Below are 72,089 nucleotides of genomic sequence, written 5' to 3'. Positions count from 1 at the left end.
CCAAGCAGCAGAACTCCCAAGCTGAGTCTTGAGGAGTACTTGGTCTCAGAGTCAGAAGCAAATAAAATGATATTTTTTCCAGCTTTACTGAGAAGTGATCAATCTACAACATTGCATAGTTTTAAGATGTACATTGTGTTCATGTGATATATATATATTTCAACATGATGACCACTTTTTAAACAGATTTGCGGATAATTTCTTATGAAGCAACAGATAAGTGAAACCTAATTTCTATAGGGCAATTTTTCATGGGAAAAGTCCCTGATGCTGAGAAAGATTGAAGGCAAAAGGAGAAGGGGGCAGCAGAGGATGAGATGATTAGACAACATCACCGACTCAACAGACAAGAATTTGAACAGCTCCAGGAGATGGTGAAGGGCAGAGGAGCCTGGAGTGCAGCAGTGCATGGGGTTGCAAAGAGTCAGACATGACTTAGAGACTGAAAAACAATAATATACCTTACAAATAAGAATTAAAAGATGAAGATTGGATTTTATCACTACAAATTTCTGAAGAAAGAATATTTAAACAATATGGTAAAAATATGAAACTACTAGAGGAAAAAAAATGGTACTTATTTTTAAAAGCTAACCAAGCATTATGGCGTCTAAGACATGTGGACATGTGGGGAAAGAAAATAACTTTTATTTTAATAGTATTTATTTTTATTTAATTTGGCAGCAAGGTAGATTGACAATGGATTAAATTATGAATCTGCTGTTTTGCTTTCTTTTTCACTTAAAGAGTAGGATTTTGACTAAAGAAATAGTTTTAGGATGGCAAACCAGCAAAGAGAAGTGTCCTGTGATTGTCATTGGTGAAATAACAAACATAGAAATATCAGGAGTAATTTGGGGATTGTGTGTGTGTGTGTGTGCGCGTGCGCTGTTATGTTCGACTCTTTGCAACCCCATGTACTCTCACCCGCCAGGCTCTTCTGTCCATGGGATTCTCCAGACAAGAACACTGGAGCAGGGTGCCAGTTCCTCCTCCAGGGGATCTTCCCGACTCAGGCATTGAACCTGTGCCTCCTGCATTGGCAGGCACATTCTTTATGACTAGGATCACCTGGGAAGCCCAATTTGGGGATTAAGAGCTTAAAATGACTTGTGCAGATTCTTCACTTGTATGCTCACAAAGTAACTATAACAATAGTGTGACAGACTTAGACCTCTTAATTGTGTCTCAGTCAATAGATCAGCAAGTTGTTTTTTTTTTTTTAATGTATACACATATTTATGTGGACCTTTTTAAAGTCTTTATTGAATTTCTTACAATATCATTTCTGTTTTATGTTTTGGTTTTTTGGCCACAAGGCATGTGGGATTTTAGCTCCCCGACCAGGGATTGAACCCGTACCCCCTGCATTGGAAAGCAAAGTCTTAACCACTGGACAGCCAAGAAAGTCCCAAGAGTTAAGATAAACCTCTCCCTGTGATGAAGGGGAAAAGAATCAGCTAGTGCCCGGAAGAGTAACAGAGGGTGGGAGACAAAGGTGCACATGTCTCTGCCCCTTTCCAGGTTACCTGCTTGTTATTTCCTCTGTCCACGGAACAGAGAAAATGCTAAGAAAACTAAATATGGTTATTTTTGCAAATTGAGATGCCAAGTTCCCAGGTCCTGGAGATTACAAGATGATTTGAGGAGATTTAAATGACGATTTTCAATTCTAGTAATTTTCACTTAACCTCTGACTTTTGAGCTTAATCTCAACTTAAAACACAACTCAGCTATGAATCAATGGGTGCCTGGTATGAGCAGTGAGAGATTGGAATCAGATAGTCTGGGATTTGATTCAGAGCTCTTCAAATGCCACTCTTGTGCTCGTAATACCCTCCTCATTTCATAAATGCAGGTCAGGCTATTGTAAGGATTAAAGAGAATTTGTGTATATATGTGTGCAACTTCTGGCATGTCATCTGACACTTATAAAGTACAGAAGTGACGAAACCATTGGTACATCAGCTAGATCTGCTGAGAGGACTGGGTTAACGCCTGTCCAGAGCATTGTGAATCTGTCTGTTTGCACTTCTATCTCCTCAGCGTCTCTAATCTCTTTTCTTTTATTGATATGTCCTGCAGTTCTGAGCTCAAAAGCTGTGATTTAGCAAGAATGGAAAACAAAATAATACCATTTCCCTCAAGCAAGCCTCCCTTAGGATTTCTGCTCTAAGAGACTCTGAAGGTCATTATCAAGTACAGAGAGAGAGAGAATATGGGAGAATCAGGCTGAAGAGCTTCTAAATTTGTTGATAAGGAAATTTTATTTTTCAGGAAATATGAAATAAATTATGGAAAGGAAAGACAAACATCAAAATTAATATATGTTTATTTTTAGAAATTGTACTATCAAGTCTTAAACTTTCATTGAAGGAACAAGGTCAACAATGTAATAAAACATTTTTAAAATATTGATGTTCACTAGTATTCTAGGTGCTGCTGGAAATGCATTAAAGATGGAATTACCAATTATATAACACATCAGTGGTCTTGGAAGGTTAGAATGCCCTTGGAACTTGCTGAGATTACTACTGATTGGTAATTGGAGAGAAATTCCATGCAGTCAGATTAATAGTTCACATTACATCTGTCATATGAGTATAACCATAAGTATTATGGTTCAGAAATTCATCTGATGTAACTTTCATACCATTTATCTCAGGAAACCCAAGTTATGGGGAATGATGGTTTTCCTTACCTTAAAACTGTTTAAATTGCTACTGTATTTGTTAATATTTTAGGTGCCTGAAATAATATAAATGGAAATAAATAACAAATGTGTTGAATGAGCAGAATAAAGTGTTATTTAATATATTTAAAATTGTTCAGTTGCTAGCAATGCTTATGAGGAAAAATACCTTAACACAAAGAAACATTGTTAGTGGGATACATTATTTGATACTTTTTGATATTTAAGAAATTGTAGAAATTCTAATACAAGAACATCTAACATATTATATCATATTTGAGACAAAGAAAGATGGATAAAACCTATCAGATAGTTTAGCTTCTGATATTGATGACAAGGCAAAACTTTAGAAAAACCTTGTCATATTCTCATATATTGACTGAATCACAGAAGTTATGTAAATGGCATGAATATTTGCATCATCTTCTAAATGACCGTTTTAGCTGTTACACATCTGTGCATTTATCTTCAGTTACTTTATATCACAGGCCCCATTTATGTGTTGACAACTTTCTTTGTAAAATATCCTTTGCCTTTATCTCTTCCTAAGATAGCATGTATCACATTTTAAAATGAATCCTTTCGCTTTGGGACGTGATTCATTTTTACTTTGTATGTTATATTCACTCATCCAATAAACATTTGCAGTTGTTGATATGCCACAGTTATCATCTACCCAAGGAAGAGGAGCCTGGATTCCTAGAGATAAGGCCCTTATGTTCTTCTCATATGTCAGTAGTAGTTTCCAGGTAGACATGGATTTCATCATGCCAAGCAGAAGGGATGACGTGCCCAAAGATGAGAAACATGAAGCATCATGTTCATAAAATTTAAATATCCAAAACTTGTATCTAGATGGACAAACTTAATTAACCAAGAGTGGTTGGGTTTCTCAGTCTATCTCTTATTAGTTAATTGCTTTGGGTCAACAGAGTACTTAATATTTATTGAGTAGCTAAGATGCTCTGGCTTCCCTGGTGGCTCAGATGGTAAAGAATCTGCCTGCAATGTAGGACACCTGGGTTCGATCCCTGGGGCGGGAAGATCCCCTGGAGGAGGGAATGGCAACCCACTCCAGTATTCTTGCCTGGAGAATTTCATAGACAGAGGTGCCTGGCGGGCTACAGTCCATGGGGTCACAAACAGTCAGACATAACTGAGCAACTAACACTTTTACTTCTAAGATGCTGTAGACTCTGTGTTAATCATATTACATTAACCTGCTGTATAGCACAGGGCGCTCAGCTCAGTTCTCTGTGATGTCCTGGAGGGGTGGGATGGTAGGGGGATGGAGGAAGGTGCGAGAGCAAGGGGATATATGTGTACATATAGCTGATTCACTTCATTGTACATCAGGAATGAACACAACATTGTAAAGCAATTATACTCCAATAAAACATCATTCATTAATGATAAATTAATAGCGATGGCAACCCTTTGTGACAGGTTGTATTATGGTCCCTATTTTAAGCATTGTAGAATTGAGATGCAGAGCTGTGAAGTAACCTGCTAGAGGTCTGATCCCCAGCAAGCCAGAGTTACTTGTTTCAAACCTGAAGCTCTGGTTCTTAACCATTCCTGTGCTGAGTCCTTCGAGCTTCAGTAGTTTCAATTATAAAATAGAGAAAATTCTTTCTCACCGCAGAGCTGTTACAAAGATCAAATCTCCTAATCTCTAAACCCATTTCAAAAGAGGCCATCCTTTTGCCCAAAGATTGCAAAAATGTGTGCCATCCTCCAGGCTGAAGCGCCCCCAGATAGAGGATGCAGATGGCAAGCAGGATGAGGACTGGCTTTCAGTAGCCGCTCATCCGTCACCTGGCAAACTCATCCTCTGTGCCCAGGGAGCGGGGCTCATAGTGGCTGTGGACATGTCATTCGTGTTGTAACTCTTAGGCGCAACTCCTCAGTTCCTCGGAAGCTAGAACAACTTATTTTCATGGTGTAGAATCATTTTCATGGTAGAGCAACTGGTCACTTCTTTCCACAGCCGATTTTGTTACTTGTTCTTCACTCAATTCATACCAGATCACTTGGGATCGTTGGGTTTGCCCTACCTTCATTTCTGTGATGTTTGGGAGGTCTGCCTCTCTTGTCTAGGAAAACCACCCCAACTATTTTGTCTAACCAACTTCAACTGCTCCACCAAATGTCAGATCACCATCTCCAAAACCTTGTTTTACATCCTGCGACCCAAAGTTGTCTTTCACATTTCCCTAGAACCTTAGTCTTGTCTTTGTTAGAACACAGCTCATGCTACTTTGTATATATTTTTTTTTCCTGGTGGCTCAGGCAGTTAAGAATCTCCCTGCAATGCAGGAGACCTGGATTCAATCCCTGGGTCAGGAAGATCCCCTGGGGAAGGAAATGGCAACCCACTCCAATATTGTTGCCTGGGAAATCCATGGTTAGAAGAGCCTGGTGAGCTACAGTCCATGGGATCAAGAAGAGTCATGTATTTTTATATCTGTTTTCCTTTTCAGTCTCTGAAATACTTAGCAGGGGAACTCTCGGTTCATCCCCATAGCCTCATCATAGTTTGTTACACTTACTAAGTGAAAGTGAAAGTGTTAGTCTCAGTCATGTCCGACGCTTTGCGACCCTATGGACTGTAGCCCGCCAGGCTCCTCTGTCCATGGGATTCTCCGGGCAAGAATATTGGAGTGGATTGCCATTCCCATTTCCAGAGGATCTTCCCAACCCAGGGATCGAATCTGCATCTCCTGCATTGGCAGGCAGATTATTTACATTCTGAACCACAAGGAAGTCCACATTTATTAGGTGCTTAGTAAATGCTTTTTTGGTTGAGTTAAACAAAATCGTATAGGTAACTATACAAATTTCATCCTTCCTTCTTAAAAATAATGATGGAAAAAGCAAATGATAAATAAAAGCAAGAAGGTAAGTACTGGTAGGTTTCACAGTCTCTGCCTTATTCAGTATGGTGACTTATACTTAGTTCTATATGTTTTTGATGGGAATATTGCAAGTTTTTTCCAGTTGTCTTACTTCTCTCTACTTATCTGAGGGTTATTTTCTCAGTAATTGGGAGTGTATTCATTTAACCTTCTGTCATTTACAAGATGCTTATAATTTTGATTCACAGTACGAATGGCTCCATACAATGGAACAGACTGACAGAACTGAATTGGAGCTTTCAATTCTGACTTGATTTGATTGCCCAGGGTACAGAAAGAAAGGTAATAGGGGACACAGAGAAGTATATCATGACAATGGCACTTAATAACTTGCCCAAAGACTGAGGGTTCTTTGGACATTATCTACATTTCTTCACAGAGCAGGATGAATAAAAATCCTCCAGAGTAAGATTATCTGAGGCAAACGCAGTATTTCCCCCTTTTGTCCAACACAGAAAGAACATTTGGCACTTATTGTATGCTTCTTTGTAGAGTAGTTATATCCTAGTTTTATTCAGAGATTTTTCTTCTACTATACAGCTCTTGTGTAGGAAAAAAAAGGACCGATATATGGTTCATTTTCATTTATTACTTGTACCTAACATTGTGTTTGCTTCGCAAAGAAATCTACTCAAGAAAATAACAGAAGACCAATGAATTAGTCATTACATGCATTTCGTATATCCATGAAAATACAGTAATCAATTTGCAAAACTTTACAAGGACAATTTGATAATGACCAAATGATGATTTAAACATAGGAGAGTGGTCATCAAAACTATTGAGTTCAACTTTAGTTCTGCACATTTTTGCCTTCAAAGATTGAGGTTTGAAAATTCTGCTTCTCATTGTATCATTCTAATATTAATAGAAGTTCTTCAGTTTGGAAAGTGTGACCAACCTGCTCCGTACTTTGGACAGTGTGTTTGTTGAAGGCAAATTTACCTAATAATGTCAAAGAAAAAGACAGGGAAACCAATTTAAGGAGAATTTTACCAAACACTTGTGTCTCTAAGAAGTTGAATATAAACTTGCTAGCTAACTTATTATAGAAGAATGTGCTTGAATTTGTAGTGTATATTCAACTATTTCATGTAACTTAAACTTTAATTTTTAATGGTTCTATGCTCAACAGAACCATGTCATAATAATTTTAGCTGTGTGTTTAGTCACTTAATCGTGTCCGACTCTTTGTGACCCTATGGATTGTAGCCTGCCAGACTCCTCTGTCCATGGGATTCTCCACGTAAGAAGAGTGGAGTGGGTGGCAATGACCTCCTCCAGGGGATCTTCCCAACCCAGGAATCGAACCCAGGTCTCCCGCATTGCAGGTGGATTCTTTACCATCTGAGCTACCATCCGTTTTTAGCTGTAACTGTCAGTAAAAATCATCAGCATTGAAGAATCAGCATAGTAGGGTACTTGCAAGTGTATTGATACTCTTCCATAAATGTGAGAAAGTAGACACAATGGATATGCTTTTTTTGAAGATTAACTTTAAAAGTTTTTACATATATCATCTTTGTATATATCATATAATAGCAAATATGAAAAAATCAATTAAAAAGAGGAAATATAACTGAAATTTTTGTTTCAGTTAAAATTTTTATAGTTTATCAGTGACAAGATGAACAATGTGATGTGACCAAAACTATGTTTTAAAAGTTCATCCATGCACAGAGTCTAAATCTCACATAAAAATCAAAAACAGCCATTTAACAGTGTCAAATTTTTATCCAATTGCTTGTGAATATTGTGTCAGATTTGATTAATTTGTCTTCTTCTTCTTGTTGTTAATCACTCAGTCCTGTCTGACTCTTTGCAACCCCATGGACTATAGCCTGTCAAGCTCCACTGTCTGTGGGATTATCCAGGCAAGAATACTGGAGTGGGTTACAGCTATTTTAATCTCACCATCTCTGAACTTTAATTAATGTGCTTAGACAAACAATATTTAATGTGATTATCAATATTGTTTGCTGTTGTTGTTCAGTCACTAAGTCATGTCCGACTCTTTGTGACCCCACGGACTGCAGCACTCCAGGCTTCCCTGTCCTTCTCCTGGAGTTTGCTCAGTCTCATGTTCATTGAGTCAGTGATACCATCCAACCACCTCATCCTCTGTCATAAATTATACCTTTTTGATAACTGTTTTCTATTTTTTTTTTTAATTTGTTCTTTATTTTTTTCCTTCTTCATTTTGCCTTCCCTGGTCTTGAGTTTATTTTTTGTTTGTTTGTTTGTTTGTTTTTTAATAATTCTGATTTCATCTTCTCTGTTGACTAATTTTAATACTTATTTTTACAAATCTACTTTAGTGGTTATCCATGCTGTACAATATACATTTTTTAAAAATCTCATTCTAAATTCAAATGATGTTATATACTTTCACATGCAGTATTAAGAGTCTTAAAGTGGTGTATTCCCAATTCCTGTCTCTCACCCCTGTGCCACATCTGTCATTTATTTCAGTTTTACATATACTATGAAAACAATACATTGATGTAAATTTGCCTTGAAGAGAAGTTACTTTTTAGAGCAATAAAAAATAAGAAAATATATTTCACCTTTATTCTCATTTGATGCTCTATTTCTTTGAACAGGTCAAGTTTTCTGATGTCATTTCGGCTGCTTGAAGAATGTCATTTAATAATATTTATTATAGAGTAGATTCTGACAGTGAATCATCTCAGTTTTGTTTGTGACAGTCTGTATTTCTCTTCCACTTATGAAGTATGTCTGTTTCCTATTATGATATATCCATTTGATTCTGTTGTATAATTTCAATTTCTTTACTGAAATTGCCTCACTGACCTTGTGTTTTGTCTACCTTTACAAATTAGAGCTCTTAACCTATTATTATATTTCTTTTTCATTATATGTTCGATAGCTTCAACGTTTGTGTTGTATCTTGAACTTGCATGATTGCTTTGTACCTTCAGACTGTGCTTTTTCACACCTTGTCTATTATGTCCCAAATAATGTTGTTGAAAGCTGGATATGCTTCTTATCAGTTTTTCATCTGCCTTTTGCTTTACGTGCCAGAGAATTTGTCTCTTGCAGCATTCCTAAATCTATTCCAATTTACTTCTCCCCAGTGCTTGTTAGTGTGGTGCTAGAGGGCAAGGCAGGGTATGCATTTTGTAGTGTTCTGATCAAGTGTTGGTCTTAGGTAGGTGTAGCAAATCTGTGTCATGGGGGTATGGCTCTTAGAAGTGTTCCTCCTCCCTTGGGGAAGTAGTTGAACTATGTCTAGGCTCAGCCTTCCACGTGAAACAAGATCAGAAAGGCATTATCTTTCTCAAGGAATGTCCAGCCTAGCAGGCACTTCTGCCCCTCCCTTGGCTCCGAGCTTTCTGTTTGCACCTTTGTTGGCTTCTTCCCATCAGCTCCCGCCCTCAGGCCACAGGGCTCAGCTGCTGTTGCCCTCCTCCTGTGTCCTCCCTCTTCCTTCTCTTCCCTGTCCCTCACCTTCGCCTCCTCTCCCTCCTTCCCCCGGAAGATTAAGGCATTTGTCTCATAGGAAGATAGGAAGGAAGGCTTTGTGTGAATTTTAGCCTTGGCTGAAGCTTTCTCAGGGTTGTCTTCAACTGTGTATACTTGCTGTGGTTTTTGGAAGAAAAACTTGCAGAACGGCATGAAACTTCCATGTTACAGCCCCAGGTGCTTTAATTCTCTTTCTAATCTATACTTCCTTTTAGTTATTTGTCAAAAATGTCTAGCTGAAACTTCTTACCAGCTTATATGACTCTTAAGTGGCTTTTTAAGGGGCGTCCATCCCTCAAACTCTCTGGTCCTCTTTTTTTCCTGCACTGTCCACTCTCTTTTTGGGTACCAAGTTGGATGTTTACTCTGCAACCTCAGTTTTCTGATGGTTTCTAGGGAAGTCTTGAATTGGAGTTTGTCTAGATGTTTTTTCATATTTTAAGTTTGAAAATGAGCTCTCCTCTCCTTATTCAAGCTAGAACCAGAAATCCTTGTTTAATGTCTTTCTTTTTTTTTTTTGCTATGTGTTTATCCATTAAAATCAATGACAATATTTAGTAAGAAGGTACCTGTACGTGTTTGCAAAAATAGAGTTACTGCATGGCATCATGTTTTCTTTAGGAAGAGCTCCCATAATCTTATTAGTCAGAACATATGTAATTTCTCCTAACAATTGCGATATCTCATTAATTTATACACAAATAGTTTTATAAATAAGAAACTGATTCGTTGACATGTCTTCTCTTTTCACATTACTTGAGGCAAATCTAAAAGTCAAATTGGTGTTCCAACTTCTATTCTCATGTAGATCACTACTGTTTGCATCCTTAGTACTATTCCTGGCATTACTTCATCTCCATCTCTATTTTTACTTCTTTTTATGCTGTATTTTTATCTCATTCTCTTTCTTATATTATTTCTCATGAGCCATATGAAATTTTTTTCTAAAGTAGCTTTGGGACTAAATGGGAAAAAAAAAGACATTACAAATAATAATAAAAGGAAGAAGGGGAAGAAGAAAGGGGCAGGCATAAAAAGACAGGGTATAAATATGTTGTGGGAAATATAATGATTGATTTCAATAAAGAATGTCAAAATAAATCGCTCATTTTAGCAAAAACTTGAAAAAGTCTAAAATATTTAGAAAGGGGAAATTGTAAAAATAATAAAAAAAGAATTTGCACTTTTATTGGTAACTTAAATGTAAAAACCATATTGTTTTCTTTAAAAAAAATTAGTGTTAAGTCCCAGTCAACTGTCAATAATGCAATAGCAAAGCATGAAGGTGTCATTTTTTTCTTTTCTTTTTTTTTCATTTATTTTTTTAACTGAAGGATAATTGCTTAACAGAATTCTGTTGGTTTCTGCCAAACAGCAACATGAATCAGCCATAGGCATGCATATGTCATATTTAAAAGCATTTGAGACCAAGGCTAACACAACACTGGGGTTAATAGAAAACACTGTTGGGAATTTGTGGTGGAACAGCCTGGGATTCTGACAATCTTGGTTTCTATTCTTTACCTGTCACTAGTAGCACGACCTTGGTCAAGGTCCTTAATCTTTTTGAGCTTTGTTTTCTTCCTCTATGAAATGAGAGGTTTAGGTCTGATTATCTTGGAGTTTTAAAAGTCTATACCTATAAAGGTAGGTTTGGGCAAGCTATGTTGTGCATTTAATGCCAAAGCCAAGGATTTTGGACTTGATCCTGTAGTAAATGGAAACTCTTTGAAGGTGTCTGAGCAGGAGGTTGGCTGGAGCGTTCAAAGAAGGCGTTACCTTGGAAGGAGAGTGTTGAGCATATGGATGAGATGGGGAGTGATGCTCTGACTAGTGGGTGATACAGAGTATGGTGTTTATGCTGTGCTGACCTAGAGGGTAGCTCGTGGAGTGATAATGCAGGACTCAAGGTTTTGTATTAACTTAGAGCTAACACAGGATGAAATGAGAACAATAATGATTTAGGAGACGGCTTAGGATAGCCAAGTGGCTTCCCTGGTGGCTCAGACAGTAAAGAGTCTGCCTGCAATGCAGGGGACCTGAGTTCAATCCCTGGGTTGGAAAGATCCCTGGAGAAGGGAACGGCAACCCACTCCAGTATTCTTGTCTGGAGAATCCCATGGACAGAGGAGCCTGGCGGGCTACAGTCCATGGGGTCACAAAGAGTCGGACATGACTGAGCGACTTAACACCTTCACACTTAGGATAACCAATACTACATGTGTCCTGTGCATTCAAGAATTTGTCTCAATGCACCCTTTCCCTTTCAATTAGCAAGTTCCCTTTGTTTCTGCTTAGAGCTTTACTGTGTTTATATAATTAGATACCAAAGTGTTCTGTTCAATTAATACACTGAAACATTTAATTTTAGGTTTCTAGGGTGATCTTAGCCCTGAGTTATCTACCTTTCACTGTCACTGAGACATCACAAGGGAATTCCTGTATTTGGGAGAAATACTCAAGACTCTTTTCCAAACTGCGCCCCCACCCACCCCCAAAACTGTGTTGTATCTTCCCCCTAGTAAACTTCACATAGGCCAGATTGCAACATCCATGCCTATTCCTTATCAATGGATGACACAGACTGGGCTTTATGAAGCTTAGAAACATAATCCCTGGTTTACTAAAGACAGAGGAACCTGGCTGATATCTGCTATTCACAGCACTTCACTCACTCACTCACTCACCTTTAACCTTCCTAAGTGTTTATATTTTAATAATACATTTTATGCACACCTGATTTGGAAGCTATTCAGTACTAGCTAGACATAAGCGTACATTTTTCTCTTCTTCAGATTCACTCAGTCCAGACGTTCCATTGTAAGTACTCTGTGATTGAGAACTACTAGTCTAGGGTATGTGCAAACTCTCTTTAGGATACTCTAAGGCATATAAAGAGCTAACACATGTCACACCTCACACCCTCATCTCAATCCTGTCTCCCCAACACACACAAAGATTTAGAATGCTTGCGTTTTCCCAGATGCCTGATACCAGATACAGGGTGTGGTTGTCAGAACAAGGCCCCTCACTCCACAAAGACACCCATGTTTCTCCCCAGAAATTGTGAATACATTGTGTTACATGGAAATTAATGTTGCTAATGGATTGGCCTTGAGATGAGAAGATGATCTTGATATGGGGATGATTCGTGTTGACCCAATATAATCACAAGGGTTCTTATAAAGGAAAAAGGGAGGGGAGACAGGTCAGAGTGATGCAATGTAAGAATTTGATGTGATGTTGACAGCTGTGAAGATGGGAGGACTATGAGCCAAGGAATGTGGTTGGCCCTGGAAACTGGAAAAGTATGAGGCATATGGATTCCTCCCTGCAGCCTCCAGAAAGGAACACAGGCCTGCTGACCCCTTGATTGAATCCTAGTGAACTCATTGCAGACATCTGACCTCTAGAATTATGAAATAATGTATTTCTAATAATATATTTCTAATCGTCACTAAGTTTGTGGCAACTTGTTACAACAGCAATAGGGGTTTGTAAAATTCATGAGAATTTGAAACAGTGCAATGATATTATCACTTACTTGTTCAGTACATTTTATATAAAAAGAGATTCAAAGCCAACTACTCCTTAAGTTCAAGGTCAAGCAGAAGCTTCTTGCTTCTGGGTTAGTTTGCTTTCCATAGAAAGACAATAGACAATAAGAACTATGTGTTTGTTCTTATAGGAGAGTAAGAATTAAGCTTTATGGTTAATTTGTGACTTTCTACAAATTTCTTATTCTGAATTTTCTTTTTTTTTTCTTTTTTTTTAACCTGAATTTTCTTTTCCCAATTTTTACATTAAGGATTAACCTTTTACTTTGAGTAGTAGTTTTGATAATATCATCTTTTAAAACATTAGTAGAGAGAAAGAATTAAAGTACATTAAAAAACTAATAAATAAAACATAGCTTGATTTTAACTGATGAGGTATAAATAATCAATGTCTACATGATGAAGAACCAGAAATATTAGTCTCATCTAATAAACAAATTTAGAATTGTCATATATATACATTAAGATAAAAAATTTGAAGAAAATTTTCAAAATGACTGAAGTAATAAACATTTTCTAATTCTATTATTCTTTGTCTATTCTAGTAGATGGGGCCAATGTGTTAAATCAGGGGTCAGATAGAACCAATTCAACCATAACTTTTGGCCAAATTAATCAGTCATAGTTTATTATTTTACCACTGGAGTTTAATTAGAATTGTACTTAGTAGAAAGAAGGTCTAAACAACTGCTCTGAATCTCTTCTATCTAAGGAATATTACATATCATATGTGGCTGGTCACTAAAGTATATAAATACTTGGAGTTTTTCTTAAGATCTCATGGTATTGCTTTCATTTATTGTGTAATAGCTATATATCATTTTATATTACATGCAATTTACCTCTGAAAGAATTTTGTTTTCTTATAATCACATGAGGGCACTTCATCAAAACACTGTAGTACAGATGGCAAGTGCAATAGATTAGAAAGGGCAGGTTTGCCTGGAGTCTGGGTGAACACTTCCCAGAAGAGTTGATGGCATGAATTAGATTCTTTCTTGGAGAAGTACTGTATCAATAAGTGTGACTTCTCCATGTAAGCAAGTGTGTCATGTGTGGAACCAGACACATATTGGAACCTTGATTTCAGAGTTTTTGCAGTGAAGAATATTAATGGATATGAACAAATAGATAAAGACTCAAAGTTTCCATAAAATTAATCCTCGAAGTGTTCTTACTCTTTGTCAATGGAATTATTTAACTCCTGTCTTCTCAGGCTTTAGTCATTATTTATATTTATTTACTAAAAACTGAAAATAAAGAACTGCTAGGGAAACTTGCTACTACACTGAATATTTCAGGGTAAAACTTATGTGTATGTGTGTGTGTGCATTTAAACTTCTAACTTTTGAGAGAAGAAATAGAGTGTCAGCATTGTGATAACCCCATGGACAAAACTAGCACTGATTCCAGTTTCATCCTATCTTTTAGGTGTGTTGAAATAAATATTGGTAACTAAAATTGAATATAGAGAGTAAGTTACATTAGGCACATTTTTGAAAAAAAATATTGCTGGGAATTCCCTGGCAGTCCAGTGATTCAGTCCAGTCACTCAGCCGTGTCCCACTCTTTGTGACCCCATGGACTGCAGCACGCCAGGATTCCCTGTCCATCACCAACTCCCAGAGCTTACTCAATCTCATGTCTATCGAGTTGGTGATGCCATCCAACCATCTCACCCTCTGTCATCCCCTTCTCCTCCCGCCTTCAATCTTTTCCAGCATCAGGGACTTTTCCAGTGAGTCAGCTCTTCGCATCAGGTGGCCAGAATATTGGAGTCTCAGCTTCAGCATCAGTCCTTCCAATGAACATTCAGGACTGATTTCCTTCAGGATGGACTGGTTGGATCTCTTTGCTGCCCAAGGGGCTCTCAAGAGTCTTCTCCAACACCACAGTTTAAAAGCATCAATTCTTCGGCACTCAGCTTTATTTATAGTCCAACTCTCACATCCATATGTGACTACTGGAAAAACCATAGCTTTGACTAGGTGGACCTTTGTTGCCAAAGTAGTGTCTCTGCTTTTTAATATGCTGTCTAGTTTGGTCATAACTTTTCTTCCAAGGAGTCCAGTGATTAGGCCTCTGCCTTTCCACTACTGGGAGCACAGGTTTGATTCCTGTTCAGGGAACTATGGTCCTACATGTGTGCACCACATCAAATAAATAAATACATTTAAAAATTAAAAAACATACTGTTGAGCACCTATTTTATTAATTAATTGTGTTTGTACCAGAAGAAAAAAATATGCCTATTTTTTGTAAAGAAACATCTTGTATTAGGTATAAATGTTTTCAAATATGGATCTTTGTGGACATTTATTTGTTCATTCTTTATACTTATATGTAATCACCTGTCTCTTAATAAACAGAAAAAAAAATGCTGTTTATATTTGTCTTAATTACGGCCACATCAAATCACAGAGTACATTAGTTATTTAATGAGTTCCAGAACACAACCAAATTACTTGGCACAGCATAGGTGCTTAATAAATATTTTGACCTGGATTACTATAATCCATTTTCTCATAATAGTATTGTTTTAAATATTTATAGCAGCTAATATGTTCAAATGCCACTTAAGGAATAATCATTCCAATTCTTTCAACTTGTCATATGAGAAGGTTTTTTGTCAGTTTCCTGCCTGTTTCATTCTAATCTTCAAATTCTCAAAGACTTTTAAAAATTAAGTTCCTTGCTGTGAGAGGGTACTGAAAAAAATCTTAGAAATCCTCCTAGGATATTTCTACTAGGATGCATGTTAAATGCAATAATAAAGACTTGGGATTTTAGAATGGACCGGAAAATTTTAAGGTCAAATTAAGTAGCATGGCAAATTATCAGGATTTCAAATGTGTTTTAGATCCTCATATCTATTAATAATATATCCTTAGTTCATTGATTAGCCCAATATTTCAACCAGATTCATCCATCTCACTAGTTTTCAACTGGGGGATGCTTTGTACCCCAGGAGCTATTTGGCACGTTTCAGAGACATCTTTGATGGTCCCAAGCGAGGGCAGAGGATGCTACTGTCATTCAGTAGGTAGAAGTCAGGGATGCTGGCCAACATGCTACAAGGGACAGACCAGCCCTCTACATCAAGGACTCATCCTGCCCAAAACGCAGTGGTGCCAAGGCTGACAAACCCTGACATATCTGCATTATGATATGACTTTCAGACTGCATTTTTGTAGGTATGAGATTTAAGCACATTTCTTTGAGTAAACTAAAAACTTATGAGAAACTTTTCAAATAAATTTATTATACCCCTCAATGTCCACAGTCACACCGATGTGAAACTAATTGCTGGGACTCCTTCTCTAATAGAGCTTTCTTAATTTCTGAAGTTCCAGTAATACTTGTGAAAGATTAGACTTAAAAATCAGTGTCACTAGCATATCAGAAGGGCTAGTGTTCTCTATTCCTAAGCAGAAGCTCCTTGAGTATTAACAGGTGTAGGATATGGTCTCAGCTTTCGTGTCATTGTTGTTCAGTCACAACAAGAATTAATGCTAAAGCTGAAACTCCAATACTTTGGCCACCTGATGCAAAGAACTGATTCATTGGAAAAGACCCTGATGCTGGGAAAGATTGAAGGCAGGAGGAGAAGGGGACGACAGAGGATGAAATGGTTGGATGGCATCACCGACTCAATGGACTTGAGTTTGAGTAAACTCTGGGAGTTGGTGATGGACAAGGAAGCCTGGCGTGCTGCAGTCCACGGGGTCGCAAAGAGTCAGACAAAACTGAGCGACTGAACTGAACTGAACTGAACTCTGTGCTGTTCTTGTTCAGTCAGTAAGTTATGTCTGAGTCTTTTTGACCCCATGGACTATAGCACGCCATGTTTCCCTGTCCTATACTCTCTCCCAGAGTTTGTTTCGATTCATATCCATTGAGTCAGTGATGTCATCCAACCACCTCATCCTCTGCTCCCCTCTTCTCCTCCTGCCTTCAATCTTTCCCAGCATCAGGGTCTTTTCCAAATGAGTCAGTTCTTCATATCAGTTGGCCAAAGTATTGGAGCTTCATCTTCAGCATCAGTCCTTCCAATGAATATTCAGGGTTGATATCCTCTAGGATGGACTGGTTGGATCTCCTTGCTGTCTAAGGGACTCTCAAGAGTCTTCTCCAACACCACAGTTCAAAGGCATCAATTCTTTGGTACTCAGCCTTCTTTATGGCCCAACTCTTATGTCCACACAGCTTTTGTGTAAACAGGAGTCATTTGAGATTCACCAAACTAGTACACTGTCTCCCATGGGCCAGCTCATGTATTTCTCAAAGCACTGAAAAAATAATGTTATTTAGGCATCAGTAAAATTGAGTTCATTTCATAGTTTCTGGTTGTATGAACTTTCTTATGTATAGATGAAATTCAGTTGCATAGTAACATAGTGTATTGTTTATATTGTACTCAGTGGTAAAGAATCTACATGCAATGCAGGAGATGCGAGTTCCATCCCTGGGTCTGGAAGATCCCCTTGAGGAGGACATGGCAACTCACTCCAGTATTCTTGCTGGGAAAATGCCACGGACAGAGGAGCCTGGTGGGCTATGGTCCATGGGGTCACAAAGACTCGGACATGACTGAGGTGACTTAGCACAGAGCACAATAATAGTAATGATAGCAATGATAACTCTGTTAACTAAAGCCAGGACATTATTCATTTATCAGTCTTTTCTTTATAGTCATTCATTTATGCGTTTGTAAGGCAGACTGTCATCCATAGGGTCGCGAAAGTGTTGGACATGATTGAGAGACTGAGCATGCATGCATGCAAGGCAATCTTTGGCTTTCTTTTGCTTTTCTCTGCTGTATGTATTTCTTTGTAATATGTCCTTGTTGTTTTCCTGATCACCTCTACCATCTGAAAGCATTTCATGGCATTTTTCATGTATGTAATATAATACAGTCTGAAGGGGACTGAAATACTATATGCTTCTACTCTTAGAAAGATGAGAGGTAGAGTGAAGAGCCCAATTTCTTTGTCTAGATCATTTTGTTGTAGGTGTTAATTTGCCAAGGTATTTCTCAATTGCTGCTCAGACCCCAAGCATGGTACTCTCTAACTGGGTAAGTATTTAGGAAGAGATTTACAGAAAATACATCAGTGGTAAGTGTTTACTCAGTGTTTCACGTTTGATCTTTCTGCTACACTCTTTCTACTAAAGCTGGAATCTATTTTCAGTGACTGCATATGAATGCAGCACACGTTCTGCGGTCTAACATATGCCATCTGTAAAAGCATTTACTTTAAATTAGTGGAATAAGTAATCAAAAGGGCTTTGTACTTAATGCAAAACTTTTGGTGACTATTAAATGCTCATTAGAGGGTGTTTTTGCTGTATGACTGTCAAAATCAGCAGGACGTTTATGTTAGATTTCCTGAGTGGGTCAAGATTGAATATGATTTTACAACCTAAATAACATAAATGAATGCAGGTTATTTCAGCATCTCCAGATGTTTTTTAAACTCTTTGCCCCTAAACCCAAAACTTAGTGCCATTTCAAATTCCACAATGGCATTTTAGTGAAGATTTTAAGAATTAAATATTTGACATCTTCAGAGGAGTGCGCTACTTTTTTTTCATACTTGCACCATTTATAAATGAAAATGATACTATCTCTAATGCTATTATTCCAGTCCATCTTTTATGAAAATATATCCTTAGGGAATCAGATAATATTAAATCAGCTTAACTATGCACTTATTACAATAGCTAATTATTTAAAATTTTTAATTATCTTGTGATGGCTTATTTGGTAGATTGTGTATGTGTCACAACTTGATTGAATCTCCAAAAATATGCCCTTATTATCACTTTGCTTTTAATTAAACATTCAATAACTGTCTTGTTTAATCTAGAGAGATGCATCTATTAATATTATCTTCACTATTATTATTTTTGTGGTGCCACGCACAGGAATGGTACTATAGAACCAGAATAGATGATTAACCCAAATCATGGTCTTCACCCTGAGAAAATTAAATCTCAGATCTATTAACTAAAGTCTCTGGGTGCCCTGATTATAAAAGATGAATTAGAAGACCCCACTTACATCATAGAGATGGAGGGAAGAAACCCAAGAGTTCATGAGGTCCTACCCAGCTTGGTTGCAGGCAGAAATGTCCTTGGAGTAGTTCGATGAACAGCAGTATCAGGTAGAGACAAGCAGAGAAAAGTTAAGCTGGAGAACTAAAAGCCTGCCAATTTGTAAGAATGATACACGATCTCCACCATGTCATTTGCTTTGAGAAATGTAGAAAACTGGCAAATGAATCTGTTTCTCTCCTCTACTTTTGAAAATCTTTACCGTGGGGCTCTCATCATGTTACTCTATGCTGTCCGGAATCAGAGCTATTTTCTGATTCATAAAGCTCCAATTGCCCATCAGTTTCATCTGTGGAGGCTTTATGTACCAGATCGTCTAAGAGAAAGAGGGGGAAATCACCCTGATTGTGTTCCCATTGCAAAAATCTCTTTTCTCTAGCTCAGTCTAAAGTCCCTCTCATTCCAACTGGCCATCTACTTTTCTAATGGAGATTTACAACAGGAAAAAAAAAAAAGTTTCGTCTGAACTGGAGTCATTTATAAACAGCTTATGAAGGACAAAACATTTTGGGGGTGGGGTGGAGCGGCTATAGGAATAGCCGTTGGAAAGCATACTGAAGCTTTTGTGCCTGTACTGGCTGGAGGGGTTGATTCTTTCCATGTAATTAACCTAAAGAATGAGAGAATGGTGCTAAACCTTGTTTACAATGGGATGAAAAGTATCCTGGTCCTGTTAATAACCATCATCTGTTGGAAATGGAAGTAGATTCTTCATCAGTCAATTATGTATTAATTATTGATACTTTTTTTTAAATATCTGTTCACTAGAACCTTCATTGTTCAGATATAAAAGCTCAGAAAAGAGAGAATATTCTTCTTCTCAAGCCCCTCATAGTCTATTGGAAAAGATATTTAAGTATATAAAGTGATAATAAAGTCATAGATGTGATTGAGTGTTCTGATATAGGTGGGAGCAAATTGCTAAAAGGGCTTCCCTGGTGGTGGCTCAGCGGTTAAGAATCGCCTGCAAGTCAGGAGCCACAGGAGAGGTGGGTTCGATCCCTGGGTCAGGAAGATCCCCGGAGAAGGACATGGCCACCCACTCCAGTATCCTTGCCTGGAGAAGCCCATGGACAGAGGAGCCTGGTGGGCTATGGTCCATGGGGTCGCAAAGAGTAGGACACAACTTAAGCAACTTAGCACTTACACACACAAGTGCTAAAAAAGGTGCTTCTAAAACAGAATATAAAAAATACTGCAGGAAAAGGCAACGGGTGACCTGATTCTTACTGTAAGAGAGGAGGAAAGCAAGTCCTAAGTTAGGAGATAGAAAGATGAGGTGCTTTCTTCCTGGCAGGAGAAGTATGCATAAAGTCACGGAGGTGTGATTTTTCTGCTTTTAGTAGGGCCTCTGTATTCAACAGAAATCAATTAATTTCTATGCCTGTTTTTCTGCGTGATAAACAAATTAATCAGAGATCAGCCAATGTGCTGTTTCTGCCGTATTAATCCCTGAGGTGGTGAGTGTGGCAGAACCAAAATCAAATTATCTCAGACTCACTCTGTGCAACTTGTAACATAGCTGAGCAAAACTTTCTCCGTTGACTCATATTTAAGTAAAGAAAATAATTTTATTACAAAGAGAGAGAAAATAAGCTAGTGCGTGCCTTTGTTCCTGACTCTGAAAACAACTTTTATGAAACTGGGAAATAAGCAGAGGGGAGAGGACAAAAATATTTTTAAATTACCAGACGGTTACCAATACTTCCATCAGGATGGAATAGTGTCTCAGGGCTCCTTGATTTTAGGAGATTACTATTACAAAATGGCAATAAAAATGAGGTTTTTGAAACATTTTTAAAACAAAAAAATTAAGAAAGCATCTTCAGTAAGGTGAATTCTTTCAATGGAAAATAACAAGATTTAGGAACCCCCACCTCTGTATTTTTGAGAGCTCATAGACAACTTAGCGTTTTAAGATTCACACTTTCTTAGTTTTTTCCCCCCACAGAGAAAAGGAAATGTTAAAAATTTCAGTCATTATAAATTAAACTCTGGTGGAAACAAAGATTTTTATTTCTTTCTCTGCATAGGTAACTCTGTCATTTGACAAAACTTGGGGTTCAGAGCATTATGATTATGACATCATGTTTATCTCTTTTGAGTTAGAGATCAAGAAGCCATCTCATCTCCAATGAATCATTTATAGAAATTGCAAATATTTTAATGTAGGGAGAGGATGAGTGGGAGTTATGTTAGTAAATATTCCCCTGATTTTTCTCATTGGAAGAAAATAGCCTGAATTGGGTGTTGAGGTGGTGCTATGCAAAAGCGTCCACCTGCCAATGCAGGAGACACAGGAGACAGGAGTTTGATCCTTGGGTAGAAAGATCCCCTGGAGTAGTGATTGGCAATCTGCTCCGGTATTTTTGCATGGGAAATCCCATGGACAGAGGAGCCTGGCGGGCAGCAGTCCATGTGGTCACAAATAGTCAGACACGACTGAGTGACTGAGCACACACACGGCTGCATAGCAAAGAGACTGAGCTGTAGGATCTCACAAAATGGAGTAGTTTTCAAGGTCCTGAGGAGGTGGGGCAGTGTCCTCCAGTGTTTGAGGTGACCCCTCCGTCCTCTGTCAGCTTGACATTTCAATAAACTCTGAAGGCAAGCGTGTGCCCTTTGGCTTCGCGTCCTGAGCTAGTAGTCACGCTTCTGAGCCACTGGCCAGTCTGGTGCCCCCTAATTCAGCCACAGCGTTCTGTGCCATCATATCCACACTATCCTACAGGCAGCTCAGGGCCCACAGTCCCTGCCTGGTAGACAAAAGACAGCATAACAATGTTTCCATCCAACTTCAATCCCAGGAGAATTGGTCTTCATTGTCCTCTTTATTTCCTCTTACCCTGCAGATGTGGTTCTGACATCTTTCATATGATTAGCATCTTACATTTTCCTGAAGACTTGGACTTTTTGCTCCCACATCATGTCACATCTGAGCATTCAAAAATATTTGAATATATTGAATATGTTCGTCATGAAAGAGTCTGCCTGCAATGCAGGAGACCTGGGTTTGACTCCTGGGTCAGGAAAATCCCCTGGAGAAGGAAATGGCAACCGACTCCAGTATTCTTGCCTGGAGAATCCCATGGACAGAGGAGCCTGATAGGTTGCAGTCCATGGGGTTGCAAGAATCGGACACGACTTAGCAACTAAACTACTACCACCATGTATGCACTTGTGCTTACCACATCACTCTGCTTGACCCCTCCAAATTGTATGTAATTATTTTACATTGTTAAGTTAATCATGTTTCCATTATGGCTTGCAATTGTAATTATCTTTTATTTTTTTGTCTGGTTATTGACTGTGAAAACTGATAAACATCTTTTACTATTGTGATTATGTAACTATTACTCACTTAATACCACTGTATCATGATTAGTCAACAGAAAAATAATAGAACTGTGTATCACCAAAGCTAGGATCTAATAGAAACACCTGTAATCACTTTTTAAAATCCAGATGCCAATCAGAATTATTTTGGAATTTTTTGAAAAATACAAATCTCAGGTATTGATTTTTTTCTCCAGAACTCCAGATATGTTTCTAATGAGCAGTCATGTTTAAATAACTGGACTATATGATGATCTTTCCCTTTTATCTAGTTTGTTTCATTTTTTCTATTTCATATTCAGTGCTCCCATTTCATTTAGTTTATGTTCTCCAATTTCTCTATTTCTTCTTTTATTTTAATGTTCTTTTGTAAACCTTTATCAAGTGTAGTAGAAAAGCTTTTTTATACATGCATATAATATATATTTTAGAAAACTTATAAATTTTTGCCTAACTAAAAAAAGCTGTGACATTTTGATTTCACCTGTTTGACTTAGTATGAATAGAATGCTAGGTTTCTAATTTAAAAATAGATGTGCAGCAAGAAACAAAGGTTTACTGTATAGCGCAGGGAATGATAGTCAATATCTTGTAATAACCTATGATGGAAAATAATTTCAAAAATAATATATGTGTATTTGTATAACCGGATCACCTTGCTGTGCACCTAAATCATTGTAAGTCAACTACACTTCAATAAAACATGTATAGTAAAAGATTTTTAAGGGGCTCCCATTTATGTACCGACACCTTCTGTCCAAAAGGGAAACATACAAAGTTGGTCATATCTGGGCAAATGCAGGTACAGGCAGGTGAATCATGGTCTCACGTCAATCACCTACACGTTAGCTTTGACCTAGGCCTCTTGACCTAGGTCTTATGTCAAGTTAGCAGCCCCCAGGAGTGGCGGCAGCAGTTTTATCAAAGGAGGTATGTGATGAAGGACTCAGTTTTTTCATGTCCATGAAGTAGTGGGTCCCATGCTGGTTGCCTTATAGTCAGTTTCAAGACTTTTAACAATGCTACAGGATTTTTTCTTTTTTTTTTAATTAGGAAAATTAGGAAAGAAACTAAAACTTACAGAAGTTTGTTAAAAATCTCAAGTCACACAGCTAGCAAATTGTTGAAAAAGATTTTTTTCCAGTTATAGGGCATCTCCTGAACCAGAAAGTAAAAAGTGAAAGTGAAATGTACTCAGTCGTGTCTGACTTTTTGCAACCCCATGGACTGCAGCCCACAGGCCCCTCTGTCCATGGAATTCTCCAGGCAAGAATGCTGGAGTGGGTAGCTATTCCTTTCTCTAGGGGATCTTCCCAATCCAGGGATTGAACCTGGGTCTCCCACACTGCAGGCAGATTCTTTACTGTCTAAGCCACCAGGGAAGACCAAGAAAATCATAAATCATTTTTGCCTCTTCATAAATGGTTTTCCACATTTTCTTCTTGCTATCTCAGAAGCCACATGAGCTTGACACTTTTTCAATTCTTAAGGATTTTTACTTGAGATTATTGACATCAGTGGGTATAATTTTTTTGTAAAAATTGTTTAACAGAATTTATCAGTGTTCAGAAAATCCCTGTAAGTGACAGGGTCAATATTTTTCAAAGGACTGTGATTGTACAAAGCCATGCACATGGAAAGGATTCATTCAAAGTGAGAGATCCATGGAATTAATAGGCAAAATGCAAAAAAAAAAATTATTGATAAAATTTCATATTTCATTTTGCAACTAAGTTTAAGACACTACTACATAATGAGTTTGAGTGTAGCATCAAAGAAGAATGTCTACAAATACCTGGAACGACTATTATAAAAACATTCCTCTTTTCCAACTTTAGATCTGTATGAGGCCATATTTCCTTAATATAGTTCACCCAGGAAAACATATTGAAGGAGATTGAAAGCAGAAGCTGATATGAGAACTCAACTGTCTTCTATTAAGCCAGAAACTAAAAAGATTTGCAAAAATGCAAAACAATACCACTCTTCTGACTGAATCCTCCGTCTTTTATAAAGTATAGTTGTTCTTAAATATACTATTTATTTATTTATTTATTTTAGTTTCTGAAATTTTATTATTTTTAATACATACATTTCACAAACAGAAACCTTCTAATATTATTTAATATGTGATGAGTATATTGTTACTTTAAATGAATGAGTTACTATTTTTTAAATGTATTGGATTTAATTTCTTAGACAGTACATATTGATGGAGGAAGACCATAAAAACAAAAGTTCTTTGGAGTCTCCAATCATTTTTGAGAATGTAAAGAGTACTGACGTCAAAATACGGAGACCCTCTGTGTATTCCTAGGTTCCTAGAGCTGCCATAGCAAAACACCACAAACGGGGTGGCTTGAACTAAACACATTTATTCTCTCATGGTTCTGGAGGCTACAAGTCCAAACTCCAAGTTGGTAGTGTCCTGTTCTCTGTGAAGGCTCTGGAAGAATCTGTTCCTTGTCATTCTCTTAGCCTTTGGTGTTGCCAACAAACCTTGGCATTCTTTGGCTTTTTATTGTTTAACTTCAAACTCTGCTGTCTTCCTTCTGTGTATCTGTTATCTTCACATGATCTTGTCTGAGTGTGTGTGGTTCTTCTTTTCTTCTTATACGGCCCTTAATCATGTTGAATATTGGCCCACTCTACTCCAGTATAGCTGTATTTTAATTCGCATCTTAATTATACCAGTAAGATCTCATTCACGGATACCAGGAATTAGGTCTTCAGGTATCTTTTGTGTGTGCATCCTGAGTCTCTTCAGTCAAGTCCCACAGTTTGACACTCCACCCCTGGTAGGACTCTAGCCTACCAGGCTCCTCTGTCCATGGGATTCTCCAGGCAAGATTACTGCTGGGCCCTTCTTCAGGGGGTCTTCCCCACCCAGGGATCAAGCCCACGTCTCTTTACATCTACCTGCATTGACAGGCAGGTTCTTTACTACTAGCACTACCTGGGACAGGGGGACACAATTCAATCCACAATAACCTGTTTTATAGAGAACTGATGTAGCAAGAAGATACATTGCACTATAACACTTCTCTTTTTGTTGGTGTTTGGCTGTATACACCCTGAGCTTACTTTGATTGGCATCTTCCACTCTGCGCTGTGCTTGGCACCCAGTTGGTACTCAATAAACTATGATTGTTGATTGATTGAATTGATGCATATTACCTTGCAAAGGATCCTGGAGATTATTGCTTCTCTGGGTCACCTAAGACTTCACTTAAGGATGCTTTATTTTAGTTCATCATCTGACATAGCTCCTTACTCTCTTTCCTCCTGGAGACATAGAGTAATATCTCCAGTGAATGTGGGGTCAACCTGGCTTAACATATGAAGCCTATGATCTCGTTGTGTGCGTGCTAAGACGATTCAGTTGTGTCTGACTCTTTGCGACACCATGGACTGTAGCCTGCCTGACTCCTCTGTCCATGGGATTTCCCAGGCAAGAATGCTGGAGTGGGTTGCCATTTCCTTCTCCGGGGGGTCTTCCTGACCCAGAGATAGAACCCGGGTCTCCTCCTGCTTGGCAGGCAGATTCTTTACCACCGAGCCACGTGGGAAGTACTGACACTATATATTTAAAGCAAATTATTAGTAACTGAAACGGCCTCCTAAGACAATAGAGAAGCTGAGTTCTGTGCTTATGTTTTAGGAATAATAAAGCAAAACTAACGTTGGCAACTTCTTCAGTGCTTCTTGTCTGTCTACACATTTCAGGAAGATGTTTTTGACTTCGCCATTCAAAATAAGGTTTCAAAGGGCAGCACCCAGGTTCTTCAGACTTTTGTTTTAACCCTAGTGTCACAACACAGAACATCTGAGCTCCTGTTGTCTAATGATATCCTCTGGCTGTTTCTAACAGACATTTTTCTCTGGTGTTCTTAAATCAGATAAAAATCATTGTATGTTTTTCCTCTCTGACAGGACAATTTCAGGATCTTTCTGTAAAATGTAATCAATTTTTAAAGGAGATAGCAGCCGGAAAGGAAGAAGAAGCCCTCACATTTTCCCATCACAACTACTTGAACCATGGCAGTTTGATTACATGGAAATGCCTGCTTAGTTTTACTGCTTTAAAACTGGTCTGGAACTAGCTGTCATGTGATGGTTCAGTTGCCTGGTCTTTTTAAGGCTGCCTGAAAAGAGCTCTGCTATAAACTTTCTTATTTATTCTATTTATTGGATGCACCCATCATATCATACATAGTCTCCAGCTACATTTACAAGGGTAATAAAAAAAGGATACACAGTGCTTTCTTGGCAATTTGATAAACTACCTAGAGTTCAAAGGAAATGCAAGTGTGTGTAGTACAGTTATTGTAGTTTTCTTTTAAAAAAAATCTGAATATTTTTATTTAGTGTTTTAAGGATTATTAGAAAATAAAATCAGAAAGGAAGTGTATATAATTTTGGCTGACACATTAAAGAAAATAAAACTATGGAAAGCCATTCACATTCTTCTCCAAGGCATGATGTAATAAGGGGAAATTTCTTCAGAATCAATACTGTGTTGGAAGCCCTGTTCTTACAGGTAAAGCAGTAAAACCCACGTGAAGAAGAGTTTCCGATTATACACCCTTCTTGGATTTCCCATCAGGTTAGAGCCCATGTCACAGTGCTGAGCAGGTCTGCAGTTGCTGAAATGTGAGGCTTATGAGACTTCGGCTTAGAATGCTAAGCAGGGTATGAGTTGGGTGCCTACTTTAAGCCACAAACACATGGAATGTTAAATAAATGTATGTGCGTATGTGCAAGTGTGGATAGGCTCGCAGTCATGTTCATCAGTGTTTGATGTGCATCTGAAGAGCTAGACAGCTGAAGGATACAATATCCAAGTTAAAGACCTTAGATTGTGTTCAGTGCACAATTATTATTTCCTACATAGATACATGATGCTAACACATAGCATCAAGCATATGACATGATAATTCACTCAGTGCAGCTCAGAATTTCTAATTCTTTGTTATTTTCATTTAATTGCACTAGAGACTCACAGCATATACCAGACATGTCAAGTGAGGATGAGAAAAACCAACAATAATCGATCAAGGATCGATCAAGGCAAATGAAAGATACATACTTTAAAATAATTTCCAACATAAGAAAGCACCCATGCTTTAAATATGCCAGAAACATAAATGCACAGAAGTTCATACATGGATTTATATAATGAATCGTTTTTATACACTTATTGATTCCACTGTTCCTATTGCCAATAAGTATTAAAAAAAAATATGTAACTTTGTGTACACCTTGCTTACATGTTAGTGATGCTACATTAGTATCAGCCCGCATGCACGTGTGCTCAGTTGCTTCAGTCATGACTGACTCTTTGCGACAATATGGACTGTAGCCCACCAGGCTCCTCAGTCCATGGGATTCTCCATGCAAAAATACTGGAGTGGGTAGCCATTCTCTTCTCCAGGGGCTCTTCCTAACCCAGAGATAGAACCCAAGTCTCCTGCATTACAGTAAAATTCTTTACTGAATGAGCCACCAGGGACACCTTACATTACGATATACTGCATTTAAAAAAGTACATAACGAACACGTCAGCAACAATGATGAAATAGATTTTGTGCCTAACTGCATAAACCAATAACTATTTAAATACACTTTCCTTGGAAAAATTCCAAAGATATTTCCTTTAAAATTTTGTTTGAGTTTATTGCTGTATGAAATGATTTATTCTGGGTCTTTGAGGATAAAAAAAATTAAACCTTGCCAACTAAGACTTTATATTCTAGTTGGAGAGATAAGACCAGTGCATAAATAAATATAATATAAGAAAAATATTAAATATAGCAATAAACATAGGATTATATTTTACAGGAATTTCAGAAGAAGAAATTATTTCTGAGGATTTAATTCTTTTCAGTGAATCATTCTTGACTGGTTAGGATGCATGTGAAATTTTGCTAGGAACTATAACTTCAAAGATGAATTTGAAACAGTCTTGGCCTCAAGGTGGAGAAGATCTTGTTCTAGCTATAATCTGTGTTTAATCACTCAGCTGTGTCTGACTCTTTGCAGCCCTATAGATTGTAGCCCACCAGGCTCCTCTGTCCATGGGATTCTCCAGGCAAGAATGCTGGAGCAGGTTTCCCTTTCCTTCTCCAGGGGATCTTCCCTACCCAGGGATCAAATTCACATCTCCTGCATTGGTAGGCAGGTACATTACCATCTGAGCCAACTAAACTGAGATTGTGGAAAAGGCAACTGTTAAATAGAATTGAAGAGAGAGAGGGGAATGCAGAAATGTGTTGAAGGAGAAAAACATGTCCTCCTGTTCTTTAGTAAGTCATTGTTTTAACTTTTAATTATTTTGGCTGCACCCAGTGGCTTGTAGAGCTTCTTGTTCCCGGGGACCAGGAATGGAACCAGTGTCCGCTGCAGTGGAAGTGCCGTCTTAACCACTGGGACACCAGGAAAGTCCTAGATCCTCCTGTTCTTGCTTGAGAATATTATGAAGATAATCACCCATAGCACCCATGGTCCTGTAAGGAGTACATAAAATTGGAGTGTTTGATTGTGCAAAGAGTGCTGAAAAGGGAGAGGTAAGAAATAAGTTTGAAAAGACCCTGAGACAGACCTCAGTATACCTGTCTAATGCCTAAGGGTTTGAATGTGAGTTTGAGTAAGGGAACAGTGTGATCAGAGAGCTATAACTAAACTGACATGTAGCTCAAAGATGTTTGCACAACAAAGAAACTAGAGGTAGGTGATTACTTATAAGCACCTGGACTTGAGGTACACATCACTGGTCTTGAGAAAGGGATTCTAAGGACAGTTAGAAGAGGCTGATATGTGGCATTGTCAATGGAATTCAAAAAATGGATGCAGAAGATGCTATCAATGCAAGATTAATGATTGTATAATAAATGGATGTGGGAACAAGGAAGCAGATATGGTCAAGTTTAATGCCGAGGATTTGAACATGGTTGACATAAAGTTGGTGCAATTCATGCATAAATAAAACAACTGGAAGAAATAATTTAGAAGGGTTGGCAATGAGTTCAGCATTGATCAAAGTTTGAAGGGCTGATGAGGACAATGGTATAAGTCTAAGTGACAGTTAGAAATCTGAGGCTGGATCTAAAGACATGGTCAAGGGAGGAATAAAGCTTTGCAAATCATCTGAAGAGAACTGTGATCTGAATCTGCAAGGTTTATTTAGTAAGACTGTCACAAGATAGACAAGAAAAATGGGAAAACCAAGGGGAGACCTCAGAACAGCCACGTGGGATCAGGGAGGTGGCAAGCCAAAAAAAAAAAAAAAAGAGCAAGCAAAGGAGGAAACAGAGAGTCAAGGTTATAAATGGAATTTACACAAAGCAGCATGGGGTTAGCTGACAGTGCATAAAATAATCTCTCTTTTGGAACACAACTCATGTTTTATTTGGAAATAGCCAACATCTATACTTTTCCCTTGTCTTTAACAGGTGTACAACTGACGTTGCATTATTCTCAGAGATTCCTATTTTGAAAATACACTTTGTTTCCTTTGAGCTAAAAAGTTGGTGCCAAAAACCATGTTTGCAGAGAGTATGTACTTAACCGTTTCATGTTACTATTTGGATAGTGATACTAATTCCAGAAAATTGCTGTCATAAGTATGCATTTTAGGAAGTTGATCTTAGATAATGGTAATTAAGTTTGACAGCAGTTGTGCATTCAAGGAGCTTCAACAACCATAGTGCCGTATATTTAACAACACAAGATATTCAACAACACAAGATACCTGGACACCACATGCTGCAGCAGTATGAAGAAGGAGACTTTGTTTTGGGCTCAGAGAGTCATTGGAGCCTCAATAAAGAAAGGCAAGATCTGAGGTGATAACTAAACAGTGTAGACTAGTCTCCCTCGGTCTCTCTCTCTCCCGTTTGCCCCTCTAACTCCAGTCTCAGTAAAGGAAACTCACGCGTGTGTGTGTGCTCAGTCTCACACATAATAAACAAAACTGACTGACTTTGAAGTCAAGATACTTATCATGTATCATTTTATATTGAAATGTATCATTTTATACTGAAATGTATCATTTTATATTGAACATGTTATTTTTTTTCACCACAGCACCTATGAACACACACACACACACACACACACGCACACACACACACACAGATAGAGAAATATACTCAGGATAGGATTTTTGTAGATCACTGCTTCTATTTCCATCTCAAATATCCTCCATTCCCGCCCTTCCCTCCTTTTTTTTTGCAGATTTAGATTTTGGAAAATGATAAAATTTTAGTGTCATGACTTAAACATCTAAATACATTTGTAAACTGCATGCATGCTTGTCCAAATTCCATTTTGTATGTATCTATATACTTACTCATTGGTTTTATATAACAAGGACTCATTTACTTTATATAACACACAATTATGTTCTGAACTATTGCAAATGGAAATATTATTTCACATTTAGAAAAAAATGCAAAGGTGTATCTTCTTAGCCTTTACTTGTGTTCTTATAATTTGAACTGTGATATAGCTGAGCTTCTTAGAAACACTACCTGTTTTTGAAAAAATAAAGCAGCAAAATACTAGCTAACATCTCATTGTGTGGCCACTGTTTTCAGGATCTCAGGTTATTTTTCAAGTCCTTTTTTTTTGTCTTTCTCAAGACCTTTCCTGTGAAAATAGGTTACCGTGTTATTCTGAGTATCAATTACAACATCCTTGATTCTCTCCTGATAGCATGGAATTCCTCCTCCATTGAGTGTCAACAATAAGGATTTATTTCAGCAGCCTGAAGATGGTGTCATTTGAAATGGAAAAAGGAAGCCTCCTTTTTTATTCTAATTTAGAAAGCTGCTCTCGTTTCCCCCACTTCTCACAGTCTTATAAACAACAGCACCGAAACTGGACTCCATCTCCTGCCTGGACCAGTGGACCCAACCATGGCTAGCAGCCAAGATGCAGTTTGTAAATATGGAAGCCTAAATTTCAAAATGTCTTTGGTTAGTTGTAAACTTATTTGCTGGAAAGAAAGACAGGGAAAATCTCTCTCACATAATAGCAAGATTATTCTATGAAGGAAAGTTAAAAGTGCAAAACCAGAAAAGAGAGGATGTACTGTGTAAACAAAAGGCTCACGGTGCGTGAGAACCGCTCTTTACCTTTCAGGACAAACAGACACCAAGGCGACACTGATATTCAGAAATAAAGTCATTTCTCACTTTCCCTAATATGTGAATGTGATTTTCTTGTAATCATATGACATTACTTTAATCTACTCTTATCCTTGCCAACAATGCCTAGACATGTTGTGAAATTTTATATTTTGTTCAGTTGCAAAGGATTAATTAAAAATTAAGTTTTATATTTTAAATACTTTAAGAAATATTGTTAATTTTATTCATTTAGAACGTATCATATGCTCCAAAAATATTTTTTTGAGTTTCAGGTTATCTGAATTACACAAGGACAGAGTTTTAAGGAAGCAATTTGATAACTCTCAGAATTGAGAAGTGGATATTGGAGAACAATCTCCCCAAAACCACGCTTGTAGCCATAGTGGCCCAAACTGTTCTTAAGAACTGCCCTGAAAAGAAAATCAGCACAAATGCCAGTGCCTCACAGAGCAGCTTCCCCGGTGGCTCAGATGGTAAACCATCTGCCTACAATGCAAGAGACTGGGGTTTGATCCCTGTGTTGAGAATATTCCCTCAAGAAAGGAATGGCAACCCACTCCAGTATTCTTGTCTGGGGAATCCCATAGACAGAGGAGCCTGGCGGGTTCCGTGGGGTTGCAAAGAGTTGGACACGACTGAGCAAATGACATTTTCACTTTCATGGAGCAAAACAGAAAACCACTGTCCCTTCCTTTGCACTCCAGCCACTCTGAATCAGGAAACTAACAAGCACTTCTGCTGGCATCCAGCACTTATTTCATTACCACTTACAGTACAATGGATATTGTAAAGGGGTTTCTTCCTCAAGTCACCTTTCATACACACAGAATTAACCACTAAGAAAAAAAGAAAAATTGAGCTTGTTTCAAACTCAAAATTTTTAATTGTCCAACGATAGAGTTAAGCCTCAGACACGAAAACATACTTGCAGCTTATTTAACAAGACTTGTTCCACATATAAAAAAGCTCCTGTGAATCAACAACTAAAAGGAAAACAACACAGTTTTCAAAAAGGTAAATATAAAATTGCATTGTAACCCAGTAGTTCCTCCTGGCTTCCCTGCTGACTTAGTGGGTAAAACAATCCACCTGCAATGCAGGGGACCCACGTTTAATCCCTGCTGAAGGAAATGGCAACCCACTCCATTATTCTCGCCTGGGAAATAAGAGCCTGGTGGGCTAGTCTATGGGATCACAAGAATCAAACATGAATTCGGGACTAAACCACCACCAGTGCCTCTCAGATATATACCCCAAAGAGTTGAAAATGTGTACACAGAAGTACATGTACACAAACAAGCACTTGTGCACACAGGTTCATAACAACATTTTCACAATAGCCCAAAGGCAAGAACAGCCCAAATATCTAAGAACATAAGAATAGATACACTGTTGTATCTATACACAATGGGATATTACTGAGCCATAAAAATAAGTGAAATAGTGACACATGCTACTATATGTAACAACATTATATTAAATGAAAAAGACACAAGAGATCATGGAGTATATTATTTTATTTCTATAAAATATCTGGAATAGATAAACCCGTAGAAACAAAATACAGATTGGTGAAAATTAGAAATTTTTAGAGAGATGTGAAATTAGAGAGATGTGGTGATGTTATATTGTAAATGTACTACATACCATTGAATTATTCACTTTAAGATGGTCAGTTTTATGTTATAGAAAGTCTACCTCAAAAATTATTTTAACAATATTTGGTCAAAAGACATATATGTTACCAAAAATATACACTATGTGGTAGTCAGTGAAAGTGATAGTCACTCATTTATGTCTGACTCTTTGTGACATCATGGGCTGTAGCCTGCCAGGCTCCTCTGTCCATGGGATTCTCCAGGCAAGAATACTGGGGTGGGTAGCCATTCCCTCCTCCAGGGGATCTTCCTTACCCAGGGATAGAACCCAGGTCTCTTGCACTGCAGGCACATTCTTTACTGTCTGAGCCATGGCACACATAAAAAGATCAACAGTACTAGTTATCAAGGAAATATAATTTAAAATTTCAGTGAGGTACCATTTTACACCTAATGCAATGTCTGATATTGAAAAAAAAAAAAAAAAAGACTGTAGGAACTTCCCTGGAGGTCCAGTGGTTAAGACTTCACCTTTGTGGGTTTGATCCCTGGTCTGGATACTAAGATCCCACATGCCTGGCAGCTGAAAAACTAAAAAACATAAAACAGAAGCAATATTGTAACTAATTTGATGAAGACTTTAAAAATAGTCCACATCAAAAATAAGTCTAAAAAAAAAAGCTGTAGACATTAACTATTAGATAAATGTGAAATAAATGACACTTTCATATTTTACTTGGGAGAGTGTCAGATGGTTTGAAGAACTGGTTGGCACTTTCTTAACAAGTTTAGTACATGGCCAATGTATGACATTTAAATTTCAGTTCTAACCAGCTATCCAAAATAAATGCAAACATCAGTCCATAAAGATGACTTGTTTAGAAAACTTCATGGCAGACTAATTTATAAGAGCCCCAAGCCAGAAATAATCCAAGCACACATCAATACAAGAGTGAATTAAAAATACCACCCCTGAGGTAGACCCATACAGTAAACTGCTAGTCAGCAATTAAAGGAAAAAGCAGAGACATCATTTTGCTGACAAAGATCCATATATAGTCAAAGCTATTCCAGTAGTCATGTATGGATGTGAACGTTGATTCATAAAGAAGGCTGAGCACTGAAGAATTGATGCTTTCAAACTGTAATGCTGGAGAAGACTCTTGAGAGTCTTTTGGACTTCAAGGAGATCAAATCAATAAATCCTAAAGGAAATCAACCCTGAATTTTCATTGGAAGGGCTAATGCTGAAGCTGAAGCTCCAGTACTTTGGCCACCTGATGCTAAGAGCTGACTCAGTGGAAAAGACACTGATGCTGGGAAAGATTGAAGGCAAAAGGAGAAGGAGGCAGCAGAGGATGAGATGGTCGGATAGCATCACTGACTCAGTGGACATGAATCTGAGCAAATTCCAAGGGATAGTGAAGGACAGAGGAGCCCTGAGTGCTGCAGTCCAGGTGGTCACAAAGAGTCAGGCATGGCTTGGTGACTGAACACAGATCACGGTTAAAGAAAACAGACCACTGATCCATGCAACATCACAGATGAATCTCCAAAAGGATATTTTAATCAAGAGAAACTGAGTACAAAGAGGATTTGTGCACTGAGGAAGAGTACTTATGTTTTCTGTTTATATTATGTCCACAAACTTGCACAACTATAGCGGCAGAAATCAAAGCGTTTCCCTGTGGTGGGTTGGAGAGGGCAGGAGAGAATGATCTGATAGACTGTTCAACATCTTCCTTTGAGTTTAGTTGCATAAATATAAATAATCTACAAAATTCATAGGACTGAGCTCTTAGGATTTGTACATTTCAGTTACTTTAATGGATGTTGATATTCCCCCTTTGTTAATCAGTATGACTTTTTCCGGGCTTCCCTGGTGGCTCAGACAGTAAAGAACCTGCCTGCAATGCAGGAGACCTAGGTTTGATCCCTGGAAGATCCCATGGAGAAGGGAATGGCAATCCACTCCAGTATTCTTGCTTGGAGAATTCCACGGACAGAGGAGCTTGGAGGGCTACAATCCATGGGGTCACAAAGAGTTGGACACGACTGAACAATTACCACATACACACACACACACGTGACTTTGTCTACACATTTCAACATTGCTTACTTCACGATATTAAATTGCTATAGACAATAAAGTCCTGGCTATTTCTCATTTTGTAACTCAATTCTGTATATCCAGTTTGAATATACATTTTGCAGTCCTTCTTTTAGAAATTAATGACATACCTACGTCCCACCTCCTTTGGCACACTGATAGTCATGCACCTGCTGATTTTCCATCATCTGACATAATTTCCCAAAGTGCCACCTGCGATAGAACATATTGTACAGCTTCAATTGAAAAACTTTATGAATTTTAAAAGCCAACACTACTGTTTCCTGGAATGTGCTTGGCTTCATATTCTACTTGCCATGCCTAACCCAGGTGTTGATTTAAAATTCAGTGGCACAAAACGATTATCTATCATTCTAAATCATCTCATATTCTTTTAATTCTTGATGTATCTAAGACAGACGCCTGAGAAGCGCTTCCTTCCCCATTGACCATATAGTACATTTTGTCATTAAGTCTCATGCTTCATCATTTGGAATTTCATTCTAAACAAAGCCTCATAAGTGAGCCTTCCAGCAGCTGCCTTGTCAGGTTGGTGAAAAGGAAAAAAATAAACCTACTATATTTATTCCAAGCTTTCTCTGTAATGGATCTCATGTGAGAGCTTAATTTTATTTTCTGTTTATCAGAAATAAGGCCTATCAGATTCAGAGTAGGCCAGTAATTAGGTACAGCCATTGCACAGATGGTAGGTAATAATAAGAAATTGTTGATCAAAATCTGTCCCTTTAACGAGCAAAGAGAAATGGCCTTTGACTCTTTCTTAGAAATGATAATACCTAGTGCTTGTGAAATGGGTTGACACCTCCACTTTACCAGAAGGAGATGTGGTATTGATGAGAAACGGTTGTGAATGGGGTGAAGCATCTCATTTTATTTATATTTATTTATTTATTTATTTATTTATATCAGTGCAGGTGGGCAGAGATGTTAGAGAGAATGATAGATGACTCATAGATAGAGCAATAGCTAGATGATAGGTAGATAAATAGATAGATAGATGATAGATACTTTGTTATTGTTGCTGTTCAGTCGCTATGTTCTGTCTGACCCTTTGCGACCCCGTGGACTAAAGCACACCAGGCCCCTCTGTCCTCCACTATCTGCCAGAGTTTGCTCAAATTCATGTCCATTGATTTGATGATACTTAAAACTATCAAGAAACTGAAGGTACATAGTTGGGATGAGTCTTTCATGAATGACAGTCATCTTTTTTTTCAAACAGATAACACACCCTTCCTGTTTTGTTTTTTTTTAATTTGCAATTTTTACAAAGATGAAATAAAACCAGGCTCAGTTTAATAGTCTTCTGCAGAATCATTTTACCTATTTTTTTTTTTTTTTTGGCCACACAACATGCAGGATATTAGTTCCCAGACCAGGGATAGAACTGGTCACCTGCAGTGGAAGCATAGAGTCTTAACCACTGGACCACCAGGGAAGTCCTTGACACACATCTTTAATCAGTTTTTTAAAGTAAACTTCATGGAAGCAGATATGTAGCATTGTATAATGCTTTAATTTTCAGTCTTATTTATGTCATTACTGTTAAAATAGTAAGGCATAAAAACATTGGTTTGAATATTCATTAATTTGTTCATTTAAAAATATCTTATTAAGAAATTGGCATGTTCCTGACACTGTTTAGGAGAATAAGTTTTGAATGAGGCTTCCTGGACTTTACATTCTGCCTAGTGAGTGGCACATTCACAAATGGTTATTAGGTGTATTTTAAGTCTCTGTATGTGCATGCTAAGTCACTTCAGTCGTGTCTGACTTCTTGTGACCCTATAGACTATAGCCCGCCAGGCTCCTCTGTCCATGATATTCTCCAGACAACAAAACTGGAGTGAGTTGACATATCTCTTTCCAGGGGATCTTCCCAGCCCAGGGATTGAACTCAGGTCTCTTATGTCTCCTGCATTGGCAGTTGAGTTCTTTGCCACTAGTGCCACCTGGGAAGTCTCTGAAATGAGATTATGTTCATCAAGCATGTATTTACTCAACCAGAACTTAGTGAATATTTACTATTTTCCAGTCTAGTGGGGAAGTGAGACTAAAATAAAAAAGGCCATGAGAAGCTTCATTCAGGAAGACTCATACTGACATTTTCAACCTCCCCAAATGTAAATGTGTTACTGCAAGTATGTTAATCATCAATATGCTGGATGTGTGTAAGGTATAAAGTTGAGGTTAGTTGTAGTGGTAGTGGTGGAAGGTCAGCAGTGGACTGCCACAGGGGCAGGGACTCTGGGTGCAGCAGACCTGGGTATGGCATAAGCCCTCTTGGAGGATGCCGCCATTAACCCCACCACAGAGCCACCAGGACTTACCCAGGACTGGGAAAAAGACTCTTGGAGGGCACACACGGAAGCTTGTGCACACCAGGACCCAAGAGAAAGGAGCACTGACCCCACAAGAGACTGACCCAGACTTGCCCGTGAGTGTCCTGGAGTCTCCCGTGGAGGCGAGGGTCAGCGGTGGTTTGCTGCAGGGTTGGGGGCACTGAGTGTAGCAGTGCCTGCAAGGGATTTTTTGAAAGACGTTGCCATTATCTTTATTACCTCCACCATAGTTTGGCCCCAGGTAAACAAAAGGGAGGGAACACAGCCCCACTCATTAACAGAAAATTGGATTAGAGATTTACTGAGCATGGCCCTGCCCATCAGAACAAGACCCAGATTCCCTCTCAGTCAGTCTCTCCCATCAGGAAGCTTCCATTAGCCTCTTATCCTTCTTCATCAGAGGACAGACAGACTGAAAACCACAATCACAGAAAACTAACCAATCTGATCACATGTACCACAGCCTTGTCTAAATCAATGAAACTAGGAGCCATACCGTGTAGCGCCACCCAAAATGGAAGGGTCACGTTGGAGAGTTCTGACAAACTGTGGTCTACTGGAGAAGGGAATGGTAAACCACTTCAGTATTCTTGCCTTGAGAATCCCATGAACAGTATGAAAAGGCAAAAAGATAGGACACTGAAAGATGAACTCCCCAGGTTGGTAGGTGCCCAATATGCTATTGGAGATCAGTGGAAAAATAACTCTAGAAAGAATGAAGAGATGGAGCCAAAGCAAAAACAACACCCAGTTGTGGATGTGACAGGTGACAGAAGCAAAGTCCGATGCTGTAAAGAGGAATATTGCAAAGAAACCTGGGATGTTAGATCGAGGCAAATTGGAAGTAGTCGAAGGAGATGGCAAAAGTGAACACTGACAGTTTAGGAATCAGCAACTTAAATGGACTTGAATGGGTGAATTTAACACAGATGACCATTATATCTACTACTATGGGGAAGAATCCCTTAGAAGAAATGGAGTAGCCATCATAGTCAACAAAAGAGTCTGAAATGCAGTACTTGGATGCAACCTCAAAAATGGCAGAACGATCTCTGTTTATTTACAAGGTAAACAATTCAATATCATGGTAATCCAAGACTATGCCCCTGACCAGTAACGCTGAAGAAGCTGAAGTTGAACTGTTCTATGAAGACCTATAAAACATTCTAAAACTAACACCCAAAAAACATGTCCTTTTCATTACAGGGGACAGGAATGCAAAAGTACAAAGTCAAGAAATACCTGGAATAACAGGCAAATTTGGCCTTGGAGTACAAAATGAAGCAGGGCAAAGGCTAATAGAGATTTGCCAAGAGAGTGCACTGGTCATAGCAAACACCCTCTTCCAACAACACACGAGAAGACTCTACACATGGACATCACCAGATAGCCAACACTGAAATAAGATTGATTATATTATTTGCAGCCAAAAATGGAGAAGCACTATACATCAGCAAAAACAAGACCAGGAGCTGACTGTGGCTCAGATCATGAACCCCTTATTGCCAAATGCAGACTTAAATTGAAGAAAGTAGGGAATACCACTAGATCATTCAGGTATGACCTAAATCAAATCCGTTATGATTATACAGTGGAAGTGACAAATAGATTCAAGGAATTAGATCTGATAGACAGAGTGCTTGAAGAACTATGGGTGGAGGTTCATGACACTGTACAGGTGAGAGTGATCAAGACCATCCCCAAGAAAAATAAATGCAAAATGGCAAAATGTTTGTCTGAGGAGCCCTTACAAATAGCTGTGAAAAGAAGAGAAGCAAAAGGCAAAGGAGACAAGGAAAGATATTCCCATTTGAATGCAGAGTTCCAAAGAATAGCGAGGAGAGATAGGAAAGCCTTCCTCAGTGATCAGTGCAAAGAAATAGAGGAAAATAATGGAATGGGAAAGACTAGAGATATCTTCAGGGAAATTAGAGATACCAAGGGAATATTCCATGCAAAGATGGGCACAATAAAGTACATAAATGGTATGGACCCAACAGAAGAAGGAGATATTAAGAAGAGGTGGCAAGAATACACAGAAGAACTCCAAAAAAAAGATCTTCATGACCCAGATAATCACAATGGTGTGATCACTCACCTAGAGCCAGATATCCTGGAATGTGAAATCAAGTGGGCCTTAGGAAACATCACTACGAACAAAGCTAGTGGAGGTGATGGAAATCCAGTTGAGCTATTTCAAATCCTAAAAGATGATGGTCTGAAAGTGCAGCACTCCAGTTCAGTTCAGTCACTCCGTCGTGTCCGACTCTTTGCGACCCCATGAACCACAGCACACCAGGCCTCTCTGTCCATCACCAACTCCCGGAGTCCACTCAAACCCATGTCCATTGAGTCGGTGATGCCATCCAACCATCTCATCCTCTGTCTCAACTGAACTGAAGTATAATTTTTCTTCATCATCATCATGATTGCTAGTTTTAAGACATTTCTCTCCAAACTTTTACATCTATACGTTCATCGTTCTGCAATAAAACCAAATGCTTGAAACAATCATGAAATGGATAAGAATTTCCACTACATTTCTTGTGAAATATTTTGGGATAATGTCATTAATAATCAATCCAGTGGGGAAAAAGAAAAAGAGAGTTGAATATCATGATCAGAAAAGCAGATGGCCTCAACACAGTGCAACTTGAAGTTGAAAATTATTAAAGATATGTCTTAAATGTTATCTTTCAAATAGCAAACAAATGTGTGCAGAAAATATTTACATTTTTGCTTGTTTATCTTTAAAATTTTTATTTTATATTGGACTAGATCTGTTTAACAATGCTGTACTAGTTTCAGGTATACACCAAAGTGATTCAGTGATACATATACATCTGTGTGTGCATGCATGCTAAGTCACTTCAATCATGTCCAACTCTTTGTGACCATAGGCACTGTGGCCTACAAGGATCCTCTGTGCATGGAATTCTCTAGGCAAGACTACTGGACTGTGTTGCCATGCCCTCCTCCAGGTAATCTTCCAGACCCAGGGATCAAACCTGTGTCTCTATGTCTCCTGCGTCAGCAGGTGGGTTATTTACCACCAGTGCCACCTGGGAAGCCCACATATACATTTACATGTATCTATTCTTTTACAAATTCATGTACACACTGCTATATTCAAAAAAGATAACCAGCAGTGACCTACTGTATAGCACAGAGAACTCTGCTCTATATTCTGCAAAAACCTAAACAGGGAAATGGGTTTGAAATAGCCTTTCTGGAGCATTCTTTTTGTGGATTTTTAAAAGACTCACTCTCTAGAAAATATCAATTTGAATCAATCACTCTAGGAAGATACAGACATCAAGGTGGGAACCACTCAATCAACGCAATATTATTATAATCATTTATCATTTCATTTTAGAATGACTCAGAATAGATTTTTGTAATCTTGACACTGTTGGCATTTGGGGTGATAGAACTTTATGTTGGGGTGACTGTCCTGTGCATCGCAGGATGCTCAGCAGCAGCCCCGACCTGGACTCACGAGTCACCAGGAGCAACCCCTTCCAGTCCTAGTCGTGACAACCCAAACCTTTCCACACATCACAGAACGTCCCTGAAAGCATCTTACCATCACCTGTGGAGAGCCACCGACTAGGAAGAAGTGACTGAGAAGAAGAAAAGTAGAGGCTTCTATAAAGTAGAGAAACAAACATCTCTGAACAATGGGTTATACTTAAGAAACTCACCTGACAGAAGCTATGGCTGAATATGACTTGGGAAAAAAGAAATGTGCTAATTATGTACAGTCAGTATTCTGAAGCCATTTTTGAGTACCACCTGAAATACATGCAAAGGCTAAAATAAGAGCAGGCAGACAAGTTTCCAGAAAAAGTAAAATGGTGAATGTATTTTTAAAAGATGAAAGTGAAAGCTGTAGTCTCTCCTGTCTGACTCTTTGCGATCCCATGGACCATAGCCCACCAGGCTCCTCTGTCCATGGAATTCTCCAGGCCAGGATACTGGAGTGGGTGGCCATTCCCTTCTCCAGGGGATCTTCCCAACCCAGGGATCGCACCAGGGTCTCCTGCATTACAGGCAGATTCTGTACCGCCTGAGCCACCAGGGAAGCCTAAAAAAGATGAGTGATTCTATATTTTAGTGAAAATAGTCTTAATCAGACACTTTATTTCAACACGTGTTTAAATATTGTCCTTCTTAGATTACCAATATAAAGTTTTCACATACAGATTTTGCCTATCTCCGTAATCATATTTTGACTTTCTTTTAAAAGATCAAATCCATATGTATACTAAATAGGTTATCATCACTTTTCTCAATGATCCAAACAGTAATTATGTCTAAAAACTAACCTTAATGAAACACCAGGTGTCTTTAAGAGACTGAAACAATTTACATAGGATTTTTAAGCAATTTCAACTCACTTCAAGTACGTAAATTTCCCAGTTGGTGAGATTTATTTATGCTAAACATGGCATTCACTTAAAATGTTGTGAAGGCGGGCAGTGGGGCAGTATGAACTTCCTATTTAATCTTTCTCTTTTTATTTTCCTGTACTTTGTCTTCATTGCTGCACTCAGTTCTTTTCTAGTTGCCGCGAGTGGGAGCTCCTCTCTAGTTGCAGTGAGAGGGCTTCTCATTGCATTGGCTTCTTTTGCTGTGGAGCTCAGCGTCTAGGGTGAGTGGACTTGGGTGGTTGTGGCTCCCAAGCTCCAGAGCACAGGCTCAGTAGTTGTGGCGCATGGGCTTAGTTGCTCCATGGTATATGGAATTTTCCCAGACCAGGGATTGAACCCGTGTCCCCTGTATCGTCAGGCACCACTGGACCACCAGGGAAGTTCACTACTTAGTCTTTAGTCTGGAAAAATAAGTTAAAATGACAGCCACATCTGTACTATCAATATGAAAATGTTGAAACAAATTCCAAGAATCCAAATTATTTTCTTTGGCTACATATATATATTTTAGCTTTCCTTTTTTTGTAAAATGGGAAAATCCATTCTAAAAACTCACTCCCATTTGAGTTATTGGTAGAGCAGTAGCCAGCACCAACCCATTTTGAGATTACGTTCACGTGCACAGCCTAGAATTTAGTGTAGAATTGAGACTTCTTCCTGGCTTCCCTGATGGCTCAATGGGTAAAGAATCCTCCGGCAAAGGCAGAAGACACAGGAGAGCTGGTTCAACCCCTGAGTCGGGAAGATTCCCCTGGAGGAGGAAATGGCAACCCACTCCAGTGTTCTTGTCTGGGCAATGCCAAGGACAGAAGAGCCTGGTGGGCTCCAGTCCATGGGGTCCCAAAGAGTCAGACATGACTGGGCAACTAAGCACAGCACCTGTGTGTCACAGCCAGGCCTTTCCCCACACTGCCCTGTCCTCTTTGCGTAGACTTCAATTCACTCTTCTCTATCTCCCTACACCTGTCTCAATCCACTTTGAATGTTGACCATGGACCACCTCGCCACAATTTCAACCAAATTATCCCCAAGTGCGCTCTTAGGAATCTTAGTAACAAAAGATTCTTACAGGCTTTAAAGGAGGCAAGGAATTTTTCCTTGATTGCATTACTTTGGGAAATACCAGATGATATTAAGAAAAAGAAATTTCTTTCCAGGAAATAGAAAGTGACCTCTGTTTCAATGAGTGTAAAACTGACAATTCACGGTACAAAAACATTGATGACTCAAAATATGTAAAAAAAATTTAGACATAACATTTTCCAACATTGTGTAATAAGCATATGGAATGCATTGACCAAAATCACCATCAAAGAAAACACACAAATGAGCTTAAGAAGCAGACGTTTTTACATCAGGAAAAGGATTACGGCATACAACCGGCAATCTAGTGAACAGAACTCTGATAAAAGTGGACAGACTCTTTGAGACACATGGTACTTTCAGTCCATCCATCTAAAGTATAAATCTGTACTTTTAATTAAAATATGCCTCCAAAAGCCAGCACACATGGCTTAGCATGCTTAGTATTAAGCTGGCCTTGGCCGGGTCATAATTTACATAGGTGGTTGCCTCATTAATGAAAAACATACTCAGGACACTGGAAGGAAAATTGAGAACAATTTCTATCATGCCAGTTAAGACCAGGATTAATTTTACTGTAGAACTTAGTGTTGTGTTAGCCAAAAGAAGTTTGTAGGTGAATAGATTAGAGTTAACACTTGCATGCCTCTAATAATAGTACATGTATTAAGTATTTTAGCAATCCCATTTTATAGATTTTATCTGATTTTTGCTTAGACCTGGGGACAAAGATTTTCTTTCTCTGCCTGAGGAAGGCTAGGAAGTAGTGAATACCAGAATAGATAGAATCATACAAAGTGAAAGTGAAGTCCTCAGTCGGGTCCGATTCTTTGTGACCCCATGGGCTGTACCTGCCAGGCTCCTTCATCCATGGGATTTTCCAGGCAAGATTACTGGAGTGGGTTGCCATTTACCACTATACGTTAAATCTTAATGAAAGCACTAAGGAGTCTGTCTCCTTGAGTCCAGTTTACAGATAAATGCTCACACAGTAAAGCCACACTGAGTGACCTTTATTTATTTTTATTTTGGCTGCATTGGGTCTTCTTTGCTGTTTCTCGGGCTTCCGCTAGTGGTAGGGAGAGGGGGCCACTTTCCAGCTGCAGTGCACAGGCTTCTCACTGCTGTGACGCCTCTTGTTGTGGAGCACAGGCTCTAGGTGCACGAGCTTAGTAGTTGTGGCACGTGGGCTCTGTTGCTCTGCAGCATGTTGGATCTTCCTAGATCAAAGCTCAAACTCCTGTCCTCCTTGCATTAGCAGGCAGATTCTTATCCACTGCACCACCAGGGAAGTCCCTGTGTGTGAGTGCTAAGTTGCTTAAGTCATGTCCGACTCCGTGAGACACCATGGACTGTAGCTTACGAGGCTTCTCTGTCCATGGGATTCTCCAGACAAGAATATTGCAGTGGGTTCCCATGCCCTCCTCCAGGCGATCTTCCAGACCCAGGCATCAAACCTGCGTATCTTACATCTCCTGCTTTGGCAGGCAAGTTCTTTACCACTAGCGCCACCTGGGAAGCCCTGGGAAGTCCCTGAATGACCTTTGACTGTGTTGCTGAGGTCATGCCAAGTACCTTGTATGTGTGGCACTTGATTTCATCTTTACGTAATTCTGAGACATCATCTTTAATATGACAGCTGTGGGTTGGATTGTACCCCACCAAATTCACATGTTAAAGTCCTGACCAATGCCCTTCAAAACATGACATTGTTTGGAAATAGGGTCAATGCAGATGTAACTAGCTATCATGAAGTCACACTGCAGGAGGGTGTGCCCCTCATCCCATAGAATTGCTGTCCTTATCAGAAGGTGGAGGAACTTCCCAAGTGGTGCAGTGGCAAAGAACCTGCTTGTCAATGCAGAAGACCCAAGAGACGCAGGTTCAATCCCTGGGTTGAGAAGATCCCCTGGAGGTAAAAATGGCAACCGTTCCAGTATTCTTGCCTGGAAAGTTCCATGGACAGAGGAGCCTGGCAGGCTACAGTCCATGGGGTCACAAAGGATCGGCCGAGCCTGAGCAGGTACACACATCATTAAGAGACAACTGGACACAGAAGCACACACACAGGGAGAGCACCACATCAAAAAGGCCGAGATCCGGGTGATGGGTTTGTAAGCCCAGGGACACACCGATTGCCAGAAAATCACCAGAAATATGGGACCACAAGGGAGAGGCATGGAACAGATCTGAACTCAGAAGGAAGTAACTTTTCTGACACCCTAATCTCAGACTTGTAGCATCTGGAACTGGGAGACAAGAAACATTTGTTCCTGTCGCTGCTTTAAATTTTTTATTGGAATATAGTTGATTTACAATGTTTGTTAATGTCTGCTCTACAGCAAAATGAATCAGTTATACATATACACATATCCACTCTTTTTCAAATGTTTTTCCCATACAGGTCATTATAGAGTATTGAATAGAACTCCCTATGCTATACAGTGGGTCCTTATTAGTTATCTATTATGTATATAATATATTATATATTATCATATATATATAATATATATGATAATATATATTATCATGATAATATTATTAAATGATATATTATTTATATCATGATATATAATTAAATAATATATATTATGTATAAACATAATAAAACATAAAACAAATCATTTAATAAATTTTATATATATATAATTTATATAATACTTTGACCACCTGATGCGAAGAGCTGACTCATTGGAAAACACCTTGATGCTGGGAAGATTGAGGGCAAGAGAAGAAGTGAGCTACAGAGGATGAGATAGTTGGATGGCATCACCGACTCAATGGGCATCAGTCTGAGCAAACTCCGGGAGATGGTGACGGACAGGAAGCCTGGTGTGCTGCAGTCCATGAAGTCGCAAACAGTCAGACACAACTTAGAAACTGAACAACCACAACAAAGTGCAAAGGCCAGTCATTTTAGCAGGAGTTCATCATTCTTTTCCTCACTCTCTCAATAGGTTTCTTTCTGCCTGACTCTCTCCACTCTCCTCGTCCTAGGAATCAGGGATTCAGAGTCATGAGTCTTTCCTCCCAGGCCTGGAAGCTGGCAGAAGCTGGAGAGGGAACACTGGGGTCAGAGGTGTTTTGGTCAGGAAAGTCTGCTACGTGTCACATGGAAGCTCGCTCTGAGAAAAATATCTCTTAGTCCATAGGAACTAAGAGCAGGGATTCCCCCTCCCATGGCCTTGCACCCACCTCCACCCCTACTCATCCCTCCGGGCTAGTACTGACCCATCTTTCACCAAGTCATGCTCCTTTGTCTACTCTGAACTGATTGGGGAGTTGTGCCCTGCAAAGCTTCTACTTCACAAGGAACTCTGGGAGGGGCAGTGGATAGGTTATGAGCAATATTATGCTTTCTCCATTTGGTATACACATAAGAGTGACTGATGCATAAGATTGTTGTTGTTTAGTTGCTAAGTCGTGCCAGACTCTGCAACCTCACGGACAGTAGCCCACCAGGCTCTTCTGTCCCTGGGATTTCCCAGGAAGAATACTGGAGTGGGTTGATATTTCCCTTTCCAGGGGATCTTCCCAACCCAGGGATCGAATCTGCTTCTCATGCATTGGCAGGAGGATTCTTTATTGCTGAGCCACCAGGGAAGCCTGATGAATAAGGTTAACCCAAGTCTTTTTGATGTCCTTTATCAAAACTGCTCTACAAACACCAGTAAACAGCTCATCAGTGGTAACCAGTCTGAATGATCACCAGTTTTTGCTAACTCTGCCTGTCGAGCTTAAGTAACTTTTTCTATCCAGCTATTCCTAAAGACCTGTAAAATCCAGCGGTCAGTCCTATCCTCTGCATTTATTTCTGCTTTCCTTGTGGTGACCTTTGCCCTTCCCTTCATTCTCCTTCTCACTGTACTCCTGTTACTGAAAGTGGGTTCTGGCTGCTTCCTGCTCTAAAACCAATACTGAAGAGACAAGGTTGGTGGAAAGGAAAGTCTGCTTTATTTCTGAGGCTGGCAACCATGGAGTGGGAGGGGATGGGGAAAGACTACAGGCCCAGAGGGAGTGAGCAGGGGTGAAGACGGGTGCCAGGCCGTGGGAGGACCAGCTCCCACTGCCAGGGATCCGTGGGCAATAGCTTTTCAAGGGGCGTTTCAGGGGTGTAGGGAGGGGCTATATGATGAAACAGCATAGTCAGCTCTGACAGTCTTGAATCTGGTCATCAGTGGTCTGATCAGTGTCATCTTCATTGTTTTCAAGATTTTCATTTCCTTGAGGCCATTTCTCAGAGTTGAGGCAGCTTATGTCATGACCATAGTCAGGTCATCATGTAGTTAGCTTCCTCTTCCCTGATGGGGGTTTTCAGTATCTGTAAGACAGTCATAGGATATGGCTCAGAAGATTATCTACAGATCTTGAGGAGGAAATGAAGCTTCTTGATTTGGCTTAATAACTTTTGTTGTTCAGCGTCTCAGTTGTGTCCAACTCTTCGCAGCCCCATGGACTGCAGCACGCAAGGCTTCCATGTCCTTCACCAACTCCCGGAGCGTGCTCAAACTCATGTCTGTTGAGTCAGTGGTGCCATCCAACCATCTCATCCTCTGTCACTCCCTTCTCCTCTTATTATTTTGTCTTGTTTGCTTTCTTTTGCTTCTGCATTTTCTCACTTCTCTGATTAAACTTACTCTTCATCTCAAGTTTTTCTACAGACAAAAGGCAGGTGAAAGGCATGGCGGTGGTTGTGGGCACTGGGGGTGGCATAGGTCCCTGATCCTTTTTACTCCTATTACCTGTCTATGGCCTCTTCCTCTGCTGTCCATCCAATTCCTACTTAGATGAGGTGTTGCTGGGATGCTTTTCCCAATACCAGCAACCCTCATTTTGTCACTATTTTTGTTGTTGTTTGATGTGATATTTTTTTTTCTTAGCGCTAACCTTTTAATCAATCATCTGTGGCCAAGTATTTTTTTCTGTTTGAGTAGAGGGGTGCCATTCTTGAATCCCCAGTCTTTCTGATAACAACTTCTCTGCAGTGCTCCCCTTTACCTTTATTTACTGCTAAGACTAGTTCATGAGATGCTAAAAATAAATATACTGACATCCTGAATGTGTCTTCAGTGGCAAACAGATCTTTGGAGAAAAAAGAATATTTTCACAGACATCTGATTGAATGGCCTCATCCACTTGATGTTATGGGGCAAATTGTGAATGAATTAACTATAGCATATTGCAGTGCTATTGTGCCTATATCATAATGCTGCACTGTTTCCCTGGCAGGTCATGCTGTAACCATCAAGTCATTCCACGGTTTCTGGAAAGACATGGCCTTGAGCCAGAGCATCACTGACACAGGAGAGTCCTCAGAGAAGGGGAGAGGGCCCATGATGAAAACTGCTCTGCGGGAGGAGGCGGGGTCGCGCAGAACCGCTGGGCGGGAGCACAGCTCTGCCTCTGATTGGTCATGCGATCTCTGCGCTCTAGTCTTCTTCACATCTGGAAAATAAAAGAGCTTGGACGAGACAGTTTCTAAAGTCCCTCAACATGGCTGGAAAAAATCAATTTCAAATTGTCAAAACCTGTTTTTCACGTGGTTTTTAAAACCCTGCCAAGATATAATAGAATAAACATGATAAAGAAGAAAAGCCCCCAACAGATGACAGATAGTACAGAGTCACTTGGACGTGTTAGGTATTTCCATTTAGCAAAAGTAGGTAAAAAGTCTTATACCAGGAGAAGAAAGGAACTACAGGGACCTCTCAGCTCTGCTTTCACTGATGAGGAGAAAAGCATCCAGAAAGTTTGGGGGATAATGGGACTGTGCTGTATGAAGAGGAAAAATTATTTCATAAATTGTGAAATGAAAAACTATAGGAAAGTTACCACATAGATGGATTTTGAATGTGTCAGTTATCTGATGTCAAGACATCGGTCTGCAGGATGAATTTGATCAGTGCTGTGTGTACTAAGTCACTTCAGTCATGTCCAACTCCTTGTGACCCCATGGACCATACCCCACCAGACTCCTCTGCCCATGGGATTCTCCAGGTAAGAATACTGGAGTTGCCGTGCCCTCTTCCAGAGAATCTTCCTGACCCAGGGATTGATCCTTACATCTCCTACATCTCTTACATCTCCTGAATTGGCAGGCAGGTTCTTTATCACTAGTGCCAACTGGGAAGCCCAATATGATAAGTATAGGATGCTAAGAGAATATTTCATCTCTCTTAGAAATCACATTCAACAGTCTCAAGGCTATTTTCACAGGTTACAAAGTCATCATTAGTGTTTAGAAAAGGACCTACTCAGATGAAAATAAAGACAACTAAATTCCTTCCATTAGGACCTTCAGAAGAGTTGTTCCCTCACTTTTGGGTCTCAGAACTCTCTGATACCATTACCATCATTGAGAACTGACTTCACAGACATTTACCTTATTAGAAATTAAGCTGAGAAAATTGAAATATTTGTATACATTAATTAACATAAAATAAAAATAAACCTATATGATATTATCAAAAAATATTTTCAGGAAAAAGAACTAAAAAATAATGAAAATGATGGAATTCTATTCCATATTTGAAAACCTCTTTAATGGCAGGCTTAATTAAAAGTGAGCTGAATTCTCACATTTGTTTGCATTCTATCTGCAGCAGTACATGTTTTGGTTGAATTATGTAATGAAACTTCAGCTTCAAGCAGATTTGTAGTGTTTTAGTGGTCATTTCAAATAGTTGGGGAAATTTTTCTTTGATTCTACATCAATGTGCAATGAGTGGTGGCTTTTTAAAGGTTAGTTGCAACTGAAACCATGTTAATAGACACTTCATACAACAATGCGTTAAAATCCATTGATTTATCTGGCATTTTGGATGAATCTTGTAACCATGCACGTTTTTGTAATTATACAGTGGCCATTCATGGCAAATAGATGGGGAAACAGTGGAAACAGTGACTGACTTAATTTTTCTGGGCTCCAGAATCACTGGATATGGTGATTGCAGCCATGAAATTAAAAGACACTTATTCCTCAGAAGGAAAGTTATGACCAACCTAGACAGCATATTAAAAAGCAGAGACATTACTTTGTCAACAAAGGTCCCTCTAGTCAAGGCTATGGTTTTTCCAGTGGTCATGTATGGATGTGAGAGTTGGACGATGAAGAAAGCTGATCGCCGAAGAATTGATGCTTTTGAACTGTGGTGTTGGAGAAGACTCTTGAGAGTCCCTTGGACTGCAAGGAGATCCAACCAGTCCATCCTAAAGGAGATCAGTCCTGAATATTCGTTGGAAGGACTGATGTTGAAGCTGAAACTCCAATACTTTGGCCACCTGCTGTGAAGAGCTGACTCATTTGAAAAGACCCTGATGCTGGGAAAGATTGAGGGCAGGAGGAGAAGGGGACGACAGAGGATGAGATGGTTGGATGGCATCACCGACTCAATGGACTTGAGTTTGGGTAAACTCCGGGAGTTAGTGATGGGCAGGGAGGCCTGGTGTTCTTCAGTTAATGGGGTCGCAAAAAGTCGGACATGACTGAGCGACTGAACTGAACTGAACTGAGTTCACTCAATTATTTACAATTTTCAAATGTTGACACATTTCATTGTACAATTTAAAATATTCACATTTGTTAATATCACCATGAAGCAGAAGAGTTTTCAAGTAGAAAGTTCTTACCAAGTTCATGATAGCGAGGACAAATGTTCAAGATTCAGATTTTTCCTTCTAAGTTCAAATTTTCTCATGGGTCAACCAGGCTGTAAGCTAATTTTATGGACATAAAATATGCTCATTTTGTTCAAGCTTAAGAAAAAGTTTGCAAAACTACCCAAATATAAATAAGCATCGTCTGTCTACAATAGGCTGGGGCATGGAATCATTGGTTTAATATTTGCTTATCAGTGGGTTTAATAAGCTGGCACGTGAAAGATTCATGGGTGGGTTGATGGCCTCAAAGTTCCAAGAGTGGCTTTTTTCTTTCCTTCCAGGGTGCTTTTCTATAATTCATCAGGGTGAAAATTTCCTCTTTTTAATGCTAGACATGCTAAGGTGTTGATTTAACTTTGATCCAGAGCCTACTGTGTCACCTATTGGAGCCAGCTGGAGCTCAGAGAGTCAAGCACCTTCTAACATGGTTGACTGTGGATGATGGGAAGAAAAATGGGAAGGAAGAAAGGTAGGTGGGAAAGAAGGACTATAAACTAGGTTGCATCTCTGTGTACAGATGGGTGGGGAGGTGATGGTTGAGATTCTGGTGCCAGATGTTTTTACTTTACATCCTACTTTACATCCAACTTTTGCTTGATTGCCCAAGAGGAAAAGCTCTTAGGAGTCTGTGTCTCAGTGTCTTGATGTTAAATGGGGTGCATACTGGCACCTACCCCTGAGATTGTGTGTTAGTTCTCAGTCGTGTCCAACTCTTCGAGACCCCATGGACTATAACCCTCCAGGCTCCTCTGTCCATGGAATTTCCCAGGTAAGAATAATGGAGTGGGTTGACATTTCTACCTCCAGGCAATCTACACGACCCAGGGATCAAACCCATCTCTTGTGTCTCTTGCATTGACAGGCAGGTTCTTTACCACTAGCACCACTTGGGAAACCCCATATTTGACCACAGTATCTTCTAATTCTTGAATCAATGATTAAACATCATGTGTCAAAAGGTTCTGAGCATGAAAAGCACTGGTTAAACTTTTTAATACCAGTTAATATAGTGTCACTTCTCATATGGAGAAGGCAATGGCACCCCACTCCAGTACTCTTGCCTGGAGAATCCCATAGACGGAGGAGCCTGGTAGTCTGCAGTCCATGGGGTCGCTAAGAGTCGGACACGACTGAACAACTTTACTTTCACCATTCATTTCATGCATTGGAGAAGGAAATGGCAACCCCCTCCAGTGTTCTTGCCTGGAGAATCCCAGGGACGGCGGAGCCTGGTGGGCTGCCGTCTATGGGGTCACGCAGAGTCAGACACAACTGAAGTGACTTAGCAGCAGCAGCAGCACTTCTCATATTCTTGTACATCCTACTCGAGCCCTTTTAACTGTTCATTTCATTGTCAATGTTCTGTTGATTCAAAGGCCAGAAAGCCTCCCAGCATTTCTCACACATGGTGTATTTATTCACTCTGCTACAAATCACCCTCAAGCTCTTGTATCTTCTCATAAGCTCCTGATTCAATTGCTCGAAACTCACTGATTTTAATTAGCCCAGTTGATATCATTGGTATTTTCTCATTTCATTTCATTTTTCCTAAGACAATTTTTGGAAGCACTGATCTTTCATATTTTCAACATTCAAACATCTATTTGAAAGTCGCTTTACTCCCAGAAACATTTCTGTGTCTAGAAAAGAAGATTCTACCCAACCTAGAACCCAACCTAAATCAAGATACTCCTTGAAGTTATGAATAAATATGCATGACATTTAGATGGTCGTATTCATACAATATATAACATAAAACAAACCTCTACTTTTGAATTCTTGGAGAAAACTTGTCAACTTTTCAAAATGAGTCTGTGTCCTGAATGTGCATTTCTGGGCCCTCAATATGAGATGTGTAATTCCTGTAGACCAGTGATGAATACAAGATATATGACCTTGAAGAAAATAAATTGCAAAGACTTCTTCTTTCTATTGCAAGATTAATATTTCAAAATGCTTGAATTTTTTTTTACTAGGAATATTGGCTCATGAAAGGTTGATATTTATTAAATGTTTTCATTTTCAGAAAGTTTATTAAATATGGTTTTTATCATCATGATGTAGAAACCACTAAATTTCTTTTTCAGCAAAGTCTACAAATGGAAATGAATAATTGTAATAAAATCCATACACTCAAGTTCTGAATTTGTCTCCTAAAAATAGTTTTGGATAAAATCTTTATATTTTATTTGTTATAAGTAAATATAATTATTGTCATTTCCCCACTAATGTAGTAGATATTATATCAATATAAGGAAACAATTATCTATCCCTCTGCGAGCAATAAGTTGATCTTATTCAGAAAATTGAGTGATTGTAACTCTCTCTTTTCCATCTGCTGCATCTGGTTTCTTATATATATATATTTCACATTTTCTCTGGCTTAAACCACATAATTTAAAGAATGGATTTCATTTATAGACATACTTAAGGCTATTCATAAACCTTGTCAAAATACTTTCTAAAAAAGTAGTTGAACTTATTGTTAGTCAAGTTATGTACAAGAAAACCCAACTCCAGGTAGACTTTTCAGCATTTGTGCATGGTTTATTTAGGTTGTAATTGACAACTTTGATTTTTGTTAAGTTATCAAAAGTAAATGAAAATGACAGGCTTGTTCATTTTGTTCTTTCCTAGGACTGACCATCCTTTTGGAAGCCAAAGACTGTAGTTTAGGTAACTAACATAAATGACAAAGTTTACAGGTCATTTCAAAATTTGAAGAAATCAACATCAAAAGCAGAGAATTCATAAGATTTTTTTTTTTTTAATCACTGTATCCTAAGGCTGTTTGGTGGATTTGCTTAATGGTTTTAATGGAGGTAGTATTTTTTTAATCCACTTTCATCCTAATTAACAGTTGTTCTGATTCTCTAAGTAATCTTTCTAATCCTAGTCAGTAGCAAGCTAGCTTCAGGCTGGAGCAAACTCACTGTACAATACTACAAAAATTTAATACAATTCAAGACACTATTCTATGGCTTCCTTCATGGCTTAACAGTTAAAGAATGTGCCTGCCAAGACAGGAGGCACAGGAGATGCAAGTTCGACCCCTGGATGGGGAAGATCCCCTGGAGAAGGAAATGGCAACCCACTGAAGTATCCTTGCCTGGGAAATCCCATGGAAGGGAAGAGCCTGGTGGGCTACAGTCCATTGGATCGCAAAAGAGTTGCACACGACTTAGCAACTAAACAACAACAATAACAACTCATTATGATGAATGTACTTTAGTAGTAAAGTATACTCCTAAATGAAGAATCAGTATTGTCCACCTAGTTACCCAAAATGAGTGAAATAAAAATATATTCCATGTTTATTCCATGTATACTCTATCGCCAATCTTTCTCAATTCTCTCTCTGTGAGCAGTTTTTCTTTTCCTGTACACTCTGATGGAATCTACGTTTACTCTTGGGGCTAAAATTGGAAACAATCATTCACTGACTTTCAGAAGAAAATATCAACATGATTTGACCTGTCTGCAACCTATTTCCAGAGAACTCCTGAACTCTTCACTGATGTAAAACAATCTAAATTGATGGCACACTGTTAGGAAAACATTACAACATGAAATCAAAGTGAATTAAGGCAGCACAAAGGCTGCAACCACACCTCACTGCTGGGGAATGCCCAAGCTGATGACTATGGCATATCAATCGTCTTTGTGTTCCATCCAGGGCAGGCAAGCCCTGGCACCAGCAACTGTTGTGAAGGAGCCCCAGGCTCAGTGCTTGCCCCAAAAAAACAGTTAGGTCATGGACCTCTGGAAGCAGATTTGTGGGTTTCCATCTGCTGGCTTGGGTTTCTTTCAAAACAGTGCAATGCTTTTGGGGCTTCCCTGGTAGCTCAGACTGTAAAGAATCTGCCTGCAATGCAGGAGCCCCGGGTTTGATCCCTGGGTTGGGAGGATCCCCTGGAGAAGGAAATTATACCACATCCCAGTATCTCATCTGGAAAAATTCCATGGACAGAGTACCCTGTTGGGCTGCAGTCCATGGGGTTGCAAAGAGTTGGACAAGATTGAGCAACTAACACACACACACGCAATGCTTTTGGTCATGTATCATCATAGAGAACTTATCTTCCAGTGTGTTAGCAAAACATTTAGTGAGAATTAAATATATGTTACTAAACGGGAAAAGATGTGGGGAGATAAATTTGTAATTTGTAATTAACATACAGAAAATAAAAACAAAGACCTACTGTATAGCATAGGGAGACATATTCAATATCTTGTAATAATCTATAATGGAAAAAATATTGAAAAGAATGCATATATGTACATGTATAATGTTGTTGTAAACCAATGGCACCCCACTCCAGTACTCTTGCCTGGAAAATCCCATGGACGGAGGAGTCTGGTAGGCTACAGTCCATGGGGTTGCTAAGAGTTGGACACGACTGAGTGACTTCACTTTCACTTTTCCCATTCATGCAGTGGAGAAGGAAATGGCAACCCACTCCAGTATTCTTGCCTGGAGAATCCCAGGAATGGCGGAGCCTGGTGGGCTGCCGTCTATGGGGTCGCACAGAGCCGGACACGACTGAAGCGACTTAGCAGCAGCAGCAGCAAACCTGAAACAGTGTAAATCAACTATACTCAAATAAAAATTTTAAAACTATATTAAAACTTTAAACATTTATTCAGTTCCATTAAGCACTAAATAAATGAATCCATGCATACACACGTACATCCATACAAACACACATACATACATGAAAGTAAAGTTGGGCTACAAATTATGGTAAGAATATACAGTGAGCATGAATTTGATCTGTGCAATGATATACTCATTGAGAATAGAGTTGATGTGTTTTAGTCAATCTGTTGTGTCATCAGAGGAGGAACGACAGCAAGCATCACTTTGGGCAGGAACTCAGGGGTGGCATGTTGATGATGCAGGGAAGCTGGGTTTTCTCTCTCTCAGCCTCTCATGGAAAGTCAGACTCTGGCACACTGCACGTCTGGTCAGTGGGCATGACTGCTCCTGTCTCTTGTATTCCTGGTGGCAGGAAACCAGAGCCCTGGGGAAAGAGAGCCCCATTCCTGACACCGTTCACATCACTTGCAGTTTACATCCAACCATGACTCTGAGACATGTTTCTGAGTAGCTTCAGTAAAGAGGTTCTCTGTGGCATTTAGTGTCTCATCCAGGTGGTCAGCAAGCTTCTCAGAAGGCCGGAATGATTCTGAAGTCACCGGCAACTGATTCAGGAATAAAAGGAGTTATGGCCATTTGCTTCCAATTATTGAATTCAAATCATTACATCAGCAATGGGAGTTTTAGATAAACTCCTGTCTCCCACTCAGATTTTACTCACCTGCAAGACTGTGTTCACTTGATCCAGAGTTCCTCCAACTCAAGTTCTCCCATGGGAGGCAGCCCACAGTTCTTCCCAAAGGTTCCAAGTGGACCATTTTTACCTCTCTATCTTCCTTCTTGAGGAGGCCATGGCAACCCACTCCAGTATTCTTGCCTGGAGAATCCCCATGTACATAGGAGCCTGGTAGGATACTGTCCATGGGGTCACAAAGAGTCGGACACCACTGAGTGACTAACATATACACACACACACACACACACACACACCCTCCTTCTTGGGGCTCAGAAAGGTTTCTACATTTGTGCTGAGTCGCCAAATGACAGAATTGCTGGCAGCCTTCTCTCTCCAGGTGTCCCTTGAACTCTGGGATTTCTGAGCCATCCGCCCACTCTGGAATGTCATGGCCTGTGGCGAATAAGGCAAGCACCCCACGCTTCCTTTCGTGGGACCTGCTTTATCACTGGCTTTCCTGACTTATGGATCCTGTGAACACCTTGAAATAGGTGACTCACTCTCTGAGCCATTTGGAACTCACAGTGACTCAGCAACACCTCCAGGGGAAGTTTGTTCCCAGTAACTCAAGGGCAGTGTGGCCCATCGACCACATGTGGCCCTGTGGATATTGGTCATTCTGATAACTAACTTATCCTCACCCCTTGGGGATGTCTCTAGTCTTTGGGATGACTCAGCCCATGGACCCTAGTCACTGACCAAGCACGTGGCTGAGGAACCCATGGGCAAGGTTTAACCAGGTGTCAGGTTCCCATTTGCTTCAAACTGTGGCTCTGGAGAACTCTTGAGAGTCCCTTGGACTGCAAGGAGATCCAACCAGTAGATCCTAAAGGAAATCAACCCTGAGTATTCAAGGACTGATGCTGAAGCTGAAGCTCCAATACTCTGGGCACCTGATGTGAAGAGCCAACTAAACATTGGTAAAGACCCTGATGCTGGGTAAGACTGGGGGCGGGAGGAGAAGGGGACGACAGAGGGATAATATGGTTGGATGGCATCACCGACTCAATGGACATGAATCTGAGCAAACTCTGGGCAACAGTGAAAGACAGGGAAGCCTGGTGTGCTGCAGTCCATGGGGTCACATGACTTAGAGTCTGACATGACTTAGTGACCAAACAACAAAAAGGATTCTCGCGTCCTGGCATCTTGTAGTGAGCCCTAAAGGCACTGGGGCTAGAGGCTCCTGGAGGGGAGATGCCTCACCCTGCCACTGTCTGAGAACAATTATAACTAGGCAGCAAACATACTGATCTCAGGTTCTCTGATCAGGAGACTGCTAGCAATACCAGCTGCCCTGAATCTGATGGTCCCTTGCAGGGGAATGGAACTTGGACAGGACGCCAAGCCTGCTGGAAGGGAGCCCAGAACTCAGATTTGTAGGGACACCTAGACGTGCCTCGTGGGGCCGTGCACAGGAAAATTCGACTTTTCTCTACTTAGTCCCTTATGCAGGAAAGACAGTTTAAATCACCCTTAGAAATATCCTCATCACCAGATCACCAAAACTAGCAGCCTATGTGCTTCCGAAATTATTTTCTTACCCTCAGTTCTATTGTAATTGTAATTGTAGCAGAGGCCCATGACTCCTCTTATCCTAGAGTTCTTATCCCATGTTGCCTTCTCATAGCATTTTCTTCGCACTGAGGAATTTCCTCTTCTGCTGTATCTCTCACTTCTTCCTCTCCAGCAGATTATCCTCATCATTCCAGAAACAAGATACAGCATCTCCAGTCTTTAAAAAGTGAAATAAAATGAAGGACACCTCTTGTTCTTTTGAAATCCCGATCCAATCCTGTATACGTTTCCTCAACAAAGCATCCTGAAATCACTGCCTATAGTCATTCCTCTGGTTCTCTACCACTGAGCACAAACTGGGTCCATCACTTCACTGCCACTGGTCTTACTGAGGTGTCCAGATGTGTCCATGTTCATTGGCCTCTGAGTTTTTCTTCAGTATTCTCTCAGCAACATACTCAAAAAGTGATTGCCCCTCCTTTCCTACTCTGATCCTCCACAGCATTGCATCCTCTTGTATTTCATTCTGCCTCTGATACATTTTTCTTTCATTCTTCTCTGCTGTTGCCTCTTACACCTTTTTAGGTGGCACAGTGGTAAGGAATCTGCCTGCCAGTGCAAGAGATTCAAGAGATATGGGTTCAATCCTTGGGTCAGGAAGGATCCTCTGGATGAGAAAATGGCAACCCGCTCTAGTATTCTTACCTAGGAAATCCCAGGGACTGGAGAGCCAGGCAGGCTGCCGTCCATGGCATCACCAAAGAGCCGGACACAACTTAGGGGACTAAACAACAACATCATCATGCCAGGCATTTCTGTATCTTGCCTGGACTGTTCACACAGCCTGTGGTCTGGCTTCCACTCAGCTCTTACTCCTCCCTTGTGCTCAATGTAGCAGCCGAACAAAATTTGAAAACCACACGGAATATACCACGACTCTCTCATGCTTAAAACTTTTAGCTGGCTTGTCATCAGTCTTAGAAGACTAAAGAAAATTCCCTTCTCTTGCTTCCTGAGTGCTACAAATTCTGACCCTGTTTCATGCCGTCCTTTGATTTGTCTTCTGAACATGACAGTGACATGAATTTTTTTTAAGCAAAATTAGTATAGAACCGTGTTTCCTAATGCTAGCTAAGTACCAAGGAAGATGGGTTAGACACAGCCTGACTTGCTAATCCTCTGGGGTTAGACCATCACTGGATAGAGACCATTGTGGGCTCATTTGTCTCTTGGCTGAGGAGACAAAGTGGGCTGTGAAGAGTGGTGTTATCCACCCTTCAACCTGCTAGGCGTTCAGATTACTTTACATGCTTTTGAAGTTCCCTACGCCCTTTCAGAATTAAGGATTCAGCCCCATTCTTCAAAGCACCCGTCACTCCCCACATAATGGAAACCTCCCCAGACAAAACACGTCTTCCTCTGTCTCATCTTGATCTGCTAATAGACTCAGCCCGGGTCTGTAGGAAATGAGATGGGAAGCTCAAGTCTACCGTGAACAAGTCACCACTGGAAAATGATTGTCCCTCAGGCTCAGATTCAGATTTAAAGGCAATAAAGCAAAGGCTAATGGCTGTTTTTGGACATTTCCTAATATATCAGGTATTATCCTCAGTATTCCAGGTACAGTTCTTGGTACCTGCCTTAGGCCATCAGCACCATGCCTCACTCATAATGTTCTATCAGGATGAGCTATTATCGTGACGAATAATATGGCCATGTTAGCGCTGTGAAGTCAGCGCTTTATCTCCCACAGTTTGGAGAGAGGAAGTAGAAACTTTAAGGGTAAGGGGATTTGTTTTTGCTCCTAAGCTTTGCAATTAGTTGATCTGGCACTTAAACTAAGGTGCCCTGATTCTAGAGATGGCAACCCACTCCAGCATTCTTGCCTGGAAAATCCCATGAACAGAGGAACCTGGTGGGCTACAGTCCATGGGGTCACAAAGAGTCAGACACAGCTGAGCGACGGAGCACACACTGATTCTAGAGTTCTATCTGTGATCTCACCAGGATGATCTTAATTGGGACTCTCCACATCTTTTCACCTTGCCAAGATGATTACCTAATGCACTGTATCACCATTTATCTCCCTGGGTATGTGAGCTTCCCCCTCATCCCCAGGACGTTCCAACCAGCTCTGGAAGCTTAGAGATGCTGGTTGACTCCACCTTGGTCCTTGTCACTAGCACAGAGCCAGATGCTTGGTGTGTTCAATAGCCTTTGATCAAGAAAGGAGTGGAAATGCTGGCACGCGGCCTGCAGCTCACTCAAGACCAGAACTGTGCTAGCTTCTCACGGCACCTTCCTGGAAAACAGAGGCAACCGCTTGTCTTTCACTTCCAATAATTCCTCTAATAATTGTTATGCTAAGTCACAGTGCACTCACTATGTGTCAGAAATCGTTCTAAGCAGTTATGTATTAACTCATCTTCTATATAATCCTTTAGGGGTAGCAACTATTATCATCCTCATTTTATATCTGCAGAAGCTGAGACAGAGACCCATGAAATGACAGTCCTAGGTGAGAATGAAAAATAGGAGAGATCAGACTGAAACCCAGGTAACCAGGTTCAGACTGAGTCTTGCCCAGTTAGGTGGGCTGCCTGTGAAGGTGGAAGAGTCTTGTAAATGAAAGGAAACTTTATTCCCGGAAATGAGGCCAAAACTGGAGTCCTGTTGGATAGAAATGATGACAGCTAATACCACAAGAATTTTCAATAGTTATTAAAGCTGAGAAAGGGGTGTGTATCTCCCTCAGGGGTACCTGAGCACGTGGATTTCCCCCCTGGAAGAAATGCAGGCTCTGTGAACTCAGATGCCATTAGTCTCCTTGCCTTGATGCTCATCATTTCCGAGGATCACACTAAGACTGATGCGGAAATCTAGAACATGCAGCCATGTACTCCATGTTGCTTTCTCACATAGCTATCGAGAAAGACAGACTCAAGTTAAAACATACTGAAGGAGGACATTTTTGCTGGGGATGCATTTTACATGGTGCCTGGTAGAGAAGGAACACACAGCACGTGGGCATTTCTTACCCGTTCTTCTCCCAGATGACCTTGGATTTAGAAAACAGCTATCCAGAACTAAAAATAGATACTCTACAGATATCCCTCCATCAGTGTGAATGTTTACCATATAGTGTGTGTGTGTGTTAGTCGCTTAGTCGTGTCTGACTCTTTGCTACCCCATGGACTGTAGCCCACCAGTCTCCTCTGTCCATGAAATTTCCCAGGCAAGAATACTGGAGTGGGTTGCCACTCCCTTCCCCAGGGGATCTTCCTGACCCAGGGATTGAACCTGGGTCTCTTTTATTGCAGACAGATTCTTTACCATCTGAGCCACCAGGGAAACCCTTACCATATTATACATTACTAAAAATAATATATTAGCAATAAGAACTCTTAAATTGTGTTTTTATCCATAGTAAAATATACATGAATTCAATAAGCACTGCTAACCATCTTTTTTTTTTCCCCAAAGCTATGCCTAAAGATTAAAAAGAAAGGAAGAAAATGTTCTACATAAAGAAATCCTCTGTGAATGTGATGTATTCATAGTTTTGGCAATTATAGATAGAACCTCTGGAATACACCTACACAACAGATGTTGTACAATGTTTTGTTTTTTGCAAGCATAACTGAGGCTACCAAGAGAAGTACATCATTAGATAGAACATGGAAAAAAATGATAGCATCCTCCTTAACTTAAATAACAGTATGTTTACAATTTTTTATATATTCACTTTTATAGAGCTAAATTTTTGTGACTGTTGGAGGTTCTGTTCTCATTTCTGCTTTAGACTTTTTTGTTTCCTTCCATTTAAGAGTCTGTCATCCTGGGGCCTGAATCACTAAAATAATGGAAGGTACATGGAGAGATCTTAGTGATAAAATTCAATAAAGCATATGACAAAGTTAGTCTGACACTAATGTTATTTTTGCAAAGCTGTTGCTGTTTGTAAAAGGATTCTTGTTCAGGTAGACATAAATAAATGTGATGAATATAATCAGCGATAGTTTTATAGCTGGAGTTCGGTATTTCCAGGTTGAGAATGGAGTGAAGAGAAGGAGAGAAGTAGAAAGAGCACATTCATCTTTTGTTCCTTACAAACAAGTGTCTCAGGCTCCTTTCCTTCTCACCTCTTACCTCTGTCTCCATACCCAGGAGCACCATCCTGGGATCCGATGCAGACTTCATTCCAGTCAGGGTACCATCTTCCCCCGTGATTAAGATCTGTCTGCTTAACTCTGCTGAGGGTGGGAGGGGCAGCAGAGGGTAGGGGAGGAAGAAGAAGAAATTGCATATTTTGGCAAATGTCAGGTGAATACAAATATAAAAATACGCAACGATCTTGCCCCCCAAGTCACAAAAGATCCAAAAACTGATTAGGTCAAGAGGAATGCATGAGCATTATATAAATTAAATTTTACTCTCACATATGCAACAAATATATAAATAAAACATGGCATTTGTGCATAAAATTTCTATATTGATCATTATATTATGTATATTATATATAATTATATGAAGTCATCTTTAATAAATTGTATTATGATTATATATGATGAATTATAAACCATTATATTGATGTATTTGTATGATTAATTATCTACTTAATCATTTATCATGAGTCATCAATGTAGAGTCATGTATCACAATTTATCCACGTAGCTGTCAACTGACTTTTCATATCATCATTTACAGTAAAGAATTTAATGCAAACGCTGTACTCACATCCTAGGTACCAGTGAGTTTGTTATCCATGCATTCTTTCTCTGAGTCAACTGTCCTCTACCCTCTATAGCACATCTTTTTAACTTTCACTGAAGTTATATGAGCAACAGTCCCTTTGGGGATCCAGATATGAGGCTCCTGTGGGCTTCCCTGGTGGCTCAGTGATAAAGAATCCGCCTGCCAATGCAAGAGACTAGAGTTCGATCATTGGGTCGGGAAGATCCCCTGGAGAAGGAAATGTCAACCCATTCCAGTGTTCTTGCCTGGGGAATCCCATGGACAGAGGAGCCCGGTGGGTTACAGTTCATGGGATTGCTAAGAGTGGGACATGACTTAGAGACTAAGCAACAACAACAATATGACACTATTACTGAAGATTTTATATCAAGCCACAAATGAAGATTTATATAGTATTAAGACTGTTGTCATTTTATTTTCTTCTATAAGTGTAAATTCAAATGCTCCACAATGTGAGTATAATTGTTTACTGTCTTACTTTTCAACATACATTAAAGTTCTTATTTATAATGATACTTGAAACTATGAGCGAATCCCCAAAGGGGGAAAATTCATGAATGTGTATCTGATTTCATCGTCCCTTTTTTCCCCTGGAACTTTGGGTGACCTCTATAAGCATTCTGAGCCAGCGTTGATTGAGGTTCTTTTAGGCCATATGTCTTCCCGCAAACAGTATTTTGTGGTTAAAAATAAAATGATTGAAAAAGTAACATGAGACACTTGGCTAGGGCCATACACTAGGCGACTTTCTTTACTGAGGGATGATTTAGAGAAACGTCCCTTTGGGTTTATTCACACATGAAGAGGTTTTCCACACCGTCCCACCTATAATTCAACCAACAGAGGATCATCTGCAGTTCTGTACTTTGTGCTGGGTTGTCTTGTGCTCAGCTGTGTCTGCCTCTGTGCCACCCCATGAACTGTAGCCCGCCAGGCTCCTTTGTCTATGGGATTCTCTAGGCAAGAATACTGGAGTGGGTTGCCATTTCCTCCTCCAGGGCATCTTCCCAACCCAAGGATCAAACCCACATCTCCTATATTTCCTACATTAACAGGCTAATTCTTTACCTTTGAGCTATCTCAGGAGCACTCTTGGCATTGATTGATTGGCATTCTTCCTGCTGTGAATTAATTTAGCTAGCTTTCCTCCCAATAGTCTGTCCATGAGCACTGAGGGGCACCGCTTCTTGCCAGGGCTGTGCCAACACGTGGGATTCAGGGGAAACCAAGCAGATGCCTTCTTTGCACCGATGAACCCTAGAGCCCAGCAGGAAGAACAGGCACTGAATACATCACCATTATTTGAATCAACACCCATGGAAGGAAAAGTGGAGAGGAAATGTAGAGGGTGGTGTGGGGTCATTGATCAGAGAGAGCTAATCTGGCCTAAGGGACACAGGACAGCCATCTGCATCCTGACTCAGACCTGGCCTCGCTTCAAAACCCTAAAGCCTCCTCCACATGTGGCCAGGAGCAAGCTAGTAGACGCTTCAGCTCCTCAACACCCTCTTCTGTAAAACAATGATTATAAAAATGACCATGTACGTTTGGAGTGAAGTTTATAAATAAACATATAGCTATTTAAATGTATATCCATTTAATTTTAAATGCTCATTTAATGTTAAATGTATGTATTGGGTTGGCCAAAACATTCATTCGGTTTTTCTGTAAGATGTTACTGAAAAACCCAAACAAACATTTTGGCCAGCTGAATATATGCATAAGTATGTACACACGTCTTCCCTGGTGGCTCAGATGGTAAAGAATCTACTTGCCATGCAGGAGACCTGAGTTTGATCCCTAGGTTGGGAAGAGCCACTGGAGAAGGGAATGGCAACCTGCTCCAGTAATCTTGCCTGGAGAATCCCATGGACAGAGGAGCCTGGTGGGCTACAGTCCATGGGGTTGCAAAGAGTTGGATATGATTGAGCAACTAACAGTCACTGGCTCATGTACACATAAAACATATGTATATATGACTTTATTTAACATCTATTTTATAGAACAGACCCTGATATGTTGTAAGTTCCCTTGGTGTAACATCTCATTATTTAGCCCCAAAGAAGACACATTCAAGTTAAAATAAAAATCATGAGTAAAATTTACTCTTGTAGGTTGGGAGAGCAAAGAGAATTGCATTGGATTCACCAAAAGTAGAGATGGAAGCTCACATCCAGGCTCTGAGTTAGGCAATAATCAGATTGGAAGACAGCAGAGAAGTCCAGAGAATCCAAGGCAAGGGACCATGGCAGAGGGTAGTTTGATGAGTCTTCTGGAGGTAGATAGATTATTATTATTATTTTTGGCAGAAATAGGAGCACCTAGTTGACAAATAGAAGGAGATAAAGGTGAGACTTTAAGAAAGGCAGGAGGAAAATGAGGCAGGACCAGGTTAGTGGAAGAGAAAGGGCTTTCAAGGCTGCTAACTTTCTCCGAAAGAAGGAAGGCATGAATGTGCTTTGCACTGTTGCTCAGGAGGTGAACATACGTGATCACTCATTCTGTGTTGGTCATGCTGTGAACATCCCCTTCAGTTCTTAGTTCTCTGCTTTCACTGAATAAAGCAAGAGTGCTGGTCCTTCAGGAAGCCACTAAGGGGGATTCCTTTCCCTGACAGCCTTACTGCCCCCAGGGAGTGAGCATAAACTTGAGTGAGGTCGCGCCCTTTCCGAGGAAGACCTGAGCTGCCTGCTGACCTCAAGCCCCGTCTCTGGGGCTGAGGGATTGTGTGTGTGGGTCCCAAAGGAGAACCTGGGTGGCTCAACACCATGTCCACCGCAGTGTGCACAACCGCCTTCCTGAGATGATGTGTGAGTAGAACTCTGAATAAAGGAAGAAAACAAAAGTCTAGGAAAAGAAGTTTCCAAGCAGAGAACTGAACAACTGTGAAAGGCCTGAGGAAGGAAGAAAGCTGTCTACATGGAGGTCTTCACGGGAGAGCTTATGAGTGAAGGACTGTGAGCAACTGAGGGGTGGGTAGGACTTGTCTAAGGGGGAGGGAGGCCTGAGATCGTTAAGAAACTATAGAAAAGTAGATAAAATGCCTTGTATAGGTCCTTATTTCACCCGGTGTTATACTGTTTTGTTGGATGTGTTGTTATTGTGATGTTTGTCTATTATTTCTTACCTCAACCAACTCAAATTGGCTGTAAGAAAGTGAAGGCTGAGGAAACTTCTTATGTGCAACGTAGGGGCTAACTGAAACACAGATGTGAGCTAGTATCGTATAAGTTGGCTCTTAAAACGCCTAAGGTTACACTTTTAAGTTAGGCCCTTCAAAATCAATATTTATAATAAAAAATATTGTTGTTGTTCAGTTGCAAAGTCATGTCCAACTCTGCAACCCCATGGACTGTAGCACGCCAGGTTGCCCTGTCCTTCACTATCTCATGGAGTTTGCGCAAATTCATGTCTACTGAGTCCATGATGCTATCTAACCATGTTATCCTCTGCCACCCCTCCTCCTTTTGCAGTCAAAAATATGTCTGATGGCTTAAAAAAAAAAAAATAAAAGGCTATTCTTTTTTACAATCTAAAGATTTTCTTAAAATTTGTTAGTAAAATATCATGAGAGTATTTAAGCAAGGAGAATTGGCTAAAGCTCCAACAAGAGCTACATAGAATTAGTGAGATGGCTAAAAATCAGTGAATTTTGTTCATTAGAAGTCAATTTCAGATTTAATTTTTTGCTAATTTCTTGATAATTTCCTATCTAACATTTTTGCTAAAGTTTATTTCATATCTATGCTGTGATTACCAAATTAAAGCAAAAATGATTTTCATGTAGCTGAAAGACAGTAAATGCTAGATGAAAAGTTAGTGAAACTCTTAAAATAAATTATTTAGTTAATCTGTAGGCCAGCAGCGCCACTGCGCAATACTACAAAACAACAAAATGTATATCACTTCAATTACATTCTACAAACATTACTGATAGAGAATGAGACAGAGCAGAGGTTTATGACCCGGTTCTCTGTGTTCAGGGGTTTGGATATGATGAGGGATCAACATATGTGTAAATATTGATACAAATTACTGGATAGTAAGTGTTACATTAGATGTGTGACAGCGGGTGTATATATTCATCTGAGAAAACTGGAATAAACTTGTAACATAGATGGCATTGACTGCATTAAAACTCGAGGTTGATTAGATAAATCTGACCTAGGAGAGCTAGAATTTTATATTCAAAAAATAGAGAATTTAAAAGACTTGATCTCCACCATTTGTAGACAACAGGAAAAGATAATTAAATAAAATTAGCAGCTACACCAGTCATGAGGTTGTGGGTAAGTTGTTCGGTAAGACAAATGATTCAGCATCAACGCAGTCTAAGACTAAATGATTTTTAAAAAGCAGCGGAAATAAAATAACTCAGGTTGTCATAAGTTTTTTTTTCCTATGATGAAAAGAGATAACCACCACATAAAGCCGTCTGGCAAAGTATGAAAACAGAAGCTCCCTTGAAATGGATTTTATTCAGAGCTTCATTTCTTAAAAATGTTGCTGTAATTCAGGCTATCTTGATGCAAGAGACAGCTGGAATTGATAATCGCATTTCTCAAGGCTGTCATTAGTTCTGCAATATTAGCTGGAAATTAGTATGGAGGAGAATGTAAAGTTCATACAGATTTTTGGTTCAGTTCCTTCAGCACATAAAAGATGAAATAACATATTTTAATAAGTTATTGGAGCTTGTTTTCTTCAGAGTAGTCTTGATTTTCAAAAATATGTTATTTGAAATTCGTCTTTACTAAGTGTATAGGAATTAATTTGTTATAGTCATGTTGCAATCTAATTACAAAAAAATTACTTCCAAAAATATAAAATGCTATTACTTAAAAAAAATATATCTCCATTCAATTGTTTATGTCAAAATATTTAAAGGGAGATTTAAATATGTTGGTAAAACATATTAGTACAATGCATATTATATGCAGTAAATAAGATAAATTTTGTTGATCAAGATAAAAATAGCAGTCTTGGTCTCAACACAGTCAATTCTATGTCCTCCATCGGATCCAATATGGTTACTATTTGCTGTTGCTGTTGTTAGTTACAAAATTTTGTCTGATTTTTTGTGACCCCATGTTCTACAGCCAGCCAGGTTCCTCTGTCCATGTGATTTCCCAAGCAAGAATGCAGAAGTGGGTTGCCATTTCTTTCTCCAGGAAATCTTCTTGTCTCAAGGATCAAATCCGCCTCTCCTGCATTGACAGACAGATTCTTTACCACTAGCACCACCAGGGAAGCCCACGGTTACTCTTTGTGCTGTTCTCAGTCATTCAGTTGTGGCTGACTCTGTGATCTCATGGACTGCAGTGCACCAGGCTCCTCTGTCCATGGGATTCTCCAGGCAAGAATACTGGAGTGGGTTGCCATGCCCTCCTCCAGAGGATCTTCCCAACCCAGGGATCGAACCCAGGTCTCCCGCATTGTGGAAAGATTCTTTACCATCTGAACCACCAGGGTAGCCCACTATTAACTGTATATCAAGTCTTTATTAGGAGGTAAACACATTACTTCAAGGCCAACTGTGCAGAGTCAACATACTAAAGGCATATAATCAGGCCAAATTATCTACGGATACAAAAGAATCTAAAGAAAGAGTATTTGCTTCAATGATGTAATTACATCTATCTTTTGGTGGACAGAAGCATTCCATTGATAACAAAAGTGAGAACTATATACAAATATTTTTTTATATTCATGTTCTGTTGATGTAGACAGCAAATTATGAAAGATAAGATCTTATGTGAACTTTACTGAAAATGCAAAAATGACATTTAATTAACCATGTATACAAAATAACACTAATAATGTAGCTTTGATATTTTCAATTTATGTAATCATTAATGTGACTTCCCTGGTGACTCAGGGGTAAAGATTCCACCTGCTAATGCAGGAAATGTGGGTTCAGTTCCTGGGTCAGGAAGCTCCCGTGGAAAAGGAACCTACTCCAGTATTCTTGCCTGGGAAATCCCATGAACAGAGAAGCATGGCAAGTTACAGTCCATGGGGTCGTAAAAAAGTCAGGCATGACTTAGCAATTAAACAAGAGCAACATAATCATTAATCATAAACTATATTTAATTATATTTAATTGTATTTTAGTAAACAAGACAATATCTTTCTGACTTCAGGGGGAAATTTCCTTAATAGACACAAAATGTGCCAATCAAAAGAATGAGTTGATATTCTAGACCACCTTTGAATCAGAACTTCTTTCAATAAAGTACATTTTAAAAACTGAAAAGATGAATCAAAATCCGGAAGAAGGTATTTGCAATATATACAACTGACAAGCATTAGAATCCTAAATATATTCTTTATTAAGACAGATATAGTTATTCAGTACATATCTTGTCAAAAACAATGAGCAGATACTTCATCAAAGAGAAAGCATATATGTTCAACTTCATTACTAATTACTGAAATGCACATTACAACCCAAATATGGTACAATTTTATATTTTAAAGTATGAAAAGAACAAGGATCTAACACCATGAAGTGTTGGATAGCATGTGGATAACGGGAATTTTTATGCATTATCTTAGGATGATCAATTGTTAAATTCACTTTGGAAAACAATTTAGCATTTATGGCAAACAATTCAGCAATTCCATTCAGGATTATATCCAAGATAAATTTCTGTTTATTTGCTTCAAGAGTCAGATATAAGATGTTTCAGAGAACACTGCTTCATTAGAGAATGGATAAATCATTTGCTGTAGATGAATATAAACAGGAATATTTTATAACAGTAAAAATGAATGGGCAATAGCTACATGTGTATCACAGAAAAACATTAGAAACCTGAAGCTGAGAACAAAGGAATTCCCATAAGTCTACATGCAGCATAAGACCACATTTATATTGTTTTAAATAAAATAAAACTAAAAAGATGTATTTCTTTACCATGCATACATATATGATAAAATTATTTACCAAGCAAGAAAAACAGCACAAAATTCAAGATGGTGGTTATTTATGAGTGGAAGGCAGGAGATGGGAGAAGTAGAAACAATTGTTTAAGATATTAGTATGTTCAGTTTCCTGAGTAAAGTGATGGGTTTACATGTATTCTAGACATTATTTTTCTATGCAGCTGAAAATATGCATCATACTAGCTTTTGTGTTTGTCAGATATTATATATCAACACATAAACAACAAAAACCTAAAGGCTCTACATATAAACATTTGCAAAGAATTTACCAAAGATACACAAGAACGCACTTGCAAATGTTTTGATAAGAATCATAACCTTCCCCAAATTTTCTTCCATGAAATTGCATAACATCTGTTATAGAATTTCAACTTTATTTTTATATGATTTGTCAAATGCTTTTATGTTGAGAAGCAGGCAAGCATTTTCAGGGGACCATTGTGAATGTGCTTTGTGTTAGTGGAAATTAGGCTAGACTACAAATTGGGAAACTCCAATACTTTGGCCACCTGATGCAAAGAACCAACTCATTGGAAAAGACCCTGATGCTGGGAAAGATCGAAGGCAGGGGGAGAAGGGGACGACAGAGGATGAGATGGTTGGATGGCATCACCGACTCGATGGACCTGGGTTTGAGTAAACTCCGGGAGTTGGTGATGGACAGGGAAGCCTGGAGTGCTGCAGTCCATGGTGTCGCAAAGAGTCAGACATGACTGAGCGACTGAACTGAACTGAACAAATTGGGAAAAGTAGATTCAAGAGAGCTGTACAGTTAACTGTCAGTAAATTTGGGCACATCACTTTAATTTTTTCAACCTCCTCATTAGTGAAAATAGAAATTGAATTAAATGTTCTATGAAGTCCCTTCTAACTCTAAAATTTTACACAATTGTCATGTTAATTTGTTGTAGCACAAAGTTTGAAATAACATAGGGCAAATTGGCTTGCTTAACTATTAAGCTAAACTATGTATATATTTTTGTTAAAAAATATGGTGAAAATGCTTTTTGAAAATTTACTTGAAACTTTTTCATTCAAGCACATATAAAAATGCCTGTTGCATAATCTAATAAAATGTTGATACAAGTGAAAGTGTTAGCCATTCAGTCATCTCTGACTCTTTGTGACCCCGTGGACTGTAGCCCTCCAGGCTCCTCTGTCCATGGGATTCTCCAGGTCACAACACTGGAGTAGGTTGCCATTCTCTTCTCCAGGGGATCTTCCCGACCCAGGGATCAAACCCAGGTCTCCCGCACTGCAGGCAGATTCTTTACCAGCTGAGCCACAGGGAAGATCAATAAAATGTTGATACTTGATATAAACATGCCAAATATTAAGGCAAAAATGTAAATGCCTGCTATAGTGGCAATATTTTGTAGAGAGCATCAATGAATGTATTAACTAATGCACTAAGTTGAATATTTGAAAGTCAATGTGCTTACCTGATGTGAGTAATTTTCAATTTGCATATGAATTGAATTCAGATCGATTTTTTCATTTACAGGAAAGAAGTATTAACAACTGAAATTTGATGTTTTCCTACAATTCAAAAACTACTTCTGCAGATATTTTTTAAAGGAAGCTGAACAACAATAAAAATATTTGAAGGGAAGAAGCTTAAAATAAATGATGGGTGATTAAACACCAGATTTCCTAATATTTCTGTCTCCAAGTCAAATAAAATATGTAACTATGGTTGATTTAATTTTTGAGATTCAATGTTATAATTTATATCCATTAAAATATTAAGGAAGTGTTGAGCGTGATATGTAAGGTATCTTAGATATCACTAAGCAATATGAAAGTATAAGCAGATGCATTATCCATTAAATCTAATAATTTCCCCTGGAAACAGATTTTGACAGACTTCTGACTTTTAAGAGAACCATATTATTACTTTGCTTAGTGTAACTGTCAAATATCTTTAAAATCATGATTCACAATTTTCTTTCAAATGCAGCTTTCCCATTAGTTTGTATTATTAGCTTGTATAGTTTGTGTTTTTTCTGTAAAAAAAAAAAAATCAAAATATTTTTCATGAGAAGCTTTTTGTGATGTTTCATTTACTTGTTTTAATAATTATTGATTTTGATAATTTAGTTATTTATTTTAATGATTGTATTGACTTTTGGCTGTACTGGGTCTTCATTGCTGTGAGGACTTTTCTCTAGCTGCAGCAAGCCAGGGGCTCCTCTCTAGTTGCGGTGCTCAGGCTTCTCATTGTGGTGGCTCCTCTTGTTGCAGAGCATGGGCTCTAGGGTGCTCGTAGGCTCTAGTAGTTGTGGAGTATGGGGTTAGCTGCTCCACAGCATGTGGGATCTTCCTAGACCAGGGATCGAACCCATGTCTCCTGCATTGGCAGGTAGATTCTTTATCACTGAGCCATGAAGGAATCCCTTTGATATTTTCTTTTAATGGTTATATGTGGGTTTTGGAGGGGTGGGTGTTCATCAGTGAAAATATATGGAAATTGAAAGTAGTTGAATAACTTTGATCATAATTTTAGTCTTAAATGATTAAACAGAGGTCACAAATATCTACTCAGATTTCTCCTGTATAAGAAATATTTATGAATATATCTGTAGAAGGGTGGATATTGATATATAGGTATATAGATATCAACCTGATATGCTCTCTAAGGAAGCACTGAAGCTACATTAAGATTTTTAGTAAATGTTACTCAGATTCTTACACATTACCTTTTCAATAAAAAAAAATGTTTCCTGTTGTGTTACAGGTGCACATCATAAATATTTTACATCCAAACTGAACTCTAGGGGTTTTGATATTCTGAAGATTATATACATTACTTTAGTCTATGACTTTGTGACATATTTTGTTACTGTTGAGTGTCAAGAGTCAGAGTCTTCATTATAAATATGTTAAAACATAGACGGCTTTTTTCCATAACCACTGTGTGAATCTTAATTTTGAGAAGCCTTCTTGCAAATGCATGCATTTACATATATTGGAAGATGGGAACATTTGGTAAGAGACTAAGAATAAATCAAAAGTAAGAATAAATTGG

The sequence above is a fragment of the Giraffa tippelskirchi genome, chromosome 12 (assembly GCF_054371585.1).
Source record: "Giraffa tippelskirchi isolate mGirTip1 chromosome 12, T2T-mGirTip1v1.2.pri, whole genome shotgun sequence".
NCBI classification, from domain to species: domain Eukaryota; kingdom Metazoa; phylum Chordata; class Mammalia; order Artiodactyla; family Giraffidae; genus Giraffa; species Giraffa tippelskirchi.
The sequence above is the reverse complement of the archived record's forward strand: the minus strand, read 5'-3'. Positions refer to the sequence as shown.